Here is a 72,089-nt window from a genome sequence, read left to right as displayed (position 1 = left end):
CTAATCCTAACCCTGGATGAAGTTCGTGTTCAAAGTTTATAGTTTATAGGTTTCGCCTATTCAACCCCCTCTAGGCGACTTTCAGTAAGACTTGTGGCATAGCCTACAAATCATAGTTTCTGCCTCTGTAGTCTTATTCACTCTCGTAGTGGTGTTATCCTGAGGAGGTTGGATTTGTTTGGCTTTGCCTTTCTTTTCATACAAAGCCTTGCTAAGGCGAGTCACTTCTTGCCTTAATTGCTCATTCTCCATCGCAATCTCGTTCGAACATGTTTCTATGACAACATTCTTAACAAGAACTTAATTGCAGGGGTTAGAATCATCAATTAAATCAAATCAAGAGGTACAAGCATCTTTCTTAATAATTTTAGGAATTTCAACTAAAGATGTTGCTGGGTGCTACATATGCTTCCTAGCGAGCACATTATTATGTATGCTAAGAATTTCCATTTTTCATGGCAATTTTTAATAGATTCTTGAGAGCTAGCTAACTTAGCCTTAATTTTTTTATTCTTTTTTATAAGGCTATCATCTGTAGCTGAGGATGAAGCATTAGACTCTAATTGCTCACCTTTAGTTGTTAGCTCACAATTCAAATTTGCAAATGTTTTGAATTTTTCTAGCAAATATTTATAATCATTTTGAGAGCTAATCAACTTATTTTTCAATATTTTAAGTTGAGCCTTTTGTTTAGTGCAAACATCCTCAAAAAAATTAATGGCTTCCGCAAGTTCATCTAAGGAGGGTTTCCCTCACCTTCATCATCATCACTACTACTATCATCGCTAGAGAATGTGATACTTGTTTTACCTCTTGCCATAAGGCAGTTGTGTGATGACCATGATGAGCGTGATGAGGATCGGTGGCTTCGTGTCCTTGGAGGTTCATCTTCGCTTGAAGAGTCATCCCAAGTCTTAACACTTGTGAGCGCCTTACCTTTGCTCCTCCTTTTGTGGGTTCGACCATATTTGGGCAGTTGTCCCTGAAGTGGCCCTTCTCCCCGAGTGCAAAGCTAGGGCTGGAAACGAGCTGAGTCGAGCCCGGCTCGGCTCGACGCGGCTTGGTGCAGTTGCGAGCCGAGCCAGGCTCGGTTCGGTCATGTTGCGAGCCTGACCGAGAGGCTCGGCGCGGCTCACGAGCCGGTTCGAGCCAGCTCGCGAGTCTCACACTAAATCACGTTTAGAGTATAAATTATATATTTTTTATTATATATAAGATTTAAAAAATTATGTATAATATATTTTTAGACTATAATATAAGTGTACCACATATCAAGTTCAAGAAATTCAATAAAATAGTTTAAAACATAATAATAATATGGTATAATAGTATACTTGACGTTGTTAGCTCGGCTCACGAGCTAGACCGAGGCGGCTCGGCTCGGCTCGCAGTTTTGGCGAGCTATAAAACCAGGCTCGGCTCGGGCTCGTTTTGGCTCGCGAGCCAGCTCGAGCCGAGCCGAGCCCGAGCCAAATTTCCACCCCTATGCAAAGCATCCTCTCTTTCTTTGTTTTTTCCTGTCAATGTTAAAGACAAGATCCTCTACCTACAGAGGCACGCCCATTAGATTAATCTTGCGAATCATCCACATTATCTTTTCGACGTGTCGGACTGTTTCTTTGTCCTCGTAGGATGACGTTGAGGGTTGATTATCTTCATCATCATCACTTTCTTCTTCTTCCTCTTATTCACTTGAGGAGCTAGTAGTGGGAGCCTTCTTGTTGCCTTTCTTATTTTAATCACATGCAAAAGCATATGGCCTTGAAGAAGTTGGCTCCTCTTGACCCATCTTTCGCGACATTTCAAATGTCGTCAATCTTTCTGATCACAATTGTCAGGGTCATTGTGCTCAAGTCCTCCATGTTGTGAAGAATGGTGATGATGCTCCCATATTTATGTTGTGGTAGCATGGAGATAATCTTCCTCACAATGTCACATCATCTAACTTATTAATTCTAATAGAATTGACATCATTGATGATTAGATTCAAATGAGAATATATGTCTCTAACAAGCTTATTATCTTTCATGGCAAAGGAATTGTAATCATTTAATATTAGGCAATATTTTTGCTCACGGACATTGTGAAAGCATCTAGGCCCCTGATTGGTTTTAGTGATCAATGACAACGTAAGATTACATGTGACTAACATGTGTTTTGCAAAGCAAATGGTAAGTTAGGTCATATTGCAGAGAGTTGCGCTACATCAGTGAAAACAATCCCTCAGATGAGAACTTGAAGCGACGGCTAAAAAAGGCAAATCAAAAGATGAAGGACTTTATATTCTAAGTGTCGAAGGAGTTCTGGACACTTGGTATAGAGTTAGGAATTCTATTTTTGTTTTAGCTGTACTATAAAGAGGGATTGTGGATGAGTAGTTTTACTAAGAGAAATCTAGTGTAGAGTCGGTGCATGCTCATACTCACAACTAGTGCTAGGTGTCACTCTATAACTCACTCACAAGTTAAAATCGAAAACAGTTTAGAAAAACCTAAGGAAAGAACTTGGGTTGCTGACCTAGGGGCACCGGACTGTCCAGTGCTCCCCCTGGCAGTGGGCTCGAGAGCGCCTGAGAGGAGCCTCTGCCACCTGAAGAAACCTGAGAGCACGTTGTTCGCTGGCTTGAATTTTAGCCAGGCACTGGACTATCTAGTGCAACGTTAGAGCAACTGCTAGCTGTTAGAACTAGTCGTTGGAAGCGCACAGTTGACGCACCGGACTGTCTGATGCGCCCATGCGCAGCAGCCAACAGTAATAGATAGTTTTGGTTGGTGGGGGTATTTATACCCCCTCCATCAGCCATAATAAGAGTCTTGCTGCCCCAACACACTTGTATTCATTGTTAGAGCATTGCAAGTCCACAAAGCATAGTGAGGTGATTAGCAAAATCATAATCACATGTTAGGACCTCATTAGTGTGCATGAGAGCCACCTAGAGCACACACCACATGCATTAGGCTTCTCTTGGTCAAGTGAAGGTCTATGGCTTGTTACTCTTGGTGAGCGTTATCACCTAGATGGCTTGGTGGCGATTGGAGTTCGATGATCACCCCGGAGGATTTGTTGGTGACACGACTCAGAGATTGTATGCGGTCATGAGGGATCCACCGCGTCGGAGAGGCAAAGAACCATCTCATAGCGAGCACTTGGTTCTTGCAAGGACCAAGAGGGAGTGATACCCTTGCGCGGGTGCTCCAACGAGGACTAGGGGAGAGTGCCGACTCTTGAAAGGGAAATGTGCCCTTGGGCCATTTCTAAGTATTTTGGTGATTTAGTGTCTAACACAAGTACTTAAATGTAAAATGGTGGACAAAGTACAAACCAAGGATAAAGGTATGTTTCTCAGACTTAGTACATTGTTTTATGGACTAATGTATTGTGTCTAAGTGCTGGAAACAGGAAAAATCCAATTGAAAAGGTCTTGGCTCGAGCAGCCAAGAATCTGCTCAGTCTGGGGGCACCGGACTGTCCGGTGGTGCACCGGACAGTGTCCGGTGCGCCAGGCTGGTTCGAGCGAAGTGGCTACTCTCGGGATTTCACCGGCGACGTACGACTATAATTCACCGGACTGTCCGGTGTGCACCAGACTGTCCGGTGAGCCAACGGTCGGCCGGGCCAACGGTCGGCCGCGCGATCTGCGCGGGACACGTGGCCGAGCCAACGGCTAGAAAGGGGGCACCGGACTGTCCGGTGTGCACCGGACTGTCCGGTGTGCACCGGACATGTCCGGTGCGCCAACGGCTCTCTGGCCGCCAACGGTCGGCTGCGCCAGTTAAGGAAAGAAATCGGGCACCGGACAGTGTCCGGTGTGCACCGGACTGTCCGGTGCGCCAGTCGACAGAAGGCAAGAATTGCCTTCCCAGATTGCTCTCAACGGCTCCTAGCTGCCTTGGGGCTATAAAAGGGACCCCTAGGCGCATGGAGGAGGACATCAAGCAACCTAAGAGCATTCTTGATCATCCACACTCAGTCTTTGCGCATTCGTTTGTCATTCTCAGTGATTCGAGCTCCGTTCTAGTGAGAACTTTGAGATAGTCATTTGAGCTCGATTCTTGGCCGTGTGTGTGCGTATTTTGCTGTGGATTTGTGTGTGTTGCTTCCCTCCCTTACTCCGTACTTCTTTGTGAACTTCAAGTGTAAGGGCGAGAGACTCCAAATTGTGGAGATTCCTCGCAAAGGGATTGAGAAAAAGAAAAAGCAAAACACCGTGGTATTCAAGTTGATCATTGGATCACTTGAGAGGAGTTGAGTGCAACTCTCGTCCGTTGGGACGCCACAACGTGGAGTAGGCAAGTTTTGTACTTGGCCGAACCACGGGATAACCACCGTGCCATCTCTGTGATTGATTTCTTGTGGTTATTGTGTTTTGACTCCTATCTAGCCACTTGGCAATTATTGTGCTAACGATTAACCAAGTTTTTGTGGCTTAAGTTTTCAAGTTACATAGGATCACCTATTCACCCCCCCCCCTCTAGGTGCTCTCAATTGGTATCAGAGCCGTTCTCTTCAAGAAGGGGACTAACCGCCCGAAGAGATGGATCCTAAAGGGAAGAGAATCGTGATCAACGACAAGGAGGAGTCTTTCGTCAACGAGCCAAAGGATGACAAGTCCAACGACTCGGGCTCGGGCCACAGACGAAAAGATGGGAAGAAGAAGAAGAAGACAAGGCGCATCAAGGAGATCGTCTACTACGACAGCGATGAATCTTCCTCTTCCCAAAAGGATGACGACGATGACTACGAGAAAAAGAAAACGGTCAATTCGAACTTTTCTTTTGATTATTCTCGTATTCCACATAGTTCGAATTCACATTTGCTTTCCATTCCTCTTGACAAACCTCCACACTTCGATGGGGAGGACTACGGATTTTGGAGTCACAAAATGTGTAGTCACTTATTCTCTCTCCATCCAAGCATATGGGAGATTGTAGAGAATGGAATGAAATTTGATAGCTCGGATAGCCCTATGCTTATAAATGAACAAATCCATAGAAATGCACAAGCTACTACTGTTCTCTTAGCATCTTTGTGCAGGGAAGAGTACAATAAGGTGAGCGGCTTGGACAATGCCAAGCAGATATGGGACACCCTCAAGATCTCCCACGAGGGGAACGACATCACCATGCTCACTAAAATGGAGTTGGTGGAGGGCGAGCTTGGACGATTCGCAATGATAAGGGGAGAGGAGCCAACCCAAACTTACAACCGGCTCAAGACCCTTATCAACAAAATAAGGAGCTACGGAAGCACGCGATGGACGGACCACGACGTCGTCCGCCTAATGCTAAGGTCCTTTACCGTTCTTGATCCTCATCTCGTAAACAATATTCGTGAGAATCCCAGGTACACGACGATGACGCCCGAGGAGGTACTCGGAAAATTCGTAAGCGGGCGGATGATGATCAAGGAGGCGAGATACGTCGATGACGCGTTGAACGGTCCAATCCACGAGCCTCAACCCATTGCTCTCAAGGCAACGAGGAGCAAGGAGACACTACCTAGCAAGGTGGCGCAAGTTGAGGCGGCCGGGCTCAATGATGAAGAGATGGCCCTCATCATCAAGCGCTTCAAAACCGCGCTAAAGGGTCGCAAGGGGCAGCCAAGCAAGACCAAGACAAAAGGGAAACGATCATGCTTCAAATGTGGTAAGGTTGGTCATTTTATTGCTAACTGTCTTGATAATGAAAGCGACCAGGAGCAAGGAAAGAATGGGAAGAAAGAAAACAAGAAAGTTTACAAGAAGGCCAAAGGCGAAGCACACCTTGGAAAGGAGTGGGATTCGGATTGCTCTTCGTCTGACTCCGACGACGAAGGACTCGCCGCCACCGCCTTCAACAAATCGGCTCTCTTCCCCAACGAGCATCACACTTGCCTTATGGCAAGGGAAAAGAAGGTAATCACTCGTAACGCTAGTACTTATGATTCTTCTAGTGATGATGAGTCTAGTGATGAAGAAATAGATTACTCTAGCTTGTTCAAGGGTTTGGATAGAACTAAAATAGATAAGATTAATGAATTGATTGATGCCTTGAATGAAAAGGATAGACTCTTAGAGAAACAAGAAGATCTTTTGTATGAAGAGCATGATAAATTTGTTAGTGCACAAAATTCTCTTGCTCTAGAAGTTAAAAGGAATGAAATGATCTCTTGTGAACTATCTACTTGTCGTGAAACTATCTCTACTTTAAAAGGTGTTAACAATGACTTAAATGCTAAACTAGTAGAAGCAAATAAATCCAACTCTTGTGTTGAACATGTTGAAATTTGCACTAGGTGTAAGGATGTTGATATTAATGCTTGTAGTGAACACTTAGTTTCTATTTCAAAATTGAATGATGAATTAGCTAGTCTTAATGCTCAACTTAAGACTAGCAAGAGTGAATTTGAAAAACTAAAATTTGCAAGGGATGCCTACACTATTGGTAGACACCCCTCAATTAAGGATGGAATTGGCTTCAAGAGGGAAGCCAAGAACTTAACAAGCCATAAAACTCCCATCTCCACCAAGGAAAAAGGGAAGGCTCCTATGGCTAGTAATGTTAAAAAGAACCATGCTTTTATGTACCATGATAGGAGATATTCTAGAAATGCTTTTAGAGGTTATGATGTTTTTGATTCACATGCTTATGACTCTTATGCTATGACTGCTTCTAGTTCTCATGATATGCATGGTAGAGATATGCCTAGGAAAAATATTCATCATGTGCCTAGGAAGAATATTGTTCATGTTCCTAGAAAAGTTATGAATGGTCCCTCTACAATTTATCATGATTTAAATGCTTCCTTTACTATTTGTAGAAAGGATAGGAAGATAGTTGCTAGGAAATTAGGGGCAAAATGCAAGGGTGATAAAACTTGCATTTGGGTCCCTAAGGAAATTGTGACTAACCTTGTAGGACCCAACAAGAGTTGGGTACCTAAGACCCAAGCCTAAATTTGCCTTGCAGGTTTATGCATCCGGGGGCTCAAGCTGGATTATCGACAGCGGATGCACAAACCATATGACGGGGGAGAAGAAGATGTTCACCTCCTACGTCAAGAATAAGGATTCCCAAGATTCAATCATATTCGGTGACGGGAACCAAGGCAAGGTGAAAGGATTAGGCAAGATTGCGATATCCAATGAGCACTCTATCTCTAATGTGTTTTTAGTTGAGTCTCTTGGATATAATTTACTATCTGTCAGTCAGTTATGTAATATGGGATATAATTGTCTATTTACGAATGTAGATGTGTCTGTCTTTAGAAGAAGTGATGGTTCACTAGCATTTAAGGGTGTACTAGACGGCAAACTTTATTTAGTTGATTTTGCAAAAGAGGAGGCCGGTCTAGATGCATGCTTAATCGCTAAGACTAGCATGGGCTGGCTGTGGCATCGCCGCTTAGCACATGTGGGGATGAAGAACCTTCACAAGCTTCTAAAGGGATAACACGTGATAGGTTTGACTAACGTGCAATTAGAAAAAGATAGACCTTGTGCAGCTTGTCAAGCAGGTAAACAAGTAGGAGGAGCACACCACAGCAAGAATGTGATGACCACTTCAAGACCTCTGGAGCTGCTGCATATGGACCTCTTCGGACCCGTCGCCTATCTGAGCATAGGAGGAAGTAAGTATGGTCTAGTTATTGTTGATGACTTTTCCCGCTTCACTTGGGTGTTCTTTTTGCAGGATAAGTCTGAAACCCAAGGGACCCTCAAGCGCTTCCTCAGGAGAGCTCAAAATGAGTTTGAGCTCAAGGCGAAGAAGATAAGGAGCGACAACGGGTCCGAGTTCAAGAACCTTCAAGTGGAGGAGTTCCTTGATGAGGAAGGGATCAAGCACGAGTTCTCCGCTCCCTACACACCACAACAAAATGGTGTGGTAGAGAGGAAGAACAGGACGCTTATTGATATGGCGAGGACGATGCTAGGAGAATTCAAGACCCCCGAGTGCTTTTGGTCGGAAGCCGTGAACACGGCTTGCCACGCCATCAACAGGGTCTACCTTCATCGCCTCCTCAAGAAGACTTCATATGAGCTACTAACCGGTAACAAACCTAATGTATCTTACTTTCGTGTATTTGGGAGCAAGTGCTACATTCTAGTGAAGAAGGGTAGAAATTCTAAGTTTGCTCCCAAAGCTGTAGAAGGGTTTTTATTAGGTTATGATACAAATACAAAGGCATATAGGGTCTTCAACAAATCATCGGGTTTGGTTGAAGTCTCTAGCGACGTTGTATTTGATGAGACTAATGGCTCTCCAAGAGAGCAAGTTGTTGATCTTGATGATGTAGATGAAGAAGACGTTCCAACGGCCGCGATACGCACCATGGCGATTGGAGAAGTGCGGCCACAGGAACAAAATGAGCAAGATCAACCTTCTTCCTCAACTATGGTGCATCCCCCAACTCAAGACGATGAACAGGTTCATCAACAGGAGGCGTGTGATCAAGGGGGAGCACAAGATGATCATGTGATGGAGGAAGAAGCGCAACCGGCACCTCCACCTCCAACCCAAGTTCGAGCGATGATTCAAAGGGATCATCCCGTCGATCAAATTCTGGGTGATATTAGCAAGGGAGTAACTACTCGGTCTCGATTAGTTAATTTCTGTGAACATTACTCCTTTGTCTCTTCTATTGAGCCTTTTAGGGTAGAAGAGGCCTTGCTAGATCCGGACTGGGTGTTGGCCATGCAAGAGGAGCTCAACAACTTCAAGCGCAATGAAGTTTGGACACTGGTGCCTCATCCCAAGCAAAATGTTGTAGGAACCAAGTGGGTGTTCCGCAACAAACAGGACGAGCACGGGGTGGTGACGAGAAACAAGGCTCGACTTGTGGCAAAAGGTTATGCCCAAGTCGCAGGTTTGGACTTTGAGGAGACGTTTGCTCCTGTGGCTAGGCTAGAATCAATTCGTATCTTGCTAGCATATGCCGCTCACCATTCTTTCAGGTTGTACCAAATGGATGTGAAGAGCGCTTTCCTCAATGGGCCGATCAAGGAGGAGGTGTACGTGGAGCAACCCCCTGGCTTCGAGGATGAACGGTACCCCAACCACGTATGTAAGCTCTCTAAGGCGCTCTATGGACTTAAGCAAGCCCCAAGAGCATGGTATGAATGCCTTAGAGATTTCTTAATTGCTAATGCTTTCAAGGTTGGGAAAGCCAATCCAACTCTTTTCACTAAGACATGTGATGGTGATTTGTTTGTGTGCCAAATTTATGTCGATGACATAATATTTGGTTCTACTAATAAAAAGTCTTGTGAAGAGTTTAGCAGGGTGATGACGCAGAAATTTGAGATGTCAATGATGGGCAAGTTGAACTACTTCCTTGGGTTCCAAGTGAAGCAACTCAAGGATGGTACCTTCATCTCTCAAACAAAGTATACGCAAGACTTGCTGAAGCGGTTTGGGATGAAGGACGCCAAGCCCGCAAAGACTTCGATGGGGACCGACGGACACACCGACCTCAACAAAGGAGGTAAGTCCATTGATCAAAAGACATACCGGTCAATGATAGGGTCATTACTTTACTTATGTGCTAGTAGACCGGATATTATGCTAAGCGTATGCATGTGTGCTAGATTTCAATCCGATCCTAAGGAATGTCACTTAGTAGCAGTGAAGCGAATCCTTAGATATTTAGTTGCTACGCCTTGCTTCGGGCTCTGGTATCCAAAGGGGTCTACCTTTGACCTAATTGGATATTCAGATTCCGACTATGCTGGATGTAAGATCGATAGGAAGAGTACATCGGGGACGTGCCAATTCTTAGGAAGGTCCCTGGTGTCATGGAACTCTAAGAAACAAACTTTCGTTGCCCTATCCACCGCTGAGGCCGAGTATGTTGCCGCAGGTCAATGTTGCGCGCAACTACTTTGGATGAGGCAAACCCTCAGGGACTTTGGCTACAATCTGAGCAAAGTCCCACTCCTATGTGATAATGAGAGTGCTATCCGCATGGCGGACAATCCTGTTGAGCACAGCCGCACAAAGCACATTGACATCCGGCATCACTTTTTGAGAGACCACCAGCAAAAGGGAGATATCGAAGTGTTTCATGTTAGCACCGAGAACCAGCTAGCCGATATCTTTACCAAGCCTCTAGATGAGAAGACCTTTTGCAGGTTGCATAGTGAGCTAAATGTCTTAGATTCGCGGAACCTGGATTGATTTATAGCATACATGTGTTTATGCCTTTGATCGCGTTCCTTATGTATTTTGTTGCTTAGTTATGGTGCTCAAGTTGTACAAACACTCCCTGGACCTCACAAGTCCGTTGCAAAGTGATGCACATGTTTAGGGGGAGATGTGTTACAACTTGACCCTTTGAGACTAACCATGTGCTTGAGTTTGTTTGTTGTAGTCTCAAAGGAGGTTTGAAAGGGAAAAGGTGGACTTGGACCATAAAAGACTTCCACTGCACTCCGATGAAAGGGTAACTTATTCCAAGTTCATCTCATGTACCCTTATTGCCTTTGTATTCTTATTGAAGATTTTGGTGAGGCAATGGGGTTCAGGGGCCAAGATTTATCCCGTTTTGGTGTTTGATGCCAAAGGGGGAGAAAATAAAGGCCAAAGCGATAAATGGATCAGCTACCACTTGAGAGATTTTGAAAATAGTAGAATAGAGCTTTTGGTTGGTCAAAACTCTTTTATTGGTAGAATAGAGCTTTTTGGTTTGTCAAAACTCTTTTATTGTCTCTCATGTCAAAAGTTGGCTTCTTGTGAGGAGAAGTGTTGATTATGGGAAAAAGGGGAGTTTTTGAAATCTTGAATCAATTTCTCTTGGAATCACTCTCTTTATGTCTTAACATGTGTGTTTGACTTAGAGATAGAAATTTGAGTTTGATTTGCAAAAACAAACCAAGTGGTGGCAAAGAGTGATCCGTATATGTCAAAATTGAATCAGAACAATTTGAGTTCTTATTTGAATTGGTTTTTGTATCTGTTCTACTTGCTTTATATTGTGTTGGCATAAATCACCAAAAAGGGGGAGATTGAAAGGGAAATGTGCCCTTGGGCCATTTCTAAGTATTTTGGTGATTTAGTGTCTAACACAAGTGCTTAAATGTAAAATGGTGGACAAAGTACAAACCAAGGATAAAGGTATGTTTCTCAGACTTAGTACATTGTTTTATGGACTAATGTATTGTGTCTAAGTGCTGGAAACAGGAAAAATCCAATTGAAAAGGTCTTGGCTCGAGCAGCCAAGAATCTGCTGAGTATGGGGGCACCGGACTGTCCGGTGGTGCACCGGACAGTGTCCGGTGCGCCAGGCTGGTTCGAGCGAAGTGGCTGCTCTCGGGATTTCACCGGCGACGTACGGCTATAATTCACCGGACTGTCCGGTGTGCACCGGACTGTCCAGTGAGCCAACGGTCGGCCGGGCCAACGGTCGGCCGCGCGATCTGCGCGGGACACGTGGCCGAGCCAACGGCTAGAAAGGGGGCACCGGACTGTCCGGTGTGCACCGGACATGTCCGGTGCGCCAACGGCTCTCTGGCCGCCAACGGTCGGCTACGCCAGTTAAGGAAAGGGGCACCGGACAGTGTCCGGTGTGCACCGGACTGTCCGGTGCGCCAGTCGACAGAAGGCAAGAATTGCCTTCCCAGATTGCTCTCAACGGCTCCTAGCTGCCTTGGGGCTATAAAAGGGACCCCTAGCCGCATGGAGGAGGACATCAAGCAACCTAAGAGCATTCTTGATCATCCACACTCAGTCTTTGCGCATTCGTTTGTCATTCTCAGTGATTCGAGCTCCGTTCTAGTGAGAACTTTGAGATAGTCATTTGAGCTCGATTCTTGGCCGTGTGTGTGCGTATTTTGCTGTGGATTTGTGTGTGTTGCTTCCCTCCCTTACTCCGTACTTCTTTGTGAACTTCAAGTGTAAGGGCGAGAGACTCCAAATTGTCGAGATTCCTCGCAAACGGGATTGAGAAAAAGAAAAAGCAAAACACCGTGGTATTCAAGTTGATCATTGGATCACTTGAGAGGAGTTGAGTGCAACTCTCGTCCGTTGGGACGCAACAACGTGGAGTAGGCAAGTTTTGTACTTGGCCGAACCACGGGATAACCACCGTGCCATCTCTGTGATTGATTTCTTGTGGTTATTGTGTTTTGACTCCTCTCTAGCCACTTGGCAATTATTGTGCTAACGATTAACCAAGTTTTTGTGGCTTAAGTTTTCAAGTTACACAGGATCACCTATTCACCCCCCCCCCTCTAGGTGCTCTCAACTCTTCGATACCTCGACAAAAAATGGAGGAGTCTTCTGGTCCGTACTTTTCTTTTCGTATTTACTTTAAGCATTTTACTTTGTGTATTTGCTTAGTTAGTATTTGCAATAATGACTCAGGATTGTTCTCTATTTCGTAGCTTTTACTTGTTGCTAGTAGTTTGGGTGAAGTTGGGCTCATGCTTAGGGTTTAATCTTTTGTTAGAATTTTAGAAAACCCAATTCACCCCCCTCTTGTGCATCGTGATCATTTCACATTGGATGTGCCGTCATGGAGCTCATGCAATTTTAGCCAAATCTCTTTAGCAGTTTTCAAAGTAAATACTTGATTGAAAATTTCCATGCTAAGAGATTCATACAAGCAATTTTTAGCTCTAGCATTTAAATGAATTTCTTTTTCCTCATTCGTGGTAAGCTTCTCGGGATTCTTAGGTGCTTTCAATCCATCACGAGTGACTCTCCAAACACATAGATCAACGACTTCTTTGTAACAATTCATTCTAGCACTATAATATGGGAAGTTAGTGTCGTCGAAGTGTGGTGGCTTATGGGTGTGGCAGAACCACCTGAATTATTCCAGCTTAAGTGCCTAAGTCACGCCTCAGGGGCCGTAACACACTTAAATCGGAATAACCCGTCAGTCCCTCAGATCTAGTCTGATAGAGCCACTTAACCAGGATCAAATTCCACAATCCCACTCGAAGGTGAGTCACAGAAGAAATACAATAAAACAGGAAACCTCAAATTAAGTACTGAGTTATTACATAAATTGGAGTTTTTAAGTAGCAAATAAAGTTCACAAAATAAAGTACAGCGGATAATCGATGTCGTCGGTAATGAGGAAATGGGCAAGGCCTGGCCCACTACTCCTCATGCTCCTCTCCCGCTGGAGCAACATCCCACTCGACCGTCCAACCCGGTGGCAGGGTGGTAGGCCAAGTCACACCATCAATCAAATCCTGCATGGTACCTACAAAAATGGTGCCACAAGCAAGGCTGAGTATACTAATACTCAGCTAGACTTAACCGGTGTGAGGAGTCTACTCCTCTACCTCTAGACTATGCAGCTGTTTGGCTGAGGGGTTTGGTTTGCCAAAAGCACTAGCTGTTTCTAAAATCAATTTTTAGCTTTTCAAATTCTACCATCATTAACTTAGCTAGATTTGCTCCTTCTAAGCATACATGGTAACAATCAATTAGTTCAATCAACAAGTTATCTCATATAACCACATTCCACTTCTTACTCGATGCAGTACAAGGAATCAAGCAGTCTCATTAGCTGCGAGAAGCAGACGATTCGAATCGAGTTTTAAAACTTGCAAGGTAAACCTAAACACACGGCATGTCAGGGTACTCTGACCCCACACATGACAACCGTCCCCATCGATTCCCCGTTCGCGTCCAGGCCTCACCGCCTTGGCATACAATGCTCCACTGACCCCGACTGCCGTCGTGCAGTGGCCGCACTTGTACCCACCATAGCTAGCATGGGAGACCCAGTCTCAGGTCGCATGAGGGATAAAGTCCGCGCCCGGCTTCACTCAGGTACTAGGTTTACCGGTTACCATTTTTCCCGGCATGTGTTTAGTACGTTCAAAAGCTTGACTCAGGTATCCACACATTAATCCTTAATTCATTTTTCCCGTCTCATGGACAAGGCATCCTCCCTGGATCCAAATCCATAGACCAACATAAATCCCGTTATCAAGATGAATACAATCAATTCCTGACCTCGCGTGAGTGCTAGAAAAATCACTCGACTTCTACCGAGATCCTGATTAGCAAGCAGCTACTCGACCTAGCATACTAGTATTCATCTCAAAAAGGAATCCTAAGTTCATGCAACTAGAGGTTTCAAGCAACTCCTACACTTAAGTGCACATTGCAATCCTACAAGCATTAAGTGTAGTAAAGTAGCATATAATAACATGGTTATGCATAAAACCGGGGCTTGCCTTCAATTGCTGGGGCTGCGGGGAGATCCTCAATAGCAGCCTCTGAAGCCTGCTCCTGGTCCTCCTCTTGGACAGGTCCTTGCTCGGGGATGAGCACGTACTCTCCGTCGGCAAGATTACAATCTAATGAATGTAATGCGTAAGATATATGCATGATATGATATGTGCTTTTAGAAATTTCAACTTTAAAGGTGTACGATCTTCCTGAGTTAAACAAGGTTAACTTTGCTTATGTAAAACCCTTTAGTGGCATACTTGGTAAGTTGGGTTAGACTTAGCTAAGGTAAGTGGTAGGTTAAATTTTGGGGTTCCACTGAATTCCTTTTAAGTCTTAGGGAGAATTGATAAGTTCTCAAGTTAGACTTATTGGGATGAGGTTTATTCCTTCTTTCCTCTTCTTTTATTCTTTTAATGTTTTGGAGTGGGTTTGAACTACAAGTTGCTTTTATAAAATTCCAAAAATTCTGCAAAAATTACAGTGGCTTGTTACTGGTGTGTGTTGCTCTGTCCCAAATTTGGGGGTCAGAAAGTGAATAGCTTTCTCTGGACAAAATTACCAAATTTTAGGGCAGAAGGGGTGCTTTGAACTACAACTATTATTTAACAGTGGGTAATTCTCTAAAACTTATTTTTGCTGACTTTTAGGTGTCATAACATGACTTGATACAAATTTCTAGCCATTAATACCTTTTAATTTATTTTCTATGGTTTTCTCAAGTTTCTAGCCAAATGGGTGCTTTCTACTACCACTATATTTGAAAAACATCAAACAACAGAGTTCTTATTTTTCTTGGTTATTATTTTGTGCAAGAGCAATCATTCTGAAGTTTGGCCTCTTTTTGCTTAAGGGAAGGGGTGATTTGCATTATTTGAGTTAAATGGCCTTGCTCATAAATTACTAGCAAAAGGTATGGGTTTACTTCTTTTTCATGGGTTTGCATTTTTCTCTGGTAGTTTACCTCATCATGGACTTAGCAAAATTTTTGGTTGCCCATTATCACATTAAAAGGGGTTGTTTATGATTTATTGGGAAAATGTCTTATTATCACTCTGTATTTATTTTCCCTACTTAAAAAGTTGGGCTGGGGTGCTCTGTATTTTTGTAGTGGGGCTCTGGTGGTTGTAAGTCTACTGGATTTTTATTAATCATTTTGGTTATAGTTTTGTAACTCTAATAATTGATTTTCAGTCCATATAAGGCTAAACAATTCATTTTAATTTAAAACTGGTCCAAATTAATGGTCTCTGTATTTTTCCTAGGTTCTCTGTTACATAAGTAAACTAGAAAAAATAATCTTAATCACTGTTCAATAATATCTAATGCCTTTCTGATTTTCTCTAAGTTTTGGGTAAAATAGCTTTAAATGAATAACTACATCATAATTTCCAATGCTGGGGTTCCTACTATTTTTAAACAGTGTCTAAATAAGGTTTGAACATCTACAAATTTTCTTAAGTTCAACACAGAAGAAAAACTAATTTTCCTTAATTAAACAGGGTTTAGTGGGTTTCTGTTTTTAATTTTAAACTTTAAAATTTAGAACAGAAAACATGGGGTTCACTATTTTTAAATGATAGATCATAATATTCCAGAGCTAGCAAAATTTGTTTGACAACTTTTTATTAAGATTTCATCAAGTTATGGGTTTTCTAAGTTCTCTGGTCATTTTAAAAAGAATAACAGAATTGATTAAATGGAAATCCACTTTGCACTGGGGTCCCTGGCGGTTTTCTAAGTTTTCTTCGCGAATCAGTCCTTAGGTTACTATTCACATGAGTCACTGACATTACAGAAAACCCCTCGGGTTCTACAAATCCTAACCCGAAGTCCTTCTTCTACCTTAAACAGTAACCGCGGCGGAGAAAAGGGCGGAGGGGCTTACCGGCGGCGAGATTGCTCCGGTGAAGTGGTCGAGGACGAAGGGGAGGTCTCGGGGATCACAACGGTGTGCGGAACGCCGTCGGAGATGGCCGGAGTCGGTCGGTCCACGTGCGCAGTCGGGGATGCTCGTCGGCGGCGAGGAGACCGGCCTGGTCACGGCGAGATAGTTCAATCAAAGGGGTCAGGGAGGTCTACGGGATGCCAGAGAAGATATGAGCACAAGGAATTAGGCGGAGACTCACTGGATAGCTCGGTCCACGCGCGGCGGCGGAAGACCGAAGTCCGGTGAGGTCGATCTCGGGCCTCCGGTGAAGTCCGGCCGGGTCCGAGGGCTTGGCAAGCTTCACGGGCTACTGGCGGAGCTAGCCGAAGCACTGGCTTGCCCAGAGGATGGCTGGAGGGGGCTGGCCACGGTGGCCGAAGCTCTGGCGGCAATGGCGGGCGGAATTGAGCTCGCCGGAGCTAAGGGAAAGTGGCTGGCCGGTGAGGGTGAGTGCGGGGCGAAGTGGGGCGCGCCTGGGGAGGCTTTATAGGCACGGCGCGGTGCACGGGCGGCCGTGGACCGGCGAGTGCGCGCGGGCGTGCACTGGGAGGCGCGGTGCGCGAACGGGCGTGAACCAGGGGTGTCAGCCGCGGTCGAACACGTGTTCCCGTTGCCTCTGCCCCTGTTCAAGCGCCGATTGGGAGCAAATCTTCGTGAATTTGGGCAAGATCACTGCAAGGGATTTGTTCACCAGACCAAGCTTTGTCTTTTGTGTATGGACGACGTGCGGTTTTAGGCTAGGGACAGGGAGTTGTAGCGTCACCAAGGTGCTAGTGTCAGAATGCCTGGTCCCGAGGTTAAGCTGCGCCAAAACCGTGCCAAACGAATTTGGTTTGAGTTCAAACTTTCCCAGAATGTGTTCAAAGAAATTTGGCACAACTTTGATATTTGGATCTTCTGGCTTTGATTTTTGAAAAACAGAGAACACAGATGATCTTTGAGAAGAGGTCTGAAATTCAGAAATTCAGAAATCTGAATTTCTCCCAGGGTTCATAGATCAAGGGCTGATTTGGGAATTTATTTGAGTTATTTTGGCTAAGCCTTCTCAATCTTTCTTGTTGCTTAATAAATATACTTTAACTTATATAATTGGCTCAACTCAAAATTTTAAACTTTTCATTTCCTTTTTCTTATTTTCTTGAATTTTGCTCATGGGGCTTACTTAGGGTTTTTAATTAGGGTTGCACATTCTACCCTTTTCAAGGACTCAATTGTTTTGATCATGACACTTTTAAGCATATACTTGGTGAATTCTTTCTTACTTAAGTTATTTTGATGCTCATGCTTACTTTGGTTCACATAAAATAATGGCTCTTAGGTTTGGCATTTGAGAGAAACCCTAGGTGACACTGGGGTGTCACAGCCTTCCCCCCTTAAAGGAATCTCGTCCTGAGATTCGGGCCAGAGTCCTCCCGGGGTGAAGCGAAGGGTGAGACTGATAGGAAAAAGGGTGATGATTGTTATTATTAGGGCAAAACTGCTCTTCGAATGTCATTCTCTTTGCAACTTCAGAAGGAAGTCCTTTTAAGTTTTACTTTATAGTTACTTCATTCTGAATTAAGATCATATTTTTGGAAATTAGATTCGAAAGGCAGGAGGAGGGGTTGGGGGTGATTACGTACCAGCTTCCTTAGGTAGGCAATCGGGGAAGTTGGATCTCAGGAATTCCTCGGTTTCCCGAGTAGCTTCCTCCTCTGAGTGATTACTCCACTGGACCTTGAACATCTTGATCGATTTAGCCCGAGTTGATCTTTCTTTGCAATCCAGAATCTTGGAGGGGTACTCTTGGTACGATAGATCTGGCTCTATCTCCAATTCTGGCTCTGCTATGATCTCAGTCGGCAATCGAACACACTTTTTCAGCTGAGATACATGGAATACACTGTGAATGGCAGACATCTTTGAAGGTAACTTCAGCTTGTATGCCACGGGTCCACATGCTTCTATGATCTCATAAGGTCCAATGTAACAAGGGGCTAGCTTGCCTTTGATCCCAAACCTCTGCACTCCTTTGGTGGGTGATACCTTGAGGTATACAAAACTTCCCACCTCGAACTGGAGAGGTTTCCTTCTTCTATCATGATAGCTTTTCTGCCTGGCCTGAGCAGCTTCTAGATTCTTCCTGATTAGCTTGACCTTCCTTTCGGCTTCAGTCACCAAATCAGGTCCAAAAACTTCTCTTCCACCAGGTTGAGACCAATTGAGTGGTGTCCTGCACCTTCTTCCATAGAGAGCTTCAAAAGGTGCCATCTTTAGGCTGGATTGATAACTATTGTTATAAGCAAACTCTGCCAAGGGGAGGTGCTTATCCCAGTTCTTGCCACAATCGATCGCACAAGCTCTCAGCATATCTTCCAGAATCTGGTTTACCCTTTCCGTCTGACCATCAGTCTGTGGGTGGTAAGCTGAACTCCTGATTAGCTTGGTTCCCAAAGACTCTTGCAATTGTTCCCAAAATATGGCAACAAATTGGGCTCCTCGGTCAGAAACAATGGTCCGAGGTAATCCGTGCAAACACACGATCCGGTCAATATACAATTCTGCATATTTCTGAGCCTTATCAGTGGTGTGCACAGGAAGAAAATGTGCCACTTTCGTCAATCGGTCCACAATAACCCAAATTGAATCATGATGACGAGAGGTGTTGGGCGGACCCACAATGAAATCCATGTTGATGTCGTCCCACTTCCACGAAGATACGGACAGTGGTTGCAAAGCTCCAGCGGACTTCAAGTGGCTTGCCTTTATCCTCTGACAGGTGTCACACTCTGATACATACTGGGCTATCTCCCTCTTCATTCTGGTCCACCAGTACAAAAGCTTCAAATCATGGTACATCTTGGTGCTTCCCGGATGCATAGAGAATTTGGAGAGATGAGCCTCATCCAAAATTTTCCTCTTGAGCTCCTGGTCCTTAGGAATCACCAATCTGCTTTTGAACCATAATACACCTTTCTCATCCTGGCGGAAACAATTATACTTCTCAACCTTCTGATGGAGATTCTTCTTGATAATCTGCACTCCCTTGTCACTGAGCTGGGCCATGATAATCTGGTCTTGCAAAGTTGGCTCAACAGAAATTTGAGACAAAGAACCAGAAGGAATCACTTCAATCTGCATCTTGCTCAACTCATCACACAAGGTGTTAATGCGAGAATCCATCAGAACACAATTGCATTGCAACTTCCGACTCAAGGCATCTGCTACCACATTAGCTTTCCCTGGGTGATAATGTACCTCTAGGTCATAATCCTTGATCAGCTCTAGCCATCTTCTCTGCCTCATGTTGAGATCAGCCTGAGTAAAAATGTACTTAAGGCTCTTATGATCAGTGAAGATGTTGCAGTGGGTTCCCATTAGATAGTGCCTCCACATCTTCAATGCATGAACCACTGCTGCTAACTCAAGGTCATGAGTGGGATAATTTTGCTCATGAGGCCTGAGTGCTCTTGAGGCATAAGCAATGACTCGGTTGTCTTGCATCAAGACACAACCTAGCCCGGTGCCAGAGGCATCACAATATACATCAAAAGGCTTGCTGCTGTCGGGTTGCGCCAATACTGGTGCTGTGGTCAGATGCTGCCTTAATGCATGGAAGGCATCTTTGCACTTCTGACTCCACACAAATTTGACCTCTTTCTTCAGCAACTCAGTAATAGGCTTCGCAATTCGAGAGAAGTCCGGAATAAATCTTCGGTAATAACCAGCTAATCCCAGAAAACTCCGAATCTGGCGAACAGTCGTTGGTGGCCTCCAGTTCATCACCTCTTGCACTTTATCAGGATCAACAGCTATTCCAGCCTGAGAGATAGTGTGACCCAAGAATTTGATTTCCTTTAGCCAAAAATCACACTTGGATAACTTGGCATAAAGGTGGTGCTCTCGCAGACGTTGAAGCACTACATGCAAATGCCCGGCATGTTCTTCTTCGTTCCTTGAGTACACCAGAATGTCATCGATGAAAACCACCACGAACTTGTCCAATTCCGGCATGAAAACAGAATTCATCAGATACATGAAATATGCTGGTGCATTTGTCAGCCCGAATGACATCACCAAGAATTCATATAGCCCATATCTGGTTGAGAATGTCGTCTTCGGAATATCGCTTGCTCGTATTTTGATCTGATGGTAGCCAGAGCGAAGGTCTATCTTGGAAAACACCTTGGCCCCGACCAACTGGTCAAAAAGAACATCAATACGAGGCAAAGGATACTTGTTCTTGATAGTTACCGCATTAAGAGGGCGGTAATCTATACACAGCCTCAAGCTTTCATCCTTCTTCTTCACAAATAGCGCTGGACATCCCCAAGGCGAAGTGCTGGGGCGAATGAATCCCTTATCCAGCAACTCTTGCAACTGCTTCTTCAACTCTGCCAACTCAGCGGGTGGCATTCGGTAGGGCCTCTTAGAGATTGGGGCCGTTCCCGGTTGCAACTCGATGGCGAATTCAATATCCCGGTCCGGTGGCATTCCCGGCAATTCATCAGGAAAGACATCTGCATACTCACGGACCACTGGGATCTTCTTCAGGGGTAACTCCGTCATAGAGAAAGTACATGACTGAGAAGAACCCTGACTAGGCAGAATCAAAGTGAAATTCCCGCAGAAAGGAGAATTAACTTCCACGGTACGACTGGCTACATCAAGCACAACTTGGTGCAAGGTCATCCAATTTGCCCCTAGAATAATGTCCACATTTTCCAATCCCAACACAAGAAGAGTGGTTTTGATAATGTGGCTTCCCAGTTGAATAGGCACACTTTGGTTTAATTGATTAGTTGCAATTTTACCCCCAGGTGTGACTATCATGAATGACCCTTTTGAGTGAGAGAATGGCAGTTTGCATTTAGCACTGAACTTTTGGCTAATGAAACTATGAGATGCACCAGAATCAAACAGAATTAAAGCAGGTTGATTATAAACTGAAAAGGTACCGGTCATGATAGGAGCTCCTTCTGGCACTTCCTCTAGAGCAGTGAAGTTGAGCTTCCCTTGCCTGACTTGCACCTTCTGCTTTCTTCCCTTGTCTTGATTTGGTGCTGGCATCTGCCTCTGCTGGTTCCTGGGACAATTCTTGGCATAGTGGCCCACATTGCCACAAGTGAAACACTTGTTCCCATTGCCCTGGCGGAACTGCTGCTGCTGCGGAGGCTGATTGTTCCTTGGGGCGGGAGCTGGGTAGCGGTTAGGTGCCGGCTGCTGCTGCTGAGGTGGCCTGATCACCCATCTGCCTGCCTGCTGCTGAAAACCCCTGCTCTGATTGTGAGAAACAATCCGGAACCTCTGAGCCTGAGCGGAGGGTGCTACCATTGGTGCCTTTCTCTTCTTCTCTGCCCCGTGAGCAACAATGCAATCCTCCTGGGAGATGGCCATATTGACCAACTCATTGAAGCTATCAGCCCGGACAGTGTTGAGTCGTTCCCGCAGCTTGGTATTGAGACCCCTGCGGAAGCGATCCCTCTTCTTTTCATCAGAATCAGCATGATACCCTGCATACTGGCATAAGTCGTTGAAGGCTTGTGCATACTGCAGTACCGTGCGGGTTCCTTGATTAAGGGCCAGAAATTCATTCAACTTCCGATCAAGAATGCCAGCTGGAATGTGGTGTCCTCTGAAGGCAGTCTTGAATTCCTCCCAAGATACCTCATGATCAGCGGGGAGCATAGCACGGAAGTGGTCCCACCAAGTCCGAGCAGGGCCGCGAAGCTGCTGTGCGGCGAAGCGAGCCTTGGCCTCATCAGGGCAGTCTCCTGTGAGGAGGGGAAACTTGGACTCGACGACGCGAAGCCATACGTCGGCGTCCAACGGATCCTCTGCCTTGGTGAACAAGGGCGGCTGCGTGCTCAGAAACTCCTGGTATGTTGCCATAGCCGGAGGTCGCTGATGCTGGCCTCCACCATGATGCTGTTGGTGGGGCTGGCGCTGCAAGAGCTGTCGCAGAATCTCATTCTGCTGGGCCATCAGCTCCTGCACTGTGGGAGCTGGGGGAGGTGGCGGGGGAACTTGCTCGTTCTGCCCGCGACGCTGCCTAGCTGCCATCTGAAAACAGAGATTGTCGCCATTGTTATCCCAACTCACAGTTTTGAACGACAAGATATCATCTCATATGGAAGGAAAAATGCCATAATCATAATATTGGGTTCGAAATGAAGATAACACGGTGACAAAGATCCCACAGATATCAAAAGTTTACAGGGTTACATTAATCAGGGGAAAGTACCCATAAGCCTAGTCCAAAATGTGATACTACTAAGCTCGCATAGGTTTCTATCCGCCTAAAAATGTCAAAGCGACTGCTTAACCCTGAGCGGTAGAAGCGACACTGGATACGGGTGAAGGAGGCATCGCGGAGGTAGTCCCATTGGCACCAGGGGCTGGTCCTAGCTCCTCGGGAGCCTCTTCTCCCTCGCTTCCTGCTTCATTGGCCTCCATCTCCAGGTGGTGCATGTCCAAGTGATCATTTGCTTCCTCGAGTTCCCTCTGCACATCGTGAAGCTGGTTCTCCAAGACATCAATAGTGTTGTCTCGGATCTCCACTTGCTGCTCCAGGGTAGCGATACGCTGGCTCAGCCTCTCCACCTACAGATCCTTCTCCACCAACTCTGTGGATAGGTCGACCACAAAATCTTCCCGACTGTCGAGAGTGAGCTTGGCAGTCTGAGCGGTGTTAGCAAGAAGTGCCATAGCATCGCTCTGAAGGGCCTGAAGGCGGTACAGCGCACTCATGCACTGAACAGTGACCCTCCCAACCAAGTCAGGATACATTGCCCACACATCCTTCACATGGCTCACGCGGTTACACCACATGGGATCATCCTTCTTCTCAGCAGGGAAGAGTCCCAAGGGGTGCATCACCATCTCCAGGGGATGGTAGCCACAGAAAGTCGTCAGAGTCTTCATGGCTGCTGCCTCAACGGTGTCGTCCGTTTTGAGTCCAATCGTCTCAGAATCAAGAGAACGCCAACCCGACTGAAGGGGATGAGCCTCCAAAGTTAGCCAGACCCGACAACGAGGTACCCGATGCTCCTCATACAACTGCACCGTGTACAAAGGGGGCGTAGGGTAACCGGCGGAGTTAAGCACTTCCCACAAGATGGAGGGAAAGCCATCGCGAGAAAGGAAGTCAGAACTGAAACGAGAGTCTCCTCCACTGGCGGGGGTGGGTGAATTCATCTGCGGAAGGGAATCAAAGATAAAGATTATGGTGGAAGGAAAAAGAAAAAGAGAGCCCGGATGATTTCAAAGAAAAGGGGTTAGCTCAAATTTTTAATTCCTCTTTGGGTTTTATAATGCATGCATGCTGGAAGAAACGTTGCCTCTCACAAGAAAATAGGGTGCCTTTTTAGGGCATCCTTCAAAATATAAGTATTGGCCCACAGGGCCTAATTAATTAGCCACTTATTTTCTCCCTCTATGCCTAAGGCCTTTCGTCCTAGGTCTAGCGGTCTAGTCCTGACGATCCGTAGTAGTTTCTAGGCAAGTTTTAGATTTTGAAAATTGGTATTCATGGTTTATTGTCCTTCTCTGCGGTGGAATTTGCTCCGATACCAGCTGTGGCAGAACCACCCGAATTATTCCAGCTTAAGTGCCTAAGTCACGCCTCAGGGGCCGTAACACACTTAAATCGGAATAACCCGTCAGTCCCTCAGATCTAGTCTGATAGAGCCACTTAACCAGGATCAAATTCCACAATCCCACTCGAAGGTGAGTCACAGAAGAAATACAATAAAACAGGAAACCTCAAATTAAGTACTGAGTTATTACATAAATCGGAGTTTTTAAGTAGCAAATAAAGTTCACAAAATAAAGTGCAGCGGATAATCGATGTCGTCGGTAATGAGGAAATGGGCAAGGCCTGGCCCACTACTCCTCATGCTCCTCTCCCGCTGGAGCAACATCCCACTCGACCGTCCAACCCGGTGGCAGGGTGGTAGGCCAAGTCACACCATCAACCAAATCCTGCATGGTACCTGCAAAAATGGTGCCACAAGCAAGGCTGAGTATACTAATACTCAGCTAGACTTAACCGGTGTGAGGAGTCTACTCCTCTACCTCTAGACTATGCAGCTGTTTGGCTGAGGGGTTTGGTTTGCCAAAAGCACTAGCTGTTTCTAAAATCAATTTTTAGCTTTTCAAATTCTACCATCATTAACTTAGCTAGATTTGCTCCTTCTAAGCATACATGGTAACAATCAATTAGTTCAATCAACAAGTTATCTCATATAACCACATTCCACTTCTTACTCGATGCAGTACAAGGAATCAAGCAGTCTCATTAGCTGCGAGAAGCAGACGATTCGAATCGAGTTTTAAACCTTGCAAGGTAAACCTAAACACACGGCATGTCAGGGTACTCCGACCCCACACATGACAACCGTCCCCATCGATTCCCCGTTCGCGTCCAGGCCTCACCGCCTTGGCATACAATGCTCCACTGACCCCGACTGCCGTCGTGTAGTGGCCGCACTTGTACCCACCATAGCTAGCATGGGAGACCCAGTCTCAGGTCGCATGAGGGATAAAGTCCGCGCCCGGCTTCACTCAGGTACTAGGTTTACCGGTTACCATTTTTCCCGACATGTGCTTAGTACGTTCAAAAGCTTGACTCAGGTATCCACACATTAATCCTTAATTCATTTTTCCCGTCTCATGGACAAGGCATCCTCCCTGGATCCAAATCCATAGACCACCATAAATCCCGTTATCAAGATGAATACAATCAATTCCTGACCTCGCGCGAGTGCTAGAAAAATCACTCGACTTCTACCGAGATCCTGATTAGCAAGCAGCTACTCGACCTAGCATACTAGTATTCATCTCAAAAAGGAATCCTAAGTTCATGCAACTAGAGGTTTCAAGCAACTCCTACACTTAAGTGCACATTGCAATCCTACAAGCATTAAGTGTAGTAAAGTAGCATATAATAACATGGTTATGCATAAAACCGGGGCTTGCCTTCAATTGCTGGGGCTGCGGGGAGATCCTCAATAGCAGCCTCTGAAGCCTGCTCCTGGTCCTCCTCTTGGACAGGTCCTTGCTCGGGGATGAGCACGTACTCTCCGTCGGCAAGATTACAATCTAATGAATGCAATGCGTAAGATATATGCATGATATGATATGTGCTTTTAGAAATTTCAACTTTAAAGGTGTACGATCTTTCTGAGTTAAACAAGGTTAACTTTGCTTATGTAAAACCCTTTAGTGGCATACTTGGTAAGTTGGGTTAGACTTAGCTAAGGTAAGTGGTAGGTTAAATTTTGGGGTTCCACTGAATTCCTTTTAAGTCTTAGGGAGAATTGATAAGTTCTCAAGTTAGACTTATTGGGATGAGGTTTATTCCTTCTTTCCTCTTCTTTTATTCTTTTAATGTTTTGGAGTGGGTTTGAACTACAAGTTGCTTTTATAAAATTCCAAAACTTCTGCAAAAATTACAGTGGCTTGTTACTGGTGTGTGTTGCTCTGTCTCAAAATTTGGGGGTCAGAAAGTGAATAGCTTTCTCTGGACAAAATTACCAAATTTTAGGGCAGAAGGGGTGCTTTGAACTACAACTATTATTTAACAGTGGGTAATTCTCTAAAACTTATTTTTGCTGACTTTTAGGTGTCATAACATGACTTGATACAAATTTCTAGCCATTAATACCTTTTAATTTATTTTCTATGGTTTTCTCAAGTTTCTAGCCAAATGGGTGCTTTCTACTACCACTATATTTGAAAAACATCAAACAACAGAGTTCTTATTTTTCTTGGTTATTATTTTGTGCAAGAGCAATCATTCTGAAGTTTGGACTCTTTTTGCTTAAGGGAAGGGGTGGTTTGCATTATTTGAGTTAAATGGCCTTGCTCATAAATTACTAGCAAAAGGTATGGGTTTACTTCTTTTTCATGGGTTTGCATTTTTCTCTGGTAGTTTACCTCATCATGGACTTAGCAAAATTTTTGGTTGCCCATTATCACATTAAAAGGGGTTGTTTATGATTTATTGGGAAAATGCCTTATTATCACTCTGTATTTATTTTCCCTACTTAAAAAGTTGGGCTGGGGTGCTCTGTATTTTTGTAGTGGGGCTCTGGTGGTTGTAAGTCTACTGGATTTTTATTAATCATTTTGGTTATAGTTTTGTAACTCTAATAATTGATTTTCAGTCCATATAAGGCTAAACAATTCATTTTAATTTAAAACTGGTCCAAATTAATGGTCTCTATATTTTTCCTAGGTTCTCTGTTACATAAGTAAACTAGGAAAAATAATCTTAATCACTGTTCAATAATATCTAATGCCTTTCTGATTTTCTCTAAGTTTTGGGTAAAATAGCTTTAAATGAATAACTACATCATAATTTCCAATGCTGGGGTTCCTACTATTTTTAAACAGTGTCTAAATAAGGTTTGAACATCTACAAATTTTCTTAAGTTCAACACAGAAGAAAAACTAATTTTCCTTAATTAAACAGGGTTTAGTGGGTTTCTGTTTTTAATTTTAAACTTTAAAATTTAGAACAGAAAACATGGGGTTCACTATTTTTAAATGATAGATCATAATATTCCAGAGCTAGCAAAATTTGTTTGACAACTTTTTATTAAGATTTCATCAAGTTATGGGTTTTCTAAGTTCTCTGGTCATTTGAAAAAGAATAACAGAATTGATTAAATGGAAATCCACTTTGCACTGGGGTCCCTGGCGGTTTTCTAAGTTTTCTTCGCGAATCAGTCCTTAGGTTACTATTCACATGAGTCACTGACATTACAGAAAACCCCTCGGGTTCTACAAATCCTAACCCGAGGTCCTTCTTCTACCTTAAACAGTAACCGCGGCGGAGAAAAGGGCGGAGGGGCTTACCGGCGGCGAGATTGCTCCGGTGAAGTGGTCGAGGACGAAGGGGAGGTCTCGGGGATCACAACGGTGTGCGGAACGGCGTCGGAGATGGCCGGAGTCGGTCGGTCCACGTGCGCAGGCGGGGATGCTCGGCGGCGGCGAGGAGACCGGCCTGGTCACGGCGAGATAGTTCAATCAAAGGGGTCAGGGAGGTCTACGGGATGCCAGAGAAGATATGAGCGCAAGGAATTGGGCGGAGACTCACTGGATAGCTCGGTCCACGCGCGGCGGCAGAAGACCGAAGTCCGGTGAGGTCGATCTCGGGCCTCCGGTGAAGTCCGGCCGGGTCCGAGGGCTTGGCAAGCTTCACGGGCTACTGGCGGAGCTAGCCGAAGCACTGGCTTGCCCAGAGGATGGCTGGAGGGGGCTGGCCACGGTGGCCGAAGCTCTGGCGGCAATGGCGGGCGGAATTGAGCTCGCCGGAGCTAAGGGAAAGTGGCTGGGCGGTGAGGGTGAGTGCGGGGCGAAGTGGGGCGCGCCTGGGGAGGCTTTATAGGCACGGCGCGGTGCACGGGCGGCCGTGGACCGGCGAGTGCGCGCGGGCGTGCACTGGGAGGCGCGGTGCGCGAACGGGCGTGAACCAGGGGTGTCAGCCGCGGTCGAACACGTGTTCACGTTGCCTCTGCCCCTGTTCAAGCGCCGATTGGGAGCAAATCTTCGCGAATTTGGGCAAGATCACTGCAAGGGATTTGTTCACCAGACCAAGCTTTGTCTTTTGTGTATGGACGACGTGCGGTTTTAGGCTAGGGACAGGGAGTTGTAGCGTCACCAAGGTGCTAGTGTCAGAATGCCTGGTCCCGAGGTTAAGCTGCGCCAAAACCATGCCAAACGAATTTGGTTTGAGTTCAAACTTTCCCAGAATGTGTTCAAAGGAATTTGGCACAACTTTGATATTTGGATCTTCTGGCTTTGAGTTTTGAAAAACAGAGAACACAGATGATCTTTGAGAAGAGGTCTGAAATTCAGAAATTCAGAAATCTGAATTTCTCCAAGGGTTCATAGATCAAGGGCTGATTTGGGAATTTATTTGAGTTATTTTGGCTAAGCCTTCTCAATCTTTCTTGTTGCTTAATAAATATACTTTAACTTATATAATTGGCTCAACTCAAAATTTTAAACTTTTCATTTCCTTTTTCTTATTTTCTTGAATTTTGCTCATGGGGCTTACTTAGGGTTTTTAATTAGGGTTGCACATTCTACCCTTTTCAAGGACTCAATTGTTTTGATCATGACACTTTTAAGCATATACTTGGTGAATTCTTTCTTACTTAAGTTATTTTGATGCTCATGCTTACTTTGGTTCATATAAAATAATGGCTCTTAGGTTTGGCATTTGAGAGAAACCCTAGGTGACACTGGGGTGTCACAATGGGTATCCATCCCCTTCCTATAAAAAGTGTCGGCTTGATTAGCGATGCAGCTAAAACGTTTCAAATGAGCCAAAACCGATTTTGATACCATTTGTAGAAAACAATGACGCCTAAGAGAGGATTGAATTACTACTTATAAAAACTATCTCTAAACTAGGCCACAATTAAATCCCTAGAACAAAACTTATGCAAATAAACAATCTAGAATGTGCAAACTAGGTTTTGTCTAAGTGTTTCTATCTCTCCCGCAAAGCCTAAGTTTCAATCCTAAATATTCTAACTAGAAAGAGGAGATTGAAACTTAATTACTTAATATAAATGTGGAAGGTAAAGAGCAAGGTATGGATGCAAACTCTCATGGAAGACGCCAGTATTTTTACCGAGGTATCTGAAACCACGCGCAAGGTCCTAACTAATCCTCGTTGGTGCCCTTACACAAAGGGTAGCCCATGCAAGGGCCAAGCACCTCGGTCGAGTAACTCCGTAGATTGTCATGGACCTTCTCCACACGCAAGTGGTGCTCCGCTTTTGGCTCCTCTCGGACGCTCCCCGTCGTCTCCACTATCGACCTTTCGGATGAAACATCGCGAGCCTCATTCCCTCCGGTATACGGTGGCGGTCGTGACACAAACTCAATTGTCACTGTCTCGCAAGACTCTTGTCCCACTCAGTACAATTACAACGGCTCGCACAAGAGCTGAGGGGTTGTGTGTTTTTTCTAAACTCACTCAACTAACTAGGATACACCTAGAGCAAGCACATAAGCGGTCTAACTAACCTAAGCACTTCGCAAAAGCACCTACGTTAATCGCCGAGTGATTCTATTAAGCACTTGGGTGTATGAGCACTTGGAAATGTCTACAACTTGTGTTGGGCTGTTGCTTGGGCTCCCATACCACCAAATAGCCAGTTGGATGGGTATTTATAGCCTCCCCCTCAATTATAGTCGTTGGACAGAAAAAGTTGTATGCTCTGTCGTCGGGCACACTAGATAGTTTGGTGCACATCGGACATGTCTGGTGCCCTGGCCACGTTAGCCGATCGTTGGGGTCCGTAGCAGTCGACCGTTGGATCCAACCGTTGATAGTCTAGTGCTACAACGCCTGAGAGTCCTTGGTTGCAGGCCTTTCTACACAGACTGTCCGGTTGCACACTGGATAGTCCGGTGTACACCGGACATGTACTGTTCACTATCTGGTGCGCCACCAGAGCGTTGGTTGAGTGCCGTCTTCTTGGATTTCTTCGCTATTTCCTTGGGCTTCTTTGATCTTGAGTCTTGGACTTCTACGCATCTTTTAGGTCTTCTTTTGAGGTGTTGCATCCTCAGAGCCTTAGTCCAATCCTCTTCGTGTCCTGTGAACTACAAACACAAACACTAGCAAACACATTAGTCCACATATTATGTTGATCATCAAACACCAAAATCACTTAGCCAAATGGGTCGGGTCCATTTTCCTCATAGAGGCACAAGTGACCTACATGGTGTCATCTACCGACAAATCTCGTGCGTATGGTTAGCCAACCTTGGGGGGATGGAGACTGCGCTGGAGAGCCCTACGGTGCCTACTCCGGCTTAGGCCTCTTGTCGAGGTTAGAAGGACCCCAACTAGGGATGAAAACGGTCAAAAGCAATCGAAAAAGCACTTATATTGGTTTTGGTTTCGTTTTATAACAACGGTACGAAAACGAAAATGTTACGGTCGGTATACGGGATCGAAATTATCGGTCATTCGAAAACGAAAATATGTCGAAAAGACCAAAATATGATAAACTTGTCGGTAATTGACAAAACAAACAACAAACTGAATTAATTAATCCAAACATTAATATATATTAATTTCATAGTAGTCAAACATTAAACCGTAGTGACATTATTTGAATGGAAAATTATATCTATACTCATAACAGTATGTCACACTCACATACAGGCATACTGGTCGGTGGTGTATTGGGTTGGTTATAGGCTTTTGCTTTGGGGTGGGCTGCACGTTGGAGCTAAGGCCCGGGGCTAATGTATGGACTGGGGCATTAGGTGTGGGAAGGCCGAAGGCCGCTCAACCGCTCAAGGCTGCAGGTTGGGCTCAAAACCGGATTTTCAAAACGGTACTTTCCCGGAACAAAACGGTAACCGTAAAAACGAAGGAAAAATCAGTTAAATCGTTTTTATACTGTTCCCTAATACAATCTACCTGTTTTCGTTCGAAAACCAAAAAATACCCGAAGTAAACAAAAACGGTCGGAAAAATGGTATTCGGAACGGGACGGGATTTTCCCGTACTGTTTTCATCCCTAACCCCAACCCCCACGCCAAGGCCTAAGACATTCTTAGACATGCACCGCAACCACAAGCAGTCATCAAAGTTGTGACACCAGTGGTAGGCGATAACAGTAGAGGAAAAAGGCTCGAACGCCTTACAAGCATATTGACTCCTTAACCACGATAGCACTACGTGGAAGACTGTAATCCCTCTCCTTTAATCTATAAAATAGAGTGGAAAAAAGAGAAGACACAACACAGAGACTTGGGAACTTTCCCTCTCTCACAAATTTGTAACTCCCTGCTACAAACAATCAGGTGACGGTAGCGCAAGCCACCGAAGACTGGAGTAGGGACATTCGGCCTAAACCAGTATAATCCTTGCGTCCACTAAACACACTATCCTGGTCTAAAACGTGCATACACAAATTTACTCGTCGATGCTTGTTTGAAACACCAGCAGTGGTATTGTGTTGTACCCGTGGAGTTGTGATATTGCCCTTGTGTTGGCGTTTTTCCGTTGCAAAGGCTAGTAAGAGGCTCCAACTTGTGTAGCGCCTTGCAGAGACTCTGACTCTCACATCAGAAGATCCGAGGCTCAAGCTTGATCATTGGAATTGCTTGAGAGGGTTAAAAGAGACCCTGTCCTTAGGGACACCTCAACGGAGATGTATGTTCTTTGGAACCAAACTCCAGTAGTTCAAATCGCGTGTTTCTTTGTGTATGTTTTGCATTTTTATTGTGATTTGTTCTTCCCTCTCCCCTCTAAGATCTCTTGCTTGGATTTTAATTCAATCATTAAGTGTTACTCCCATGTCTATTCCACAATCATTTGAGCACACTTTGCTAGAACTCTCCCTACTCCGATTCAATTCTCTCTCGCTCTAACCACTATTTTGGAATTTAGTTTGTTTTCAGGGTTGAAATTTCAGGTGTCACATATTCATCTCCCCTCTAAACGACTATCAGCTTGTTGGCACGATATCATTTCCCTCACCTAGAAGGCTATGTCCTCAACGATCATGTTCCCCTGACCCTATGTGCCCTATTGTCCTAATGTGGTATTGGATGAAAAGTGTGGTCCTCTCTTAGATCCTTGGCATGGCCACCATCGAGCTGCAGGATGTTGTCCATGAGTGTGGTGGTATCGCTCACCAATTGTTATTGAGGAGTAGTTCAATCGTGAGACGTGGAAACCTTTTTTCTAAGAGGAAAGTGTGTGTTGCTCAGTGAACACGTTGTGAAATTTCTTCTATAGCGAAACGTGCGGATGTATATATATGAATCTTACATGACACAAATAATATGTTTAAAAGAATATCACCACGTGTTCAAAGGAGAAAAAGGAAAGAAAGAGAAAATAGCACGCCTTTTCGGCTATCTAATAGTGTTGATCATGGTGAAGTTAGACTGCCTAAAGCGGTGCTCCCTAAGTGTCTTCTAAAGCTTTAAGGACTTCCTAAAGTCGCAACGCCTTAAAGAACAAACTAAATTTAGGGTCACATCTTCCAGTACCTAAATCTAGCGTGTTCTCTCATGCCGCTCTAAAAATTTGGTACTCTAGACTACGAATTCTACGAATTAATCGCCGAATAAAATGTATATACCATTTAAGAATATAACAAAAACACATGTGAAATATCTAATTCAGAATATATTGGGAATATTGTGTGTTGCATATAGAGGATTGGATTCAATGAGAATCACTGTAGGAGCTAAGATCTAGAGGGGTTGAACATCATAGAAAGTGGTGAAAAGGTAATATTTAAGCGGTACAGAAAAAATCATTACCAATAATTTCACCAGACAATATTTAGATTGTCACTTTCTATATCGCACTTATCTTACTCCATATTTTAAACCCACTGTCATATGCCTAACTAGCCGCACAAGTGTCACCGTGGCCTACCTCGGCCATTGTTCTCCGTCTCAGTCTTCTAGATCCTAACGCCGTCTCTTGTGCAAGAGGAAACGACAGGTATTTTTAGGCCATTCTTAGTGGTAGTTTCATCCCACTATTTCCAATGTTGTCACGTAAGATAAAATAAAGAATAAAATATGCTCTCTCTTAATAAAGAGTTTTATGACACGATTTTATAAGCTAACATGTGACTTAAATACTACGTCTAAACAGGGCCATCGAGTGCCCAGCGCAATTGGAGCTCTAGCACAGGGCCTCCAATTTTTTAGGGCCCCAAATTTTTGAAATTTCTGAATATAAATGGTATAAAAGGTAAAGATTGTTTATTATTTATGAAATATTACTTAAAATAGATAATATGAGAGGACAAGTATGAGAATAGATCAAATATGAAACGATATATTTTATATTGTTTTTATCTCTATATACTACAAATCTCTGGAGCTATTTTTATGTTTTGCACCGGGGCCTAAAAAACTCAGAGACGGTCAACCAATAGGAATGAATGAAATAGATGGAGATAAAACTAATTACTCTCAACGTTATTTCACGCGCTTTCCAATATCACGGTAATGGATTGATATAGTTTTATGGTAATAAAACTACTTTTATCTATTTCGTAATAAATATAGTGCCATGTTATTAAAAATCTCATGTGACATACAAATTAATGTTATGAAATCTCACTTAAAACTTCCACAGAGAATGGCTTATCCTAAGTCCCGATATTTCGGTTCGAGCAAAACAAAAAAAAAGGTCGAGAGCGAGAGGAGTGGTTACGAAACCGAACACATCTGCATGTTCTTATTTTTAATCTTTCGCCCAGAGCTATCTTCAACGTCGCTTGTTTACGATGTTGTAACCCAGAACCCAGCGGGCGCTGGCCAGAAGCCGCCGTGGGATTTGCTAGGAGAAAACGGATTCCTCTCTGACGACAGTGGCCGGCGGCTGGAACCAGTGGATTCTGGGCTGTTAGTGTCACCAACCCCACGCTTTAGGTTAGGCGGTAGCAACATAAATAAATAAAGCCAAGTAGAAACGATCTGTTCTCTGCCTCTGGTAGAAGCGATCTTCGTCAGTGATACGGCGGTCCAGCAGCCTGAAGAGAAAAGAAAAGCGAGCGCAGAGGAGAAAGGGAAACAGGGCACGCACAGCACAGGCACAGCCGCGCGGACGGAGACGGGCTGGGAAATGGACGCGACCAGACGCCCTGCGCATCTGTCGCTGTAGGATGATGACGACCAGGCCACCAGCACTCCAGCAGGCGGAGGCGCCGGCGCCGGCCGGCAACCGAGAAGAACTCGGGACCGACAGCCAACGGGAAGGGAAACGCAACCGGGGGACACCCAAGAGACTTGCGCGTGGCGACGACCCCGCGGAGATACCCGACGACCCGAACCCACGGGCGAGGAGGGACGGCGGACCCAGTCATCCACTCGCTGTCCAGTCCAAAGAGAGAGAGAGAGCGCTGGTCACCGTGGTCGGAGAAGGGTCAAGAGAGGTACGGCATAGGTTCCTGTGGGCGATCTTGTTGAGATCACCAGATCCGCTCCCTTCCCTCCCGTCAGCAGTAGAGGCGCAAGAAGATGTAGAGAACCCGTCTCCCTTCCCATAAGCATGACAGATGAAACACACGAGACACTGAATATAGGGTTGGGCCTCTGGCCTCTTTCTGATCTCTATTCCATATAAGGGGGTACATGTTCTATATATAGAAACGTGATTGCCCTCAGGGGCATATTCGGTATTTGCCCACATAACCCTTCATTAGGGTTTCTCAACACTCCCCCTTGGGCGAATACCGCGACCAACACATGCCTCATTAAAACTCCCAAAAAACCCAGTGGTAAAATATGGAGAAAGAGCGCATGGTGACGCATATTGCATTTGCACTTTGTTGCCTCGTTAAAAACCTCATGTGAGAAACTTCAGGAAAACTCACCAAGGAAAAAGAGTACAACAACTGTCATCAGGACATATTTCGATCTTCTATATCTAGATTCAATTGAATCTTCTATAAAGGCTAACTTTAGAAATGTGCTCCCCCTGATCCTTGCAAAATTGTATCAATAAGGCAAAACATCTTCTTCTGGAAGTATATGCACATAAAGTTTTAGCAAACAGATTGCATATCCTTGCAAGGACTATTTCAGGAACTTTACCTCTACTCACTTCTAGTATATACGAGGTAAGTGCACGTATCAATATAAATAAGCCACTTTGATTGATGGTGTTTGATCGACTGGATCTATATATTTGATAGAAAGTTCCATAAAGGTTCACATATTGATCATCAAGCTCACGCCTTCAGTGCATAGAATATGACATTTATTGTCTCACGATTGTGATCAATATAAGCATTCGCTCCCCCTGACGATGACATCTGTCAAAGTCGTTATCCCTCATAACTCAAGCATATTCTTCAAGATATATGTCTTATTGTTCATCTGGAATAACGAGAATGGATGAGGTTGGGGTACTATCATTTTCTATCTTACACCACAATTTATACATAGTTGTGCAAAGCAAATAACATGTCCTTCAATAGGACTTAGGGGATAATATAGTTGCAATAATACATATTCTAAATATGACACATCGCTCCAGGCGTTCATCCATTGCAACATCTATGATGGTGTAACAAAAGTCCATCAAAGATCATAATCCATCAGGGATTTTTCATCGATCAGATACATCGTTATAGTCTGTCATTCTGGCACAATGGGGATATTTTGCCAGTAACACATAAACCTTATAGGTTTCTGCCATCAGGGCTTTAGAGGATACCGTAATTCCACATCTAGTGGAAATTACCATGAGTAAAACTCATGGAATGCACATGTGCTTATTCGGTGAACTTCAAGTCCTTTGGTACCTCATCTTATTCCTTTTCGGGTCTGTATGGGTCTTTATCCCTTTATAGGGATTATCAAACTTTGGTGTTCAACACAGACTTTGTTTCTTCTGGATAGGTTCCATCTGGGAACGATAATCTCAACTAGAAGATATTCTCCCTACATAGGAGAGTGATCATTCATCAGGAATGTATTATTCGGTATGAGATTTATATGTTGCATATTTATAATTCAAGAATATGAGTCCTCCTTGGATCTCATGATGGATCTTCTGAATCTTATTAACTGCATAGTTTAATTCATGCCAGTTGCCAGATTATATCATATAGCGGAACAGTGTTTATTCAACACATATGTGGGATGGGTCTCTCACAAGACCACTTGAACCATCGCATTCACCACACATTATTTCAATAGTGCCCATAAATGTCCGAATTTCAAGCTCGCGACTTCCATTTTGCGATTATTGGTTCAGCCTCGATTGCATTTATCATTGACCCGATAAGAGAGCTTCAAGCACTCATGCCTAGGACTTTGTTTTGGATCCCTTTGCAATCTATAGAGGCAAGATAGGTGTCGACACATTTGTCTCCCACATTTAATAATGATCTCCGTCATTTCCCAAAACGAAAGATTCATTGTTCCATATTCCCAGCACAATGATATTGTGCGCATTGCTAGGAACTTCATCATCAAGATGAACCTCTTCGTGAGGCAAATCATCAGCAGGGCGAGTTCATCGGAGGAGAGTTATTACAGACCACGTGAATCTGCAATCAGAACATATGCTTTGACTAAGGCCAATAAATCATATTCGCAGGCGTCCCCGAGAATAGATCAAATGCCAATAAGTCAAATGTGGATATGATATTAATCCCGGGTATATCCACATCTACATCAGGTAGAAGCATTCAAACCAATATGGTTACTCCTCAACGATTTCTGGCAAACTCCATATACATAGGAGTACACACCGAACGACATGTTCAGTTTGGCTTTTGTGCGTTTAATAGAATATTGAGGCATTACATTATATGGGCATTCCTCCCCCTAATGCCGAGATGTTCTAAAAGCATACAGATAAAATCCCCAACCACAATCATCCAGTTGTGGCCAATTTATGCTATTGTGGTGATTTATTTGGGAAATCTTACGCACATTAGAGATAGGGGTTTTGTGCAGTGAGCTTTGGACTTAGATTAATGTAATGGCATGAGTACTACATATTTATCCTTTATCGTGAAGGATTAGTCTTAACTTCCAGCAAGACACGCAACAACAAGTTGCTTCATGGTTACAATTCTGCAAACTTATTATTTTTATTACCAAATACAAGTCAATCATTAAGATTTAGACTGATAAGCGCAACACTATGTTATCCAGAAGAGTCCTTCAGGGGCTCATGCATACCATTCATCGTTTGGAGCTAGTAGTTGACTTCAGACCAACAAGTAAAATGACCATCAGGGTCTAACGCTCACAAAGACATTCACTGGTTGCATTGTGCTTTGAGGCACATAGGAAAATGTGTGTTTATATTGGTAGTAAAGTGCACGACATCAGGCCAATGCTGCCAAGCAGAGATTTTTATATGCAGAGATGTATAGTCCAGCTCGTTTTATTATTGCCCATTGTTTACCCAATTACTCATACCGATCTGAAATTGGGTATCAATTTATGCAACATTTTTAGGTATTATAATTTTGAGAGAGAATTTATAACAATAGTTAATAATTTATGATGCTGCCAGCAGGACAAACATTTCTCCTCGTATTATATACCAATTTGTTCTATAAAGCATTATTTCGATCTCTTCGTTGTTCGGCAAAAAGAGAAGCTTTGGAATAGAATAGACAAGGCCAAGAATTTATTTTATCTGGGAAAATCACCATATAACTAGCTTTTGATGAAGCAAATGATGATAACTGCTTGGCAAGAACGAAACAATACTGGTATCCGCCTAGGATCCATCTTCAACACCAGATAGTAGTGCTCTCATAAGAAGAAATCATCAGGAATAGAGAGGATACAATAGGTCTCCACAAGATCTTCATATTTCTATCACAAATTATCATCACTAGTAGTCTAGTGGTCAAGACATATGGCTCTTCTGGCTCCAAGGACCAAGGACATATTAATGTCTAATTTAGCTTCAAGCTTTGTGGTGATGTGGGATTTCATAGTTATTTGTCTACTCTTCTCACTTCTGGTAGATCGGAGGTAGATAATGGTAAGCATGCCAAAGGGTGGAATTCAGTGTAGTTCGGCTACATAAACCCCAGGTATGTGTCCATTCAGGACCGACCTTTACCATTTAGTTTACAGTGTATACCAAATTGTCAAAGGACTATCCCGAGTCAATTCAGTGACTATAAGTATTTACAATTCCGAGAGATGTATGCGACACAAGCATAGAGGTCCTAGATAGAACGAGTAAAGTGGTTCGACGGGAACACACTATGGTTTTCACACCAACATAGTGAAAAAAAAATTCTCAGAATAACCTCTCGGTATACTCTCAACTTCGTGTTGCTGGCGATTACATGTCCTTTTATCTCATAGTTTGCTTCATGTCATTTAGCGACAAAGAGAGCAATGTGCTAACATCTGGTTGAGCAATGTATGGCTGAGATTTATAGTCTTAAATCATTTGGTAAGGCCTTTTGCTTACTAATAGAATCCCAATTTGTGATGTCTTCTATGCCAAAAAGGCTTTCATGCATTATATTATATATCTTCGGGTTACTTCGGGTAAAACTTTATGCATGAGGAGAGAGGAGAGAATTAACTTATCTGTGTTTCATTGTATTTCAATTTAATTTCCCAGATTATTCAAGCATTATAGAGCTTGATATAGTTGTTATGGTCACTTGGCGATATATAAATATATAATGACACACAACACAATCAAATAAAATATAGGGCCAAACAAAAATTTTTTTATGAAGGTTGCGCATAATGTGACTTTAGGGCTTGAACGACCCACCACAATCCACGCGAGTACAAGCTCTATCGTATCTGGCGTCAACGCGTGTGTGGCCATCTGGGCTACGACAACGTAGGAAGCCTTCGTAATAAGCGCAACAAACGCAGTTGTGGCTCAATAGTCGGGGTACATGACAAGTCCATGAAACATGCGCAATAGGCGCAATTGTGGCTCGCTGATCACGACAGACAAACAGTGTCTGCAGGGCGTGCGAAAAATACGTGACTCGGCGATGACGGTCCAACTCAACGGGAGCGGTCCAACTAAACGAGAGTGTGACATAGCAATCACATGACGCAGCCAAGTTCGTACGACACAAATAATGTGTCGAGTTGCCGGGGCGCAGCCAATGCTCAGCCGATTAATAATGTAGTCTGATCAACGTGTCTAGGTACCCACAATATCATTTAATCGCTCGGCGTGAGGCTAAAAGCTCAGCGCAACACAAATATTTAGAGCGATATGAAAATACGCAACATAGTCTTCACATGCATTTTAATAATTTTCTGCTAATTATTTACTACGGGAAATAAATGCAGAAATATAAACACAAAAAAAATGCATGGACATAACATATTAGGTGTAAAATGTATTTTCCCATATTTAAGCACATGTTTTTCTATTAATTATTTGCGACTGGAAATAATTAATTAAAGTAGAAAAAATGCTCAAACTGTCATTTGCATGAGATGCTAACCGTTTATTGGTTGCTACTATTTTTTTCTTTTTAGTTACACCTAATAGCATTTAATCGGGCGAGGGAATGAGATTGCATGCAGGCCGCTAGGACCACTCGTTCAAAGCCACTTAATTAGGATCTCTAACCAACACATGCATAATTTCGTGGCCATCGAGGGGACCACGGGGTGCCGTGAAAAAAAACAAAGGCAGCTGCGCCCAACTATTGCATGCACTAGGCTGCAATCACGGACCGCATGCCAGCACTGCCATTGCATGTGATGCGAGACTATTCTGTGGTAAAGAGCATATTACGTATACGTACCAAAGACGGTGGAGAACGCGAGACCGGCGGGAGGCTTGCCAGGATGGCCTGCAGCCCCACGGTGTCCCGCAGCACGACGTAGTGGTGCTTGGAGCGCTGTGTGCGAAGTCAGCAGGCTGGATTAGCGCCGACGACGTGCGCTTGGCCCGTGTGCCGTCGCCTGCAGCGTAAGGGCGAGTAGGAGGGGCGGAAGCGTGTCCCGCGTGAATCCGACGTAGTAGGCTCCAGCAACGCCATGGCCATCGAAGACGATGTGGTTCGTTGATCGATGACAGCAGTATGGAGTGCAACGCGACCATGAGCGCGGAGGCCACACAGGGTCGGCACGCAATACGGCGAGTAGCTGATGGCGTGGGGGGGGGGCGCTGGCCAATCGCCATGGCCTTGGGCCGTTGAGATGGGCGCGATTAGCCGCGCATGGCGGCGGACTCTCGCGGCCATGCAGGACTGCCATAGGTGTCGACCGCGGCGGGGAAGATGGATGTCATAGAAGCGCCTGCGTCGTGGTCTTGCGGTCGACTGGATCTCGCCGCTCCACGAATATGATGTTGATGCAGATCTAATCCCGCGGCAACGTCGAGGTAGAGCGTGCTGATAACGTGTTGAGAACTACGTTACCACAGATCACGAGATCCGCTCCCTTCCCTCCCGTCAGCAGTAGAGGCGCAAGAAGATGTAGAGAACCCGTCTCCCTTCCCATAAGCATGACAGATGAAACACACGAGACACTGAATATAGGGTTGGGCCTCTGGCCTCTTTCTGATCTCTATTCCATATGAGGGGGTACATGTTCTATATATAGAAACGTGATTGCCCTCAGGGGCATATTCGGTATTTGCCCACATAACCCTTCATTAGGGTTTCTCAACAGATCTGACCATCGCAGCCGCTGCCGCTGCGACCGGAGAGGGGAATGCATCATAGCATAGCAGAGACAAGCTCTGGGCCTCTGGATGGATTCATGGAGGAGCAGGGCGCCAAACAGCCAAGGCGCCAGCTGTCTGCCTGACGACTCACTTAATCGTTTCACAATGGCTAGCTCTTAGTCTTTTGGTCCATGTGGCACAATGCTTAATCGGCCCATTAATCTTAAACTTGACCTCGTGGGCGGCGCCGCCCAATCCACATAACGGCCTTGTACCTAAAAATGTTTGGATATCATTAAGAGCTAGTTTTGGAAGCTTATTTTTTTGGTGAGATTTCTATTTTCTCAATAGAAATTAGTTTAGTTTTCTTGGAAAAAATAGAAATCTATTGAAAAAATAGAGTTCTAAAACTAGCCCTAAACATGAATTTGTGGTGGAGATAATTGGGATTGTAACATCCTCGTCTGGTGGCTTCGCCACTCTATTACTCTGCACGCTCTTTTGGTATTATGGAAGTGAACCACTCGGCAGAAAATGATCATTTGAGAAAGAGCGGGACATTAGAATTTGCTAACAGTTGTAGGCGTCAGACCGTGGACTATAGGACTAATATGCCTTTCTATTTAGTCTTGTTTTCGTGCACCCCATACCGTAGAGTCGAGGCAGCCGCTAGCCGAGGTACTCCTCCACCGTTTCCTGTCGCTAGCCATCGAGGACACAGATCGGAGGAACGTGCGTGCCATGCTACTGAGTGATGTCCCACTGAGCCGCCATGGAGAAGGGTGCCCAGCCACCAGCCTCGGCATTTCCTGATTGTGAGCAACCACTTCAATCTCTTTTTCTGATCTCTCCCTATCCACATTCCCCGTTGTTATCTCTCCCTCTGATTTCCCGTTGTGAAGCAATGTGTGTTGTGAATGTGTTGGATTCCTTGTTTTTTGGTCTGAACATGGGAGCTTTAGATCCAGCGGCTAGAACTAGACCAGAGGTGAGTTCGATTCAATTATTTGTTTAATGTGTATCACATTTTCATTTATGTGTAACAAGCACAGGGCAATGGTTTACATAACACAAATGTGTTGATTTATAGGTCCCCGAATTTGATCGGGGGTCATTAGAAATCGAGTAAAGAGGTTGCTTCAGAGTTGTTGATGTATGACAAGTTGGGATTACAGGAAGAAGATGAGCGTGAAACTAGTGCAAGGCAAGATGCTTTTACAAGTAGACCTTTTGGTGTTCGAAGAAGTGATGAATTCGATGATGAAACAGTTGCATTGCCTTGCACTGATTGTTTACCACTTGAAAGGATATTAGTTTGCAACCGGTCTAATCTAGTAAAGAAGCTTGGTAGTTTGTAAAGGACATGAAAGAATCCAGACTTGCTATGAGGCAGTATGCGATTAACAGTGAGTTTGAGTTAGGGATTGAGCCAAGCTCACCTTTTATATATCTCTTGCCTGACCAGTTCCTTCAACTATGTAACACCCCAGGTGTTTGTCATGAGCTAAACCGTGATTTTGAACCTAAGCAAGTAGGTTAGTAAGAATAATGAACCCTATGTCGCTTCCATTTCCGTCTATTTCAATTTTATCAAGGATCTTGTGGAGTTCTATGATATGTGCTAATGCTATATGTTTTAAATCATATAAAGATGTGATGTCTATTTAGCTGGTGTGCTATATAAGTTAATCTAGTAAAGTAATTTAGAGAGCTAGTTAAACTACTTCTGCCCGTAGTCTAAGTTTAGATGTCCTAAAATGATGGGTCTAACCTTTGTTAGTCTTTTGATATCGTTCCTTATAAAAATATGGGATCTGCTGGAGATAGACTAAAGGGCTCTAGTATTGAAGGCGCGAGGAGACATAAAAGATCCATTATCTTTTTCTTTTCTTTTGGTGGCAAGACAAGAACAAAATAATATACGAGAACTCTTTCCTTATTACTATTATAAGTGGGTACAAATTCAATATATAAAGATGTGTAGTCCTTTATAGACATGTTTGATATTAGTTCATATAATCCTTACCATATGCCTCTAAGGCTCTATGCTAAGGAGGGATTATTAGTTTAGCTTACGCTAAGGTTGTAGCCCCTCGCACCAGAAGACCTGAAAGCTTTTAGATTGTCCGCAGCGGTGATCTCTAAATTTTCCCACTATATCATTTTTTTGCGTCACATTATCAACATTTCACCCTCTAAATTTTCATCTCCCGCAGTGATTCCCCCTATATTATCTCCCTATACCCACTACAACTATAAAATATTATTATCTAACTCTTTTCATCTTTTATTACTATTTTTTTCAACTATTAAATAGGGGAGCACTGTGCAAGGGGGCGCTACAGTGCTCCCCTTGATCTGGGGGAGCGGCGCGGCATCCCCTAGCACTGCAACGCGTAGGGGGCCATTTGGAGGCCACAGCTGCTCGCGTAGAGGCCCCCTACGCGTGTACAGTGCTAGGAGAGAGGGCACCGCGCGGCATGTGCTGCGGACGGTCTTATACATATGTTTTAAATTAAGACAACTAGAAAACTAATATTTATTCTAAGTGTTATGAACGAGATAGATTCAAGTCCACATCTAAATGTTGAACAAGGTGGACAACTATAACAGGGATGGTGACGACCACAAAAATAATGAATAATTAATCAACATATAAGAAATAAAGCAAAACGCAAAAAAAACTCAATTCAAATTTTAAAACTGGTGTATTTTATTCTTATCGATTAGAACGTAATATAATGTACGATTAAATTTAGAATAAACAACCACACTATAAACATAAGAAACCAATGTTCAACAAGAGAGGCAAAGAGCTCACGTGTGTGTCAGTGTGTGAGAGAATGTGCCTGTGTAAGTTTGATCAGCGAGCCGTTCCCAAATCCACTTGCTCAGTCGGCCGTGCGATCGGGATTTAGCGGTGGGGATCTGCACAAAAGCGGCAGTTTACAGCGAGCCCCTTGAACTAGCCTGTATTACCGTTGCGCAAAAGCGGCCGTTACCCTTGAACTAGCCTGTATTGCAGCGGAGCCACCGCCGATCCGGAACAATTGAATCGCTGCATCGGTGTTTCGCCGCCGCCGCAAAAAGAGGCGGCCGCGGTGAGTTCAAGGGAGGAGGAGGAAGAGGGTGTGAGGCGCTGCAGAACTCCTGTGGATCGGTGAGCCGAGGGCGATATGGGGATGTTCTTCAGCAAGGCGGAACCGCCGCCGCCCATGGTGCTGGTGCCGCCGCTCTTCGACTACCCTCCCATCGCTGCCCGCACCAGGTTCGCCGCTTCCCTTCTCTCCTCCATTCGGACCCTTCTGTTTTGTGACCTGTGAGGCAGGGAAGCCAATTGGTTGGTAGCCTCAGTGTGCACGAATCGCCGTACGCTCTGCATAACTGTTAGACTAGACGGTTGAATCGTCGTGATTAATCATGCTTGTCAAGCAATCGCGATTGATCGCTCGCGTATTGTGAAATGGAACTGTGGATTGGTGAAATGCGCCAGATCGCTGACACCAGTTGGCAGTACTGTTGCTCGTCTCAATTCTGGTAGCTTGCTTTTTCTTGGAGCACGCACATCTCTGGCAGATGCCTTTTCCTGCATAGTCCATAAGGGTATAAAGTTAGTTTTAGTCCACTGGAAGGATGAAACATCACTACATTGCACTTAGGGTGGCATTTATGTCAGCCTTGGTTCTTCATTGCACCAGTATTGAACATGCAGGATGGCGGTGCCAGCATATGAGCTAATGTTTGGGAAAGTCTCCCTGCACAATCTGTTTGAGGACTACTTTGATCAAGCTGGGAATATGACCTCAAGGATCATGTTGAAGCCGCTTGAAGATCCTCACGTTGATTTGATTGCTACTGTATCCTGTCAAACATTACTTATCATTTCTGCTGCGTCTTCTGTTCCTTCATCCTTTCAATATCATGGTACCTGTCTATTCAGGATATGATTGATTCTAAATGGATCACCAACTGAGCCCTATTTTCAGATTTTTTATTTGTTCATGCTGCTACCATTTTCACCCCTTTTCATTTATATTTCTTTCGAAGAATCACCAATTCACATCTCTAGTTGTCATTAGCATGCCATTGTTATTAAAACATCTACTGGCCTATTGACTTCTCTTCTGGAAAAGGACAATCTGTTGATGCTCCCTATGCTTGTTTTCAATTATGATAACAGTCTTCTCTGGATGTTGCATAGTGCCACAAGCTGAGGTCTTCACATATATATTTGTTGATATTACATATAACCTTGTGCCAGACTTTGAAATGGTGCCTTTTAGTGCAATCGCGTGTCCATAAAGCCACTGATTATAGCTGCAGGAGATTTCGTTCCAATTCATCCATTTTTAAATATTTTGTTACTTCACAAAAAGCTTTTGCCTACCTTAATGTCACTAGGTGTCTGCTGCTGCTGATAGAAACAGTGGAACAGAAGTAAAAGGGGATGCTTTATTTCGCTGGCAGAGGTGGATACTGGATACCCATAGCTTCTAAACTCTTCATATTAGTTCTACCTTTGTTATACTAACAAAAACAGTTGACTTCGTTTAGAGAGCTGGATGACCCCCATACCTTTGTGGACCTTCTTGTGTCAACTTCAAATCCGTAAGCACTTTCTGGTTCGATGGGCTATAATAGTCTTTGTCAGCATTTTTATGTATGAAAAACACGTCAATAACAATTTGCGCACCTCCTTTTTTGAAGCTTGCTGCAGCTGAGATTATGTGCATATCATCCTAAGTATCGTATTGGTGCCTTTGGAACATTACCTTTGCTAATGGGGAACAGGTAGGTAGGTGTGAGGCCATATATCTTGTTTCTGTTTCCAAATAATGCAAAGGCTGTTATATAGCTTTCCAGAAACTTTAATGTTGATTGTTGAAGATTTTTTTCTGGACCAATGTTAACTATATTTTATTCTGTTAAGTTATGTTTGTGTTTTTTTTGCAGGGTGCGTTCAGAAGACTATGGGGTCATGGGTGTAAGATATGGTTCAGAGAATTTATCTGTTGGAGCATCCTTTGTGCCAATTTCCTGTATACATTTATCTACTGCTAATACACCTCCTTTTCTTTTCTATCTTTTTGTTGGTGGTTTGCTACCCCAACTTGCTCGGGATTAAGGGTCTGTTTGGTGTGGCGCCGAAGCTGCCACAGCCTGCCTAAGCAGCGGCGCTCGATTTGGCCGCCACAACTCCGGCGGCAAATCTGTGGCGTGCTGTGGCGTGGGCGGTGGCCAACCAAACAGGCCTTAAGTGCCGTTGTTGTTATTTATTGAATTTCATTAAGGATGATATAACAAGTAGATGCATCTCCATGGTTTTGATTCGACTTAATGTATTGGATTGTTCCTTAATAATATTCTTATGTGGTTATTTTCAAGTCTAACTTGTCATGCTAATTCGTTTATTTGCAGTACCCAGTGAGGTACCCTTTGGTGCATGGTTGGTTGGGAGAAAAGGGAGCTTATCTGCAGGAGTACAATACAAGCCACTTAGTGAGTGTTACCAGGCTAAATGGTCCGAAGTTCTATTCTTTAGATGGATATATGACTCTCTTAAAACATCAGTTCATTGTTCTGCATTCCTTTGTTTTTTCACCACTGAAGGTTCTATACTTGCATGTTGGGGGTGTACTGTCGTTTGTAAGATATAGCTGTCTTTCGGCATTGAACCGTGACAACCAAAATAACAAAGCCTTTTAGTCCCAAGAAAGTTATCACTACTGCAAAGATGTATAAGGATTTGAAGTTCTCTACAATTACTATTTCTATTAGATTTTCCAATATTTACATAGGTTACGCTAACATGCTTGGGATTGAAAGACTTTGTTGTCATCGTCGTTGCTAAGTTCCAATATTTTGTTGAATATTTTCTTCCTTCCCTGCTAGCAGATAATACATGTGGATGTTTATTATTTTTATATGTTTTGAGCCTTCTGTTTTTGCTGCTAACCCTTATTCTCTATCCTATCTTTTTTCAATAGGTGGCAGCAAATATCCTATGCCATTTACAGAATTGGAGAACTGGAATTATGCAATCAGTTATGGTGTTGGCTCAACTAGCCCGCTCAGCCCTTCATTCATTTTCTCCCTGGAACTTGCCAGAAGCACACAGGTTTGCTTTTATATTGTACTACATATTTTTCAACAAGAAAGCTTCAGATAGTTTGTTAAGTTTGCAACTGCTATTAATCCATGAACAAGACTATAAAGTATAAACTATTTGCCGCCTCAGGTGGAGTGTTGATTTTTTTGTTCATGGATTAAGATATGTAATTTGCAAATAGCTATATATTCACGTTCGTGATTTATGTACGAACATTATCGATGAATAAGAAAATGTAATGTTTCGTTTTTTATTGGTGAATCGCATGCACTTTTAGTTTCTAGTTTACACACAATAATGCATGAGCTTTAATAGTTGCTGCTTGATTGAAATTTGTAAACACATTGAAACATGTCGTGAACAATGAACTGGATAGATATGCTTCCTTATCATTCTTCTGTGTGGGGTTCAAATGGTCAACTTTTCTTTTAGAAACTAAACTATTAGTTACTTATGGGCTAAACACCATAAATTATAACACGATATAAGTCGAGTAGTTGCCAGTGATGCTAGCTAAAGAATTTCCCTATCTAAATAATGCTGGCTACCTTGGATTGAATTTATTTCTTTAATGTGCAGCTAACCGCATCATTCTATCAGCACCTGGTTGTTCAAAGAAGGGTAAGGACAGTTCTTTCATTTTATATTTGTAAACAGTCCTTGTCCTTTCATATTATGCTGCAACTACATTTGTGATTCATGTTACATATATATGTTGTGTCATTAATTGAGGTTCAATTCCGCCACTATCAAACTGAAGTTGAACATGTCATTGAGTTGTTCCATGCCATTGATTAATTGTATTTGGACCAATCCATGTCAGCAAAATAGTATTTTGTGGTTCATCATATATTTTTTTTATTAGAGGGGACTTCCGTTATTTTCGTTATTGTGCTCATAGGAGGATTTTTCCCTGATAAGGACTCATCTGTTTCACTTTTTTTCTGGTTTAGATAAATTTCAGTAAGAGTTCTGTCGTATAAATTTCCAAATCTCTACTATATTAAAGCACCAGTTTCAACGGTCGTCTCGCGTCATTTTTTTTTGAAAAATCCCCTACATTTCTTTATAATCAACCCACACTCATATAATATCTTCTTTACTACTATAATAGGAGAGTTTATGTAAAAAATAAGGTGAAATTATGTATAAGTGAGTGTTTGAACCTTGGTTGTTGGCTCCACATTCACACCCAGCTAATCAATAGAAAACATATATTTTTGTACTTTATTAAAATAAAATTTATTCTGTGTCATATATATATATATATATATATATATAAACTGTAGCAATGCACGGGCATATCACTAGTTGACATTTATATGAGAGTATGCATGTCTTATGTTTACCAGGTAAAAAATCCTTTTGAAGATGATCAGGTTGTTGGCATTACAAACTACATCGATTTTGGACTTGAGTTGGCTGCCAAGTAAGCCTTTAGTGAAGGAATATAGCTTGTTCAAAATCAACCCAACTGGCTAACTACATTTTCAAACTCTGCAGGGTTGATAAAGATAAAGTGAGTGGGGATGGCAACTCGTTTCAGTTGGCTGCAAGTTGGCAAGCTAACAAAAACTTTCTGCTGAAGGTTAAATATTTTTATTTATTTGTTAGGCCTTTATTTTAGAAAGGATATGTGTTGCATTCCCACCTTGCACTGCACCATGTACATATGTCACGTTACAATTTAGGGAAATTGTTTGGTCCAAAAATCAAATCCAGCATATGGACCAGTAATGTTTTCCAAATCTTCATATATGCAGTTTATATTTTTTCAAGTTACGTCACTCCTTCACCCATTTCTGGAATTTTGGAAGCCATTTAGGTCAAATATATATGTAGTTCTTTAAAAGGTGGGAGCATATTGAAAAAAATGCAATGCTGTTGCACTAGAACCTGGCGTGCGGCACCGCTGATCTAATGATTGTTTCAGTGATTGAGCATGCTGCCTGGTTGTAATCACCACCTGTGATCCCTGATGCATAAAATGGACGGGACTGGCCGATTGGGTGGTGTCACACGGGCTCCCATGCGACACGCCGCATATAATTTTTTTCCGAATGGATTGGCATGCCCTCACCTCTAGACTGTCTCAGCACTTCTTTAATTGATGTGCATTGGTCTTTACTTATCAGGGAAAGCTTGGTCCTTCCACGTCCTCTGTAGCTCTGGCATTCAAATCATGGTGGAGACCATCCTTTACATTTAGTGTAACAGGTATCCAAGCAATAAAGCTTTTGCATTCTTTTATCTTTCTCTTAAAAGCAAGATCCAGTACATCCAGATCCATGAATACTGCTTTCAATAGAAGCGTTGTTTTCAGTTTCTTTGATATATTTTTCTGTATAAATTGGTAATTGCTGACCGAGTGACATCTTTCTAGTATGTGCTATTTCTTACCCTGCACTTAGAATTTAATGTTTCTTCCGTAACTTTCCCAGCTGTAAATAATTTTACCTTAAGCATGATGGGCAGCACAGGCTTCATGGCTCGGTTGTTATTACATGGCATTTGGTTATGGTTTAGTCCAATATTAGATTCGTACGCTTGCGTACTATAAACAGGACATGGCATAAGTATAATTCTGGAGAGCTGCAAAATATGAATTGTCTCTCTACCTTGGTGACTCACTATAGTGCTGTTTGATTCACATATTTATAATGTAATAGGTAACTGATAACGTTAAATAATGTTTGTTTTAGTACAACCGTAATCAGATACCACACTAAAAATTGATACAGGTATATTCAAACTTGTTACCGCGGTAATCGAGTGTAAACCATTACTATTACCATTTACGTTACATTTCGTAAACCAAACAACTCCTATGTTTCTGTCTGCAGCTGTGAATGATCATTCAAAGGGCACAACATCGTATGGATTTGGCCTCCGTGTCGAGGACCTTAGACGAGCGAGGTTCTGCCATTTATGCCCTGTGACCGAACCGTGTTCCTTTTCATCCTACTATACTATATCTAAGCGACGATGTTGTTCTGAGTACATTTTTTTTGCCCATAAACATTGACTAAATGCAGTTACCAGCGAGCTGATCCAAACTACGTCATGCTGACGCCAAGCAAGGAGCACTTGGCACCAGGTGTTCTGCGCGAGTACGGGAAGCGGCCCATGTTCCAGACACAAATCGATTCGGGCAACTACGACCATCTGCCTACAGAGCTGAAGCCTCTTGGCAGGATTTTCTAACTGTAGGCTGGCTGCTCGTGCTCGTGGTCGTCTTTCGCTAGGAGAGATTTTTTGTTGTTGTTGTTGTAGATCTTATCCGTCTTGGTCCTTTAGACATGCTGCTGTAACTTGCATTGACTCGTGAGCGGATTGCGTCATGATAGCTGCATGGCTTTTGGAAGCCAGAAGGATCATCCAACGCTTCTTCTTGCATTGCTATGTACTTGGGTGGATATATATAACGGTATGGTGCAGTGGACAGGCGGTCTTGAATCCTCATTCACTTGTATGATATCATCGGGTCGCAGTCCAGTACGTGGATGAATCGCAGTCAGCTGGGGATATATTATTGTCCAATCGATATGTCCAAGTTGATACTAAATCACCTGGATAATATTGTTCTCCTACGTCTAAGTCTAACCAATCTACTAGATACCCGTCGTTCAAAGAAAGTTGCATCTCTTGGAGGCCAGGGATATATCATAGACACCTACAACACTGCACGTCACGAGCACGCAGCCTAAGCGTCGCAGTTTCTGGGCAGCGACGTCGACGTGGGAGCGGTCTGCACAGGGCTCTACCTCGACAACGTGGCGACGTGGACGTGGATCATCCATGCATCACGGTGGATGTGAAGCGAGGTAGCCGAGTAGGGGGCCGGCCGCCAGGGCTCATCACGGCACGGGAAAACGCTATCCACAACACCTCGCCAACCTGTGGGCGACAAAACCGGCGGGAACTAACCTTACCTTGGCTCTTCCATGCATGACCATCCGATCGACGGCCAAAAAGGAAAAAGCGTGGAGACAAGAATACTGTACGCCTTGTGAATTGTGATTCAGCAACTGAGCAGGGATGGCTGGTGATTTGGCTCTTAGCTTGGTTTTTCAACGTCGACGTGGTGGCCTGGCGCTTGGATTTGACTTTGGTGCGTGTCTGGTGGTCTCATTTGGCTCTTAGCTCGTTGCCGGTGAATGCGGGATGAGATGGCTGAAAGACACGCCGACCCATGCGTTCTTTAGTTTAGCTCATCTTTTCTTCGAAATCTCACTTCTTCAGCTTTAACTGATTAGCTAACCTCGGTTCATTTTGGACTGTTTTTAATTAGCAGGCATAACTTTAACTACAAGGTAACTCTGGCGGATGAAACGAGCCTCCTCAAACTCTAAGTTATTTGTTTGTTTGTAAAAAAAAAACTAAAGATACGTTATTCATATTTATCTATATACTGTATGTTCGTAGAAACGTTTGTTTATACATATTTTCCGTACTTGTATTGTAGTAGAAAACGATAGATGAAAACATATTTTCCGTACTTGTATTGTAATAGAAAACGAGAGACTTTATAGTAGTAGAGTAGACTAGTAGTATTTTTTTTCCCAATTTTGTTTTAGGACTAGTCTGGTACTGGTAGCATATTGGTATTTGCCTATTTGGTACCCAGACCCACGCGGCGGCACCCGCCACCGATCGAGCCGCTCCGGCGAGCGCAGCGCAGCCCACGGCATTTGCCGATTTGTGAAGGAGCGTGAAAAAGCCCTTCCCACGCTGGGCCCCGCCTCCGCGACGCGAGCCCACACGTCCGTTTCCGGTGCCTTGGCCAGACAGGCAGCCCATGTGCTGAGCTCACATGCCTGCCGCTCCCACACCTCGCCACCCTCCTGCCTCCTCCGCATCCGCGCCCCCTCGCTTAGCCTAAACCGCGGGGCAGCTAGTCTCGCCACCGCAGGCCGCACCGGTCATCACACCGGAGCGCACGCGGGGAGCCCCCGTAGAGTTCCGGGGCGACCAGGCCAACTAACGCCATGAAGGAGGAAGGCGGCGGCGGGGACGCGGGGTTCGTGCGGGCGGACCAGATCGACCTCAAGAGCCTGGACGAGCAGCTGGAGCGCCATCTCACCCGCGCCTGGACCATGGAGAAGCGCAAGGAGGAGGCCTCCGCCGGCGCTGGCGCCGGCGCCAGGCAGCACCAGCAGTCCCGGCGCCCGCGGAGGGAGGACTGGGAGATCGACCCCGCCAAGCTTGTCGTCAAGGGCGTCATCGCCCGCGGCACCTTTGGCACCGTCCACCGCGGCATCTACGACGCTCACGACGTCGCAGGTAGCCTGTTCCGCCGCCGCCGCTCTGTCCGTTCTCTGCACCCCGCACGCGCTCGTCTCGTGGCGCCGGAATCGCCTCGCCGGACTGCCAGTGCGGCACCGGTTGGGGACGGTGGCGGCTCGCGTGCGTGCGCGCCCGACGCGCCCCCTCCTTTCTGTTGCCTCTTTTGGCAAATTGCGGGAGTTGACGGGCTGCTTTTTTTGGGGGGTTTCCCGTGCTGCGAGCCTGCGAGTGCCACCCCGTGACATCAGTTGGATGGATAGGGCGGCTTTTGGTCACTCGTGTGAGTCGGGACCATCGTCTAGTCGTGATTCTTGAGATCCTCTGGAGCCAAAATTCGGCAAGAAGTTGCTTTGGGGATTCCACAAAGGCACAGAGCTTTCTAGAGCCGAAAGCAATCTAGATTTTCCCACCAGATAGAAACAACTTTATTTGCTGACCCACCCTACAGTACTTTCCCAAGTATATTTCGGTACATGTTAAGCGGTTCAAGCAGGTGCTCTGCTTGTATATAGAATGATAGTTTGCACTCACTCATTTCTACTATCTTGGCATGGCTTACATAAGTTGGCAGTCAGTTGTTTAGCCACAATTCAATGCCAAAAGAATATGCTGGATGATGTTATCCAATTATCCTTTGTAGCGGGATAGTAGTAGTTATAATTATAATCGTCTAAATTTGAGTATGTATAATCAACTGTGGCATGGATAATGGAGCACATAGTATCTATGATTTATCCATATACCTACCCTACCCCTGCAATTCTCAAATCCAACTCCTGCTTCTTCCAAACCATGGTACCTCGATAGCCTGATCGCATCAAGTCTGTGTTCTAGTTTTAAGCTGCCAGTTTGTTACTAAAATGAAAACTTATTCTTATGTGAGATTTTGACTTATGATGCTTTCTAGTGAAACTACTTGATTGGGGAGAGGATGGGCATAGATCAGAACAAGACATTGCAGCACTAAGAGCAGCTTTTTCACAAGAGGTCTCTGTTTGGCATAAGCTTGACCATCCAAATGTAACCAAGGTACTGCTTGGATAAAGAAGGCATCGTTTGTTTCTCATATTTTCACTTTATGTTCAGCTGTATTTGAAGAAATGGTGATCAATTAAGATGGGTCTTCACTGTGGTATCATGCATTACTAGTCCTACTTGTTTGTCTAGATTGCATATGAAGGGATTGCATTGATAGATTTAGTGTGCTGTCCCATCTCCCATTGCCATTGATACCTTGTTTCGTTCTCCAGTCTTTTCAATATATCGACATCAGAGGTGAACAATGCAATGATTCTCATTGTAGGGGTAAAACATTCTGCTATGTTTTTTTTGTCTAAGTAGTAATTGCTGTACACAAAGTCAGATATCTGATGCAATGCTTGAATCGTAGTTTAAGTAAGTCAATCTAGCAGCTTCCTAAATGTTTTGCTATTACACATCCATGATTACTATTTCTCTAGTCACGATAAAGATGAAGAAAATCTCAATTATTACATGAATTGACTTACCAAGATTCATGTTTTTTTTCCAGTACTCCGCTGACATGTTTCTTCATTTTTTAGAGGCTGGGTGATAGTTCTAGCATTAGAGAAAATGGTGTCGACCTATCACGGATCATGTTTCTTCATTAGTCTATTACTATCCATGTTCGTCAGATACTGTAACAAACAGGTTTGATTTTTCCTGTACAGTTTATTGGAGCTATAATGGGTGCAAGGGATCTGAATATTCAAACGGAAAACGGCCACATTGGCATGCCAACTAATATCTGCTGTGTCGTTGTGGAGTACCTTCCTGGTGGTGCACTAAAATCATTTCTGATAAAGAACAGGAGAAAGAAGCTAGCTTTTAAGGTCGTTGTTCAAATCGCTCTTGACCTTGCCAGGGGGTTAGTATTTTACTGGATCATCCTCGGTCTCCCTAAATCTTTATTGTACCGTTTCTTGTTGGATAATTATTGTCTGCATTGACTCTTCAATCTTCGTTAGATTAAGCTATCTCCATTCCAAGAAGATTGTGCACCGTGATGTGAAGACTGAAAATATGCTTCTTGACAAAACGAGAACCGTGAAGATCGCTGATTTTGGTGTTGCTCGCCTTGAAGCTTCAAATCCCAGTGACATGACGGGCGAAACTGGAACGCTTGGTTACATGGCACCTGAGGTACCTTTTCCTGGGCAGTGACAGACACTCAACCCCTCCTCCACTCCTAGCTGCTCTTTTATCTCGTGGTGTCATCACTTTTAGCTAGCTCTGGCATAATAATAGTAATAAAAAGACATCCTTGCATGAAGCACTTGTATTAATCTATGTTATGTGCCTTGCAGGTTCTCAATGGAAATCCCTACAACAGGAAATGCGATGTTTACAGCTTCGGGATCTGTTTGTGGGAGATATACTGCTGTGATATGCCATATCCTGACTTGAGCTTTTCTGAGGTCACGTCTGCGGTTGTCCGTCAGGTAAAGATCTGATTTTCCGCCTTGCATGCTTGCCGCTTGCAAGTTGCAACTCTCTAGCCGCTGAGTTCTGAGCAAGTGGGGATGGTACTACAATACCACCTGGTTTACAGAACCTGAGGCCGGAGATACCACGCTGCTGCCCGAGCTCTCTATCGAACGTGATGAAGCGCTGCTGGGACGCCAACCCCGACAAGCGACCTGAGATGGCCGAGGCGGTGTCCATGCTGGAGGCGATCGACACGTCGAAGGGTGGAGGCATGATCCCTGTGGACCAGCGGCCAGGATGCCTTGCGTGCTTCCGGCAGTACAGAGGTCCATGACAGATAGGTGGAAACCTGTTGGAGCTGCGGCCTCTAGATCTCGTGGATGCCGATCGATCGCGTGTTGTTTTCTGGGGAAGCAAACTGGTTAATGGAGCTAGCCCGCCTTACCGGCTCGTGTAAATCCTCTGTCCATCAATTCTGTAACTCTGTTTTATCGATTAATGAAAAGAACCGGGCTTGCTCGACTGATTCCTGGCCGATGCAAATGTTGTTTTTTTTGGAAGAGAATCGAACTTGAAATGAAAACGAGATGGGTGCCGTACCATCTGGTGCGAATTATTGGAGATTACTACATGTGATTCTGAGTGCAGAGAAACGGAACATGATAAGGCGAAATTCGAAGGAATCAATCATATATAAATCATATATAGTTTCTTTTTGTTTAGGAAAAACGTAGGAACCGGGGCCTAGAGCATCTCCAAGAGACTAGCTAAATAACTCGCTAAGCCAAATTTTGGCTACTCAATAGCAAAATAACTCTTTAACAGATTAGCTATCTGACTCGCCAAGCTATCCGATTTTTTAAATTGAGTCTCTCACTAGTTAAATTTGGCTAGCCACATGACTATCTAAAATAGGTACATAGTCTGTTGTTGCAGTGAGATGCTACATATAGAGTAATCTTTATAAAAAGTTAAATAGATAGTTAAATATAGAGCTAAAAATGAAGAGTTTTTTGGAGATGTTTTTTTATTCGGCCACTCGTCAATTCGTCATATACACCACACCCGCCAATCGGTTGACTTAAATAAAATATGGACAAATCTTGAAACCGTCCACCGGGGACCCCCTTCTGTTTCCCTCTAGGGCTCCAGGGCTCCAGGCTCCATCGACAATTCCACATCCACGGATCCACCCATGCACTGCACGCACGCACGCACCGACCGGGTCGTGGACTCGTGGATCAGTCGCGGCGCAGGTCTCCGAGTCCGCTCTCCAGCCAAAAAACTAACCAAACGTCCAAACCCCTCGCGACGGGTCGTGGATCAGTCGCGGACTCGCGGCGCAGGTCTCCGAGATGTCTATCCAGCGTTCCAGCCCCCCTCCAGCCTCTATAAATAAAACCCGTCTCCTCTCGACTCCTTCATCACCTCACCCTACCCCGTCCCGTCCGGATTGAGGATCTGACGTGACGCGCGCGAGCACGAAGCCTCGGCCCCAACCCGACTAAAACCTAGCCGGGCTTCCCTTTCGCTAGGTTTGCGCCACCGCCGATCCGGCCGACCTCTCCCCGCCCGCCGGCGGCGATGTACAACAGCATCGGGCTGCAGACCGCGCGGGGGTCGGGCACCAACGGGTACGTCCAGACCAACAAGTTCTTCATCAAGCCCCGTTCCACATCCGGCGGGGGGCCGGGCGGGCCCCACAGACCGCCGCTCCCCGACGCCGCCGGCGCGGATGGCGGCGGGATGCGCAAGCCCAACAAGGAGATCCTCGAGCACGACCGCAAGCGCCAGGTCGAGCTCAAGCTGCTCGTGCTCAGGGACGCGCTCGAGGAGCAGGGCTACACCGAGGACGAGATCGAGGAGCGCGTCGAGGAGGCGCGCAAGGTCGCGGAGGCAGAGACGGCAGCGGAGGAGGCAGGGAGCGTTTGCGGCGCCGGGCGACCGCCTCTACCCGGCAGATGGTATGATCGGTTGGCGTCTTAGCTTATAGGTCATTCAGTATACCTTCTTCTGTTAGACGGCATATTCATGCAGATGATAGACGCTGACCACACTACTTCCATGTAGCCTTCTTTTAGTTGGATGCCTCCATTTAGTCTCTGAGATTATTTTCCATTTGAAAATAAAAAAAATTGTTGTTTCTGATAAACATTTAGTCTCTTGAGTTTTTTTTATCTACATTCTGATTATAAGTTGCCATAATTTTCTTAGGTTTACAGACACACAGAGCCACCATGTTGCAGCACGGAAGGAGAAGCAGCTTGAGACTCTAAGGGCTGCTTTAGGGCTGAACGCTGATGATGCAAATAAAGGGAATGCAGAAAGTGATGGGGAGCTTATTCCTGTTAAGTATTACGAGGAACTAGATACTATTGGGCAAAAGGATAGCAAGGATTCAAAGGATGTCAAAAAGAGCCAGAAGAAAAAAGAGAATGACAAAAGGAGCCAACCCAGAAGTTCGAGAAAGAGCAAGTATGACTCAGGTCACGATCATATAACACAAAAACGAAGAAGAGTTCCCACCCACCATGATTCCGAAGATGGTTTAGAGACTGATTATAATGGGAAGGAAAAGAAACACGACAAGAAACGTCATCTTGGTTCAGTTGATAATTCTGAAAATGATTGGAAGAAGGCAGAGCGTGGAAAGAACTCTTATCACGATATAGATTACAACAGTAGCCTCGACAGTTAGGGTTATGTGTGGCTTTGCTATGTAATGGGGTGTCTTCTGTGTAATGGGTTTAGACTCCACAATTCTATTATATAAATATATCTCGAAACCTTGGTTATGGTTCTAGCAATTTTTAACTGAGTAATCAAGTATGTCGCAAAGGTTAAAACATCAATAAAGTATAATTAAACAGGCTGCAAGCATCACATACATAGAGTTAGCAAATACCAGTTACAGAACTCATCAATGTTATTTATCACAATGTCATTTGTCATAGCTATAATTTAGCGCATTGGACACAAATTTTTCCTCCAATTCCAGCATGGGCTATTCAAGCCTAGCTGGTTAGCGCAACAACGAAAAAAAATACAATTCACTAATATAGCCATCTTATTAATTCAATTTTTTCTGAAACACGTGGGAGAACCATGCATTATTATATTAAAAAAAGACAAAAAAAGGTTTAGAAAAGATCAAAAACAAAGTGCCCAGAAAGCACCTGAGAAAGAAAAAAAGAAAAATGAGGATACACACCCAAAACTAAAAACAAAATACCAAACTACTATTAAACACTCCTAAGAGCAGAAGCCCCAGCAAGGCCCCAAAACATGGCCACATCGATGGTCTGCCAGATTGTATTGATGTTTGGGGAAGCATCATCAAACACACAAACATTTCTATGCTTCCAAATTTACCAGGCTACTAAACTCACAATGGAGTTAAAACATTTTTTCTTTGGCTTAGACACATTCCTTTCTGCATCTCCCCACCATTCCTGGAACACCGTTGTATCAGCCGTGGGGTAAGATGCTGCAGCCCAAACTTGCTTAGAGTTCTAAAACACACATCCCTCGCAAAGACACATGTCACCGGATTGTGTTGCACTATATCGTCCTGCTGGTCACAAAATGTGACATCTTTTCGGGTGATCCATTCCTTGACGAGCTAGCCGATCAGCTGTCCACCATCGGTTGAGAGACGCCAGCCAAGTGAAGTATTTACAACGAGGAGGAGCCCAAGTCTTCCATATTCTTTTAGCCGGCTCAAAAGGTGTTGCACGAACATGGAAGAGCCTATAAGCATATTTGGCCTAATACAACCCGAGGAAGAAGGTAATCTTATTAATTCATTAATGTTCCAAATACTCTATTTTTTGTTGTTGTCTTCAATGGAGCACCACAGAGCAGTGTCGTAGTTCCCGCTATGTCGTGGGCCCATAGATACGCTCCTCACTGCAGCAAGGATGTGTGCCTCTGTCATGATTAGAAAAACATTTAGCGTGCATCATATCTTCTACGATTTTGCCTAGAAACATCTAGTAACAATCTAATCATCCCAAACATCTCCCTCAGATCTTAGTAAATCAAATAATCTTTAATATGTGGCACATGGTAAGCTTCAGTTAGAACCTAAAGTTATTACAGTGGCCTCAACGTACGAACATCTAGTGGAAAATACATCATTTGAGAGAATTTTCTAATTGTATCACCTGGTTTGTTCAAATATAGAGATTCACAAAACAAAAGAATTATTTAGTGAACATGATCTTTTATTGACAAGGAGCAACATCCACGAACACATTATATTTATATATGACTAATACTTTCTAGACACTAATAATGGAATGCATTTTTTTGAAAAAAACGTTTCAAACGGGCATTCAGAACATTTCAATTGGTGATTTATCTATTACCTAGAATGATTGGGGTTTCTGAAAAACTTAATATAATAATGTAGAGGAACCCATCCTTGTCCTTATTCTCTTCATAGGTTGAAGACATCAGAGGAGCTCCACAAGTACATGGAAGCAAGTAAAATGAAGTGAGAATGCAAGTAAAATCAATTAAGGATGGTGAATCATGTCCCAAATGCTTAACAAATGTCATTGATTCTTATAGGAAACAAAATCAAAGTCAGGAGTATGTTATCTCCATATTTTTTTCTAGACATGTTGATGGAAGGGTGTTATTCACAAAGATGAATGTAGCCTTCTCAGCACTGAGTTTGATTTTCTTCGTAGCAACATACACGAACTATCCAACCATAAAATCAGTAGGGACAAGGTACCTGCAAAGTGCCAGTAATCAGAAAATCAGAACAACTTAGGGTCTGTTTGGTTGGGCTGTGGCTGTGAAAAAAGTTGGTGGGCTGTGAGCTGTGGAAAAAGCTGTTGTAGGCTGTGAGCGTTAAAAAGCTAAAAACCGTTTGGTAGAAACCACTAAAAGTCGTTAAAAGTTCTTCGATATATGTTTTCACAGTTCCATCCGAAAAGCCACTAAAAGCAGGTTCAGGGGTGCTTTCAGATTTGCACTGTGAGAAAGTCAGCTTTTATAAAAAGCTGCTTCTTGGATCCAGCTCTTTGGTTAGCTTTTGGCTTTTAGGGGGCAAAAGCCAAAGCCAAAAGTCAAACCAAACACACCCTTATTGCTTAATGTGGCTAACATGACACTTAACGCTTTGATGTGTGCAATGGCGCTTTAATGCAACACATTTCGATACAAAATGGTACTGGAGACCCTTTTTAAATCCAAAAAGAAACCAAAACCACCAGCCTTTTCTAGGCCACAAAACATGGAAACCATACTAAATATTCAACTAAACCAGTCTGTTGATCAGGTATAATGTCAATTTGTTGCAATTATCAAACAATTTTTATTTCACCATAGATCGTGATATAATAATTGAGACAATCCAAACTTTATAGGAGCAAATCAATACATCTCATAGAAGCTTAAATTAGGAGCAACCAGTATAATTTCATACATAGTTTGGACATACCATTAACAACCACGCTAAAGTTTTCCTAACAGATTCTATAAAAAAGCTTCACCAATCAGATCCTTCATGTCATTGGATAAAAGAGATAAATCAAGTCCAAACTTCTGAATGTAATAACAAATCTAGCATCAAAGGCTAAATAGGAAAGTTGGGAAAGTGGTACTCAAGTTCCGCACTCAACACTGCTCAAATGACTATAGAATGGGCAGGAAAATACTATCTCAAGCTGAAAGTAGCCTATTCACCCCTTCTAAGCTACTTTCAATTGGTATCGAAGCTCGTACCTCGTTTATAGAACTTAAGCGCGTGAGGAAATGATCATGTCGGTTCCAAGGAACAATGAGGGTACCCTCACCGAGGAGATCTTGACCACGTCGAACGGTGAGGAGTTGGATCCTCAAATTCTCAACATCGCCATGAAGCTTGCAGAAAAGATGTTCCTCAAGATGAAAGAGGATGAGGCCAAGAAAAAGCCGAAGAAGAAGAAGCAAGGAGCAAGATCGAGGAAGAAGACAAAGGAAAGAACTCGATCGACTACAACGACGACTTGGTTGAACTCCTGATGTATAAGGTAATGAGAAAAATGAATATCAACACCAAGGAGTCACCAAATAAGGGTAAGGTTCATGAGTTCAATAAAGTTCCTTTTGATTAATCTAGATCTTTTGTACCAAACTTCTCTTCGGCACCATTCAGAAAACATCCAGCTCTTAGTGTGTTAAATTATGATGAGTGGGTCGATAAGATTAAGTCTCATCAAATTGGTGTGCATCCAAGTCTCTAGGAGATTGTCAATGTAGGTGTATGCAAGCCTAGTGTCACACCCGGATTTTAGGGGCACCAAACCCTGGCGCGAATAATCACCAAGTGTGCTGGGACCAAGTCTCACACATATGATGACTCATGGTAAAGAAACGAATGTCACTTCATTTATATAAAACAGAGTTCTATACAAAATAGTTAAATAATTACATCATACAAAGACCACGATCCAGCAACCATAGTTGACTAGGAGACGACGGCCTAGACCACTCACGAACTCATCACAACATCCTTCATGCGCCTCATCCTACGGTACCTGTTCTTGACCTGGGGGATGTGAGTACAGCAAGGGTGAGCTCACATACGTTCATCGCTCAACAAGTTGTAGGGAATAATGTGCATGAGCTCGCCAAAGGTGGGAGCCTATGTGAAGTGTAAGGCTTACCAAAGGAGATGGTTAAAGCTGAGCATTGCTTTTAGAGTTGGTCAAAATTTTATTACCAGTTACTAAGTATAAGTAGATGCAAATCAAGAATCAAGGTATTTCTATAAATGTTTTGGTGATTAGATGCCCAACACATATTATTTTGGTTAATATGTGCTAAGTATTAAAGAGATGTAAATCAAGAATCAAGGTATGACTCTAGCCTTAGTGAATTGTTTTTTGTACTAACATATTCCTCTAAGTGCTAGGAACCTTGTCAAATCAAATGAGATTGGATTGGAGAAGTTTGGCTAAGTCTAGCCAGACTTGCACCAGCCTTCGGTGCACCGGACTGTCCGGTGTGCACCGGATAGTGTCCGATGCCCAGGCTGGCGCAGCGACGAACTCACTGCTCTCGGGAATCGCCAAGGACACGTTGGCTAAAATTCACTGGACCGTCCGGTGGTGCACCGGACTATCCGGTGAGCCAGCAGCGCTCGCGCCAACGGTCGGCAGCGCGATCAGCGGACGACACGTGGCCAGAGCCAACAGTCACTAGGTCGCACCGGACTATCCGGTGTGCACCGTACAGTGTCCGGTGTGCCAAGGGGACTGAGGGCTCAATGGTCGGCTTTGCCAGAGAAGGAAAGAAATCGGGCACTGTTCATGTCCGGTGGTGCACCGAATTGTCCGGTGCGCCAACCGACAGAAGACAAGAATTGCCTACCAAATGGAGATCTAACGGGTCCTACCTGCCTTGGGGATATAAAAGGGACCCCTAGGCGCATGGAGCACAATACCAAGCCTCTATTGAACATCCTAAGTCGCCTAGACTCCACAAGCACGCATCCGGATCATTGCGATTAAGATTTGAGCACTTGTCAAGTTGTGAACTTGTTGCGCTGTGTTTGTGTGCTCTTGTCTTGACTTGTGTGCGTGACTTTGCTGTGACTCTAGCTTTTGTGTGTGTTTCTTTCTCTCCCTTACTCTTGTGGTTTTCATTGAGATCAATCTTGTAAGGGTGAGAGACTCCAATCTGTGGAGATTCCTCACAAAGGGAACATCTACTATAAGGAAGAAAACCATGGTATTCAAGTGGATCATTGGATCGCTTGAAAGGGGTTGAGTGCAACCCTCGTCCGTTGGGACGCCACAACGTGGAAGTAGGCAAGTGTTATACTTGGCTGAACCACGGGATAAAAATCGTTGTGTCACTTGTTGCTATTCTTGTGCGATCTTCTACTCACTTGATAATTGCTCTAAGTTTAATACTCACTTTTGTGAAGAGCAATTAAGTGAAGAAGTCACCTCTCTCTCTTGTCATAACACCTTGGTTTGATTTTACTAACATTTCATAAAACCAAGTTTGTGTTATTTAGTGTTGAATTTACAGAATCACCTATTCACCCCCTCTAGGTGCTCTCAATTGGTATCAGAGTTGTACTCTTCATTAAGGGACTAACCATCCGAAGAGATGGATCCTAAAGGTAAGGGGATGGTGATCAACGACAAGTAGAAGGAGACCCTCTATGTCAACGAGCCAAAAGACGACAAGCCCACTGACTCAGGCTTGAGTCACAAGAAGAGGGATGGAAAGAAGAAGAGACGCATAAAGAAGATCATCTATTACGACAGCGACGCCTCCTCTTCTTCACCAAGGGATGACAACGACGAAGACTCTTCGTCGAAAAAGAAAATGGTTAATCAAAACTATTCTTTTGATTATTCTTGCATCCCTTATAATTCGAATGCCCATTTACTATCTATTCCACTTGGAAAACCCCCACTCTTTGATGGAGAGGACTATTCATTTTGGAGTCATAAAAATCACTTATTTTCCCTCCATCCTAGTATTTTGGAAATTGTTGAAAATGGAATGCATTTCGATAGCACTGATAATCTTGTATTTATCAATGAGCAAATACATAAAAATGCACAAGCTACTACTGTTTTGCTAGCATCTCTATGCAGGGATGAATATAACAAAGTAAGTGGCTTGGACAATGCCAAGCAAATATGGGATACCCTCAAGATCTCTCACGAGGGTAATGATGCCACCATGATTACCAAGATGGAACTGGTGGAAGGTGAGCTTGGGAGGTTCACCATGATAAGGGGAGAGGAGCCAACTCAAACTTACAACAGGCTCAAGACCCTTGTCAACAAGATTCGAAGCTATGGAAGTACAAGATGGATGGATCATGATGTCGTCCGATTCATGCTAAGGTCATTTACCGTTATTGATCCTCATCTTGTAAATCTTATTCATGAGGACCCCAGGTACACCAAGATGATGCCCGAGGAAATTCTCGGAAAATTCGTGAGTAGGCGCATGATGGTTAAGGAAGCAAGGTATGTGGATGATGCTTTAAAACGGACTGCTTCCTCTCTACGAGCCGCAACCTGTTGCTCTCAAAGCAACCAACAATAAGGAGGCGCTACCTAACAAGGTAGCACAAGTGGAGGCTGCCGGGCTCAACGAGGATGAAATGACGCTTATAATCAAGCGCTTCAAGACCGCCTTGAAGGGACGCAAGGAGTATCCAACAAGAACAAATCAATGAGAAAGCGCTCCTGCTTCAAATGCGATAAGTCTGGTCATTTCATAGCACAATGTCCCGATAATGACAATGACCAGGCGCAAGAAAAGAAAGGGAAGAAGGAAAGGAAGAAGAACGACATGAAGGCGAAGGGCGAGGCACACATTGGACAAGAATGGGACTACAACTGTTCTTCATCCGACTCCGATGATGAAGGACTAGCTGCCTCGGCCTTCAACAAGTCCTCCCTGTTCCCCAACGAACGACACACGTGCCTCATGGCTAAGGAGAAGAAGGTACATATATGAGATACACCTAAGTACACTTCTTCTAGTGATGAGGAATCTTCTGACGGTGAAGTAGATTACAGTAGTCTATTTAAAGGCTTAGATAGATCTAAAGTAGATAAAATAAATGAATTAATTAATGCTCTCAATAAAAAAGATAGGCTTCTAGAAAAGCAAGAAGACATTCTTTATGAGGAACATGATAAATTCATTAATGTTCAAAAATCTCTTGCTCTAGAAATTAAGAAAAATGAACTATTGACTTCTGAGCTATCTGCTTGTAATGACTCTATCTCTAAGCTTAAGAATTTAAATGTTGATTTAAATACTAAGTTAGAAGAAGTAAATATTGCTAGTTCATCTTTAGAGCATGTTGTTATCTGCAATAGGTGCAAAGATTTTAGGGAAATTTGGATCCATACCATTAAAAGATCACCACTTTGGATTCATACCATTACTATCTCACTTACATGTGGGTCCACATGAGTCAATGACATGTGGGGTCCATGGTATATATCTAAAGTTTGGATCTTTTAATGGTATAGATCCAATTGTTCCAAGATTTTAACATTGGTGCCTGTAATGATCATGCCTCTACTATTCTTAAGCTAAATGATGATGTTGCAAGTCTTAATGCTCAACTTAAGACTTGCAAGGATAATTATGAAAAACTAAAATTTGCTAGGGATGCCGACACCATTGGTAGACACCCCTCTATTAAGGATGGACTTGGTTTCCAAAAGGAGACCAAGAACTTAACAAGCCAAAGGACTTCCAATCTCAACAAAGAGAAAGGGAAGGCTCCTATGGCCAGTAGTTCTCAAAAGAACGATGCTTATCTCTATACTCATGATAAAAAATTACTAGTCATGATAGGTGTCATAATCATGTTGTTTTACCTGTATGCCATGATGATACTTTTAATTCCCATGCCATGTTCACATCTAGTTCTTCAAATGCTCATGGTAGGAATAGATCTAGGCGCCATCGTATTTTTTCTAATGCGCCTAGAAAAGCATCAAGTGGACCAACTATAATTTATCAAACATGTGATGCTTCATTTGTTCTCTTATGCAAGAATGATAAAGTAGTTGCTAGAAGTTTGGGACCTAAATGCAAGAGAGATAAAACTTGCATCTGGGTTCCAAAATCTGTTGTGACTAACCTTGTAGGACCCAACAAGAGTTGGGTACCTAAGACCGAAGCTTAATTACCTTGCAGGTTTATGCATCCGGGGGCTCAAGCTGGATTATTGATAGAGGATGCACAAACCACATGACGGGGGAGAAGAAACTGTTCACCTCCTACGTCAAGAACATGGTTTCCCAAGATACTATCATCTTTGGAGATGGGAACCAAGGCAAGGTTAAGGGCTTAGGAAAAATAGCCATCACAACCGAGCATTCAATTTCAAATGTGTTTCTAGTAGAATCGCTCGGGTACAATTTATTGTCTATAAGCCAATTATGTCATATGGGTTGTAATTGCTTATTTACAAATATTGATGTATCTATCTTTAGAAGAAGTGATGGTTCATTAGCTTTTAAGGGTGTATTAGACGACAAGCTCTACTTAGTTGATTTCTCAAAAGAGAATGCCGATATAGATGCATGCTTAATCGCTAAGACTAATATGGGCTGGCTTTGGCTCCACCGTCTAGCACATGTTGGGATGAAGAACCTTCATAAGCTTCTAAAGGGAGAACATGTGTTAGGACTAACCGATGTCTGTTTTGAGAAAGACATACCTTGTGCAGCGTGCCAAGAAGGGAAGCGAGTGGGAAGTACTCATCAAAGCAAAAACGTGATGGCAACATCAAGACAACTGGAACTCCTAGATATGGATCTCTTCGGGCCAGTTGCTTATCTCAGCATCGGGGGAAGTAAGTATGGTCTTGTTATTGTAGATGAGTTTTCCCACTTCACTTGGGTTTTCTTTTTGCAGGATAAATCTGAAACTCAAGGAACTCTAAAGCGCTTCTTAAGGAGAGCTCAAAAATGAATTTGAGCTAAAGGTGAAAAAGATAAGGAGCGATAACGGATCTTAGTTCAATAACCTTCAAGTCGAAGAATATCTTGAGGAGGAAGGCATCAGGCACGAGTTCTCCGCTCCCTACACACCACAACAAAATGGTGTAGTAGAGAGGAAGAACAGGACACTAATTGACATGGCGAGGACTATACTTGGATAATACAAGACGCCTGAGCGGTTTTGGTCGGAAGCTGTGAATACAGCTTGCCATGCCATAAACCAGCTCTATCTGCATCGCCTCCTCAAGAAGACATCATACGAACTCCTAACTGGTAACAAACCCAATGTTTCCTATTTTCATGTATTTGGGAGCAAATGATACATCTTGGTGAAGAAAGCTAGGCATTCAAAATTTGCTCCCAAAGTTGTAGAAGGGTTTTTACTAGGTTATGACTCAAATACAAAGGCGTATAAGGTCTTCAACAAGTCATCAAGACGAGTTGAAGTCTCTAGCAACGTTGTATTTGATGAAACTAATGGCTCTCCTAGAGAGCAAGTTGATCTTGATGACATAGATGATGATGAGGTTCCGACGACCGCAATGCGAACAATGGCAATAGGTGATGTGCGACCGTAGGAACAACAAGAGCAAGATCAACCTTCTTCCTCTACATTGGTGCATCTCCCAACTCAAGTTGAGGAACAGGTACCTCAAGATGAAGGGTTGGATCAAGGGGAGCACATGAAGAATAGGATAAGGAGGAAGATGTGTTACAAGCTCCTCCAACTCAAGTTCGGTCAACGATTCAAAGAAATCATCCAGTAGATCAGATTCTAGGTGATACCATACCAGGAGTTCAAGGGACAATTCAATCAACTTAAATAGGTGGACTATTGGTGCATCTATTGAGAAGCTGAGAAAAGGATGAAGGACTGCCACACGTGCTCGTGCCGCCGGTCGAGCCAGGCTGAGGCCGTGGTCGTGGTAGATCGGACCTTGGTCCGGATATTCCTTCCTAACGGTTGCACATTTTTCCAAGAGTAACGGCTGTCACTGATGGCGATCGTTACTGTCATTGATGACAGCTATTAACGGATGTCACTGATGGTGACCGTTACTGTCATTGATGGCAGCTATTAACGGACATCACTGATGGTGATCGTTACTGTCATTGATGGCAGCTATTAACGGACGTCACTGATGGCGACCGTTAATGTCCGTTGGCCTCCCTCTGCGCGTGTATATATACGAGGAGGGGAGGCTGCTTCTGGTCATGACAACAGTACGAGAGAACACACGATATTCTCAGACACATTGCGTACAACCCATCCTCGTCCCACCTTCTGCGAGCACAGACAGTGTGAGAGAGCAGGCCTCCGAAATCGCCATCCGCAGAGAGACACTTGCATGGGTGTGTGGGCGATCAGGTTTTTGGGGAGCCTACTCGCGACTGCTCGCTTTGTCCACTCGTCCAGCGCTAATCAAGTTCCTCGTCGCCGACGCCGTTCAAGGAACTGCACTGCGTATATATGCCTGCGTCGACTGCGTACGACTACATCGAACATACACACGAGAATGTCTCGTGTGAATGGAGCCACTGATGCTCTTTGGAAGATGATGATCGCAATAAAGTAAAACACAAAAGGCACATCGATTTTATCCTGTGGTTCAGCCAATGCCTACTCCACGTTGTGGTGACCTCCTTCGGTCAAGGGTTGCACTCAACCCCTCTCAAGTGATCCAAAGATCAAACTTGAGTACCACGGTTTTCTTCCTTATATCAAGTTTTCCTTTTGTGAGGAATCTCCACAAGTTGGAGTCTCTCATGCCTTACACAAATAATCTCGATCAAAGAACAAGATTAAGGGTGGGTAGCAACAAACACGAGAACTCAAATCACAACAACACACGCACATGAGTCAAGAAGAGAGCACAAGAAACAACACAACAAAGTTACAGCTCAACAACGTGCTCAAATCTCTATTTAGTGAAGCAGCAGCGTGGTCGTGAGGTCTCGGTGTTGTAGGATGTTCAAAGAATGCTTGTGTAGTGCTCCATGGCACCTAGGGGGTCCTTTTATAGCTCTAAAGGACCTAGGAGCCGTTGAAGCTATGTTTGGAAGGTCCTGGTTGCCTTATGTCCGTGGGTGCACCAGATTGTCCGGTGTACACCGGACACTACACAGTGCAACGACTACAAATCTCCTGATTGGCTGCTTTCATCTTCTAGGGGCACCGGAATGTCCAGTGGGTGGCACTGGACTATCCGGTGCGCTAGTTGACCGTTGGCTTCAGTCGACGTGTCAACTAGCCGTTGGCCAGCTAGCACACCTGACTGTCCAGCGCTTCGTGCGGACTGTCTGGTGATTTATAGCCGATGAAGGCTTCTTTTTCCCAAGAGCAGCTCTTTCGGTCGGATGCACCGGGCTGTCCGGTGGGTGGCACCGGACCGTCCGGTGCTACGCAGACCTGTCCAACTTTTCCCTTTTTCTTTTCAATTCTCTTTTGCCCCTTTTGACTTGACTTCACATAGTCCCTAACACTTAGACACATATGATTAGTATCTAAAACAATTGAATAAGTCTTTGGAGCCTACCTTTTTCACTTGGAACCATGTAGATTTGAGTTATGCCCACTTTCAAGCCTTAAAGTACCTTTTTCTCAATTTGCTTTGACTACCTATACTCATTGCTCATACAAGATGATTTTAGTCTAAACACAATGTGTTGAGCATTTAATCACCAAAACAAAATAGAAATGGCCCAAGTGCACATTTCCCTTTCACTCTTCCACTATGTTTATTATTAGTAGATCTCAGTAGATTTAATTAAGTTCACACTTGAAGAGGGAATCACGGTTGAACCGGCCTCCCCTGTTGAACTACCTTTTCTCACAAAAGTTCGAAATTTGTGTTGAGAATTGCAGGTGTAGCCTATTTACCCCTCCCTCTAGGCTACTTTCACAAACATGTCCATACGCTTCTTAGAGGTGGTTTAGCGGCTCACATTCTCTTTCCCATGGTTCAACTTATTTTGTTCCTTCCTAATAACTCAAACTAGAGTGATTAAGCATCCTAACCAACCTTAAGATGTACAGTTATACATTTTTATGTTGTTGGAATGAACAGTCGATACAGTCTGTGGACTGGTTGTTCAACAATATTTATTGATGGATACAACTAGGCTTATTGCGCAAATGGTATAGAATGTGGAAGCAATCTTTTTTTCAATTTCAAAATCTTTGTAAACCACAAAAAATGTGTTGGAGAAATTTTAGAGATGATATTGTATAAAAATGAGAATAAATTTCTTCATAAAGTTGGTGCATTGAATAGGAAACAGTAAACTTGGTATATAAAAATGTTATGGTTATATAAAAGTTTGTCCTGAAGATTTGTGGATCAAATGTTTAGAACAATGCATGATTTGAAAAATGGTTTTTATGGTTATAGAAGATGTGGTTCTAAGGATATTGGAATATGATGTGGAGGAATCATCTTGTGGTTGGAAAATAGCTATGAATAAAATTTTAAGTAAGTATTTGTGTTGTACTAACTATAGTTTATGGCGCAACCTAAATAGTGTCTATAGCATAGAAAATGAACATACCTTAAAATATATAGTAAACATAGTTGTTTCATATAATTTATGTTCTTTTATGTTTGCATGTGATTCTTTCTATTTTTTATCACTATGACACTATGAACTATTCTATTGATGCATTGTGTGCTTGATCTGGTCCTAACAACATGGAACTACATCCTTTGATGCATTCATTATTTATGGTACAAATTGATATTCCATAATCCGTATAATCAAATGCAGCGTGGGGCTCCGACCTTGTCATCGACATGGATTGAATCAAGTTGCGCCCTCCTCTCCTAGACACAAATGAACCCACAGCACCACACAATAGCTAAACTATACAGTGATTCAACTAAGCAACGGCCCGACCCAGAACCTAGGAGAGAACATCTAGTTACCTTCTCAGATTGTCTCTTCTCCCGGACCAACTCCTTGGTTAGTGCCTCCTCTTCCTCTTGCTCCTCTTCCCCTTTGCCTCTGCCCCGACCCCCACACCCAAGGGCACTTGCTTGTCCGCTTCGTCCATGTCGAGACGATTCTTCGCCTTCCGTTCCCTCTATAGCTCCTCGACGAGGCCATCACCCCTAGCCCCTTGTCGTCTTCATCCTCAAGGTCCCTTCCAGCCGGCGCGCCTAGTGGGATCCACTCTGCGACGTCGGTGGTATATGAGAATAGCGGGTCAAACCTGTCGTCCTCCTTGTCACTGCAATCATCGGGGTGTCCCTCGGCTACAGCGGTGGCGATAGGGAGAATCCACATCTAGCAGCGTCGGTGGGTGTGGGGTCACGAGGAGGGGACAAGTTCAGCGCTAGGATTTACTCGCTCGATGTTTCCTCCATCAGTGGTGGTGGAGGCAAAGGAAGGGAGCCGACATGAGAGCTAGAGGTAGTGGCGGTGGCTTGGGAGGAGGTGGCGACGCGACGAGGGACAATGGGAGCACTAGGAGATCTGCTTCATCGAAGGGCTCCATGTACTCTCCTCTAGGGATCTCGGCGAGTGGTTGGTGGGTCGGAGAGGTGGAGAGGGAGGGGAAGACGTGATCTCACGCACGGTTCCATTGAATCAAGGATTTCGGGTCCAGGCGTCTGCCACCCGTCGGCACGCTGCGTGACTGAATGCCCGTTGAACACGGAGAGGGGTGCGAATCCGTGTAGGTTTTAGGCCCTCTTTGGTAGGTCTCTCGTATCAACAACTCTAGCTCTAGCTCATCTAGAAAAATAGCTCTTTTCTTATGTTTAGGAGAAGTCCCTAGAGCAGCACCCTATTTGGTTGGAAATCACAGCTCCTCCTATTTTTGTTGGAGAGGGAATGAAGGAGAGAGCCAGAGAAGCCTCTTTTTTGGGCTCTCGGCTTCGCTTGGTTTCTATGGATGGTTCATTCTTGTTTTTTGGAGAAATCAGCAGATGAGCTCGTCGTTTGGTAGATTGTAGGAAGGAGATGTTGGGAGAGCCTTTGAAAGAGCCCTACCAAAGGGGCCTTAATAAGATGAGATTAGTTCAACGTAGCTCCAGATCGTGTAACTCAAAAACTCATTGATAGATGGTAATATGGATGAACACAAAAAATGTGTAGTTGTTTTTTTATGAATATGGTCAACCTTGCTGCTCATCCAAACACCGTTCATTGGTGGCATGGCATGGTGGGGCACCGAGGAACGTGATCGCTGTTGGATTGCAAATAACCTAGTTCAAATACAATAATAGCTATGTCATAATGTATCATCCTCGAAAAACCCTATGGGAAAAATAGAGGATATGACATAGGCCTTGTGTTGATGTTGCCTCGTTAAAAACTTCGAATGAAAAACTCAAACAGGGGAAAACTCATGCAAAGAAAAGAGTACAACATGATGTAGAAACAAGTTCTTCCGATCAAGAGGAAAACTCCCCCTAATTCTTGCAAATCACTAAGTCATCCCATACCTACTCTCAAACACATTAAAAAAAATGTGGAGTAAGGTAGAGACTTAGTTTAATTTGTAACTTGTTTTCATCTAAACAACACAAAGTGATATTATCTTCATAGATAATATGATATAGAATGATTAGTGTAAGTGACCATTAATCTCTATTGATAGACATTTATCAAACAGCAAGTCAAACTTACTAGAAGTATGTCATTGATCTTGTATCTGGGGATCTTCTATAGATATCCAAGATTAGTATATCCAACCATAACTAGATCACGAGTACTCTTAGAGAACATAACTCGATCTCATGTGTTGTTAGCTAGCAAATCATTGCAAAGCAATATCTGGTCGGATGCTCTTGCAATATACAATAGCACATCTCATGATCCGAGAAAATCAAATAACCATGATTCCTTTATATTGATTTTTCTTCAATATATGTTGGATATAGACAACTTCATATCCAAGATACTAAAAAAGTTTACTTTGAATTGAAAATCCCTTTCAATTCGTATCCTCTATCTTGAACTCCATCGATAGGTATTGTATGTTTAGAAATATGTTGCACATATTTACACTAAACATACCATTTTTCGTGTATCCCTTTGGAAGGAAGGATTCACTAGGTCGATTGTACCATATTTTACAAGAATACTCTAAGTCATAAAGACTTTCCAAGTATTGTGAATTTGTGATAGGTGATTATTTATTTGGAATCCTTCAAGACTCCAGAAATATCATAATCTAGTGATCACATATGCATATGTTGTCACTACATCTATCAACTGCACATATGCATATGATGCCACTACATCTATCAACTGCACAGATATATGATTTACTGCCCATAGTATTGTATCGGAATTTTACGACTCATAGTAGAAGAGAATTTATAGCATTAAAATAATGCTTGGGTTTGTGTAAAAACTCAATTGCTACTAGCCATGCTTTCTCAACACCTCATTGTTTCCATGTCCATGAAAACAAACTTGCATCCACAGTAAGATACCATGAAGTGGAAATAATTCAACACTTCTTTCCGGTGAGCAAGGCTATCTCTGCAACATTGTGTCACTCAAC

At 43.7% G+C, this 72,089-nt stretch overlaps 3 protein-coding genes across 3 annotated transcripts; all 3 read left to right on the top strand.

Moving 5' to 3' along the window:
• Positions 1 to 43,328: 43,328 nt before the first annotated feature.
• Positions 43,329 to 49,804, top strand: LOC100382356 (uncharacterized). The gene is made up of 14 exons (NM_001175102.1): positions 43,329 to 43,502; positions 43,947 to 44,091; positions 44,636 to 44,703; positions 44,789 to 44,842; positions 44,942 to 45,025; positions 45,188 to 45,273; positions 45,653 to 45,733; positions 46,222 to 46,352; positions 46,923 to 46,964; positions 47,696 to 47,772; positions 47,847 to 47,931; positions 48,479 to 48,560; positions 49,187 to 49,259; positions 49,379 to 49,804. The coding sequence occupies exons 1-14, from the start codon at positions 43,411 to 43,413 to the stop codon at positions 49,545 to 49,547; spliced, it is 1,269 nt and encodes a 422-aa protein (NP_001168573.1). The 5' UTR covers positions 43,329 to 43,410; the 3' UTR covers positions 49,548 to 49,804.
• Positions 49,805 to 50,950: 1,146 nt separating this feature from the next.
• Positions 50,951 to 54,599, top strand: LOC100285534 (ATP binding protein). Its single transcript, NM_001158425.2, is given in 6 exon segments — positions 50,951 to 51,626; positions 52,537 to 52,658; positions 53,321 to 53,517; positions 53,618 to 53,792; positions 53,957 to 54,091; positions 54,202 to 54,599. Coding segments are annotated over 6 exon segments (1,134 nt in total). The 5' UTR covers positions 50,951 to 51,331; the 3' UTR covers positions 54,412 to 54,599.
• Positions 54,600 to 55,436: 837 nt separating this feature from the next.
• LOC103635373 (pre-mRNA-splicing factor CWC21) lies at positions 55,437 to 56,884 on the top strand. The gene is made up of 2 exons (XM_008657840.3): positions 55,437 to 56,041; positions 56,292 to 56,884. The coding sequence occupies exons 1-2, from the start codon at positions 55,662 to 55,664 to the stop codon at positions 56,773 to 56,775; spliced, it is 864 nt and encodes a 287-aa protein (XP_008656062.1). The 5' UTR covers positions 55,437 to 55,661; the 3' UTR covers positions 56,776 to 56,884.
• The last annotated feature ends 15,205 nt before the right edge of the window (positions 56,885 to 72,089 follow it).

The sequence above is a fragment of the Zea mays genome, chromosome 8 (genome assembly GCF_902167145.1).
Source record: "Zea mays cultivar B73 chromosome 8, Zm-B73-REFERENCE-NAM-5.0, whole genome shotgun sequence".
Lineage (NCBI taxonomy): Eukaryota > Viridiplantae > Streptophyta > Magnoliopsida > Poales > Poaceae > Zea > Zea mays.
Note: the sequence above shows the minus strand (reverse complement) of the source record. Positions and strands in the feature narration are given on the sequence as shown.

Excerpts from the sequence above, each read along its gene's own strand:
- LOC100382356 (NM_001175102.1), top strand. The coding sequence starts at position 43,411 with ATGGGGATGTTCTTCAGCAAGGCGGAACCGCCGCCGCCCATGGTGCTG. Across the intron at positions 45,026-45,187 it reads CCTTTGCTAATGGGGAACAG|GGTGCGTTCAGAAGACTATG; the intron begins GTAGGTAGGTGT and ends TTTTTTTTGCAG. Across the intron at positions 49,260-49,378 it reads GAGGACCTTAGACGAGCGAG|TTACCAGCGAGCTGATCCAA; the intron begins GTTCTGCCATTT and ends GACTAAATGCAG.
- LOC103635373 (XM_008657840.3), top strand. The coding sequence starts at position 55,662 with ATGTACAACAGCATCGGGCTGCAGACCGCGCGGGGGTCGGGCACCAAC. Across the intron at positions 56,042-56,291 it reads CCGCCTCTACCCGGCAGATG|GTTTACAGACACACAGAGCC; the intron begins GTATGATCGGTT and ends TAATTTTCTTAG.